Source organism: Arachis hypogaea, chromosome 18, assembly GCF_003086295.3.
Source record: "Arachis hypogaea cultivar Tifrunner chromosome 18, arahy.Tifrunner.gnm2.J5K5, whole genome shotgun sequence".
NCBI classification, from domain to species: domain Eukaryota; kingdom Viridiplantae; phylum Streptophyta; class Magnoliopsida; order Fabales; family Fabaceae; genus Arachis; species Arachis hypogaea.
In genome coordinates this window covers 6426614-6498702 of record NC_092053.1, presented here as the reverse complement: position 1 = coordinate 6498702, position 72089 = coordinate 6426614, and the positions used below count along the sequence as shown (strand labels likewise).

The 72089-nt window shown below is 33.7% G+C and overlaps 5 protein-coding genes, 1 long non-coding RNA gene and 1 pseudogene across 22 annotated transcripts; 1 reads left to right on the top strand and 6 right to left on the bottom strand.

Annotated features, from left to right (window-relative positions):
* Nucleotides 1-15232: 15232 nt before the first annotated feature.
* Nucleotides 15233-28237, bottom strand: LOC112773260 (uncharacterized). 17 transcript variants are annotated; one of them, XM_025818332.3, is made up of 19 exons: nucleotides 27879-28237; nucleotides 27239-27292; nucleotides 26403-26639; nucleotides 19320-19467; nucleotides 19180-19230; nucleotides 18921-19096; nucleotides 18531-18602; nucleotides 18329-18440; nucleotides 17835-17919; nucleotides 17683-17734; nucleotides 17546-17607; nucleotides 17352-17467; nucleotides 17153-17268; nucleotides 16917-16985; nucleotides 16714-16771; nucleotides 16411-16484; nucleotides 16005-16092; nucleotides 15798-15877; nucleotides 15233-15636 (listed from the first exon to the last, which is right to left on the bottom strand). In XM_025818332.3, the coding sequence occupies exons 3-19, from the start codon at nucleotides 26418-26420 to the stop codon at nucleotides 15574-15576; spliced, it is 1440 nt and encodes a 479-aa protein (XP_025674117.1). In that variant the 5' UTR covers nucleotides 26421-26639; nucleotides 27239-27292; nucleotides 27879-28237; the 3' UTR covers nucleotides 15233-15573. The 17 variants fall into 17 exon arrangements, with proteins under 17 accessions (XP_025674117.1, XP_025674121.1, XP_072082376.1 ...); XM_025818336.3 differs by having other exon boundaries at nucleotides 16044-16092; XM_072226275.1 differs by having other exon boundaries at nucleotides 26403-26669; nucleotides 27879-28224.
* Nucleotides 28238-36110: 7873 nt separating this feature from the next.
* LOC140181605 (uncharacterized) lies at nucleotides 36111-37128 on the top strand. Its single transcript, XR_011876575.1, has 2 exons — nucleotides 36111-36642; nucleotides 36938-37128. It is a non-coding gene; the product is annotated as an uncharacterized lncRNA (long non-coding RNA).
* Nucleotides 37129-38573: 1445 nt separating this feature from the next.
* Nucleotides 38574-41843, bottom strand: LOC112772271 (lysophospholipid acyltransferase 1-like; annotated as a pseudogene).
* Nucleotides 41844-46196: 4353 nt separating this feature from the next.
* LOC112771783 (chaperone protein dnaJ 8, chloroplastic-like) lies at nucleotides 46197-46840 on the bottom strand. Its single transcript, XM_025816600.2, has 2 exons — nucleotides 46759-46840; nucleotides 46197-46534 (listed from the first exon to the last, which is right to left on the bottom strand). The coding sequence occupies exons 1-2, from the start codon at nucleotides 46834-46836 to the stop codon at nucleotides 46340-46342; spliced, it is 273 nt and encodes a 90-aa protein (XP_025672385.1). The 5' UTR covers nucleotides 46837-46840; the 3' UTR covers nucleotides 46197-46339.
* Nucleotides 46841-56093: 9253 nt separating this feature from the next.
* On the bottom strand, nucleotides 56094-56932 carry LOC112769472 (putative germin-like protein 9-2). The gene has a single exon (XM_025813986.2). It carries the CDS (start codon nucleotides 56930-56932, stop codon nucleotides 56300-56302), a length of 633 nt encoding a protein of 210 aa, XP_025669771.1. The 3' UTR covers nucleotides 56094-56299.
* A 1712-nt stretch (nucleotides 56933-58644) lies between these two features.
* LOC112769471 (germin-like protein 9-3) lies at nucleotides 58645-59558 on the bottom strand. Its single transcript, XM_025813985.2, has one exon. It carries the CDS (start codon nucleotides 59319-59321, stop codon nucleotides 58686-58688), a length of 636 nt encoding a protein of 211 aa, XP_025669770.1. The 5' UTR covers nucleotides 59322-59558; the 3' UTR covers nucleotides 58645-58685.
* Nucleotides 59559-61668: 2110 nt separating this feature from the next.
* On the bottom strand, nucleotides 61669-62471 carry LOC112773013 (germin-like protein 9-3). The gene has a single exon (XM_025818052.2). It carries the CDS (start codon nucleotides 62452-62454, stop codon nucleotides 61834-61836), a length of 621 nt encoding a protein of 206 aa, XP_025673837.1. The 5' UTR covers nucleotides 62455-62471; the 3' UTR covers nucleotides 61669-61833.
* Between the last annotated feature and the right edge of the window lie 9618 nt (nucleotides 62472-72089).

Below are 72089 nucleotides of genomic sequence, written 5' to 3'. Positions count from 1 at the left end.
GCAATAAGCAAGCCAAAGTTAGTCGTAGTAGCACTGAGGCAGAGTATAGGAGCATGGCAGCATCTCAGTCAGAATTAGTGTCGATACAGTATCTTCTAAAGGAGCTTCGAATTCCACAATCCATAGCACCTACTATTTACTGTGATAATCAAAGTGCTTGCTCATTAGCTGCGAACCCGGTCCTTCATACTAGGTGCAAACACATGGAAATTGACCTTCACTGCCTAAGAGATATGGTAAATCAAAAACAACTTTATGTCCTCCATATACCTTCTATAGATCAGATTGGGGATATTTTCACCAAACCTCTCTCATCATCTCTATTTCACAAATTTCGAGACAAACTTAGAGTGGTTCTTCAACCCACTACTAAGTTTGAGGGGGGCTGTGAATGAATATAAGAGATTAATTAGTTTATAGTGGTACTTCACTATATATATATATATATTGTATTACTTTATTATTGAGTACATTTGTAGTACAATTTTCAATGAATGACTTTCAGTTTTATTCTTTCACTTTCACTTCCACGTTTCACCCTTTCACTACTTTCACCTTCCACGTTTCAAAGTCTCCTTCTTCTTCAATTCTACTTCCTGCATCAATGTATGAGAACACACTCATGCGTTCAATTTCTTACTCTACCTCAATTGCTATTAATTAAATTAGTTAGTAAGAAAAGTTAATCCGGAAAAATAGATAACTCTGAAACCTTAACTATCTTCTCCATATATTATTCCCATCTTAATTACTTGCCTTTCTTCAATATTTTTGATATTGTTTAATGTCTTTTATATTGCATCTCAACACCAATTTTTGTTTGTCTAACTAAGCCTATCAAACACTATTGTTGCTTAATCCATCAATCCTCGTGGGATCGACCCTTACTCACGTAAGGTATTACTTGGTACGACCCGGTGCACTTGCCAGTAAGTTTGTGGGTTGTAAAATACCGCATCAAGTTTTTGGCGCCGTTGCCGGGGATTGATAGTGATTAACAACTATTCGTTGTTTGATTGCTTAGATTAGATAATTTTTTTTATTAATTTTTATATTGCATTTTTTTTACTTACTTTTTTCTTTTTTTTTTCGTTTACATTATTTTTTCTTTTTCGTTTACCCCCTCCCCTGTTTTCTTTTTATTTCCTTTTTGCTTTCGATTTTTTTATTTATTTTTTATTTTTTTTTCTTTTCCTTCTTTCGTCCGTTTTTAATTTTTCATTTTAATTTTATTTTTTCTTTTATTTTCATTTTGGTTTCCTTTCATTATTTTTTTTATATTAGTTTGTTTTATTTTTGTCTCTAAAAAAAATTTTAAATAAATAAAAAGTAGCACTAATATTTTTCTTTAATTTTTGAAATTAAATTTGGTGTCCTCTATTTATTTTTATTTTTATTTTTCTGTTTATTTTTATTTTTTTTCATTTTATTTTTTTTTCGAATTTTTTATTTATTTAGTATTTTTATTTTATTATTTTACACAGGTTACCTCACAGGGACTTCTCTGCACTCTGACGTAGGGAGTCCCATTTTTTCTTGTTTTCTGCTTGTGTATGCGCAGGAATAGAGACAAAGAACATCTCTTAGACTTTGATCCTGAACCTGAAAGAACTTTCAGGCGGCATTTACAACAAGCAAGACTTTGCAAGACTGCAGAATCCACTATGACAAATAATAACGCTAATGCCAATGTGGTAAATCCGAATGGGGATGATCAACAGAGGAGAGTGCTTGGCTCTTATTCTACTCCTACTGCAGATCTTTATGGAAAGAGCATTGTGGTGCCTCCTATAACTGCAAACAACTTTGAGTTGAAGCCACAATTGGTCACCCTGGTGCAACAAAATTGCCAGTATCATGGTCTTCCTCACGAAGACCCGAATCAATTTATATCTGATTTTCTACAGATATGTGATACTGTAAAGACAAATGGAGTGAACCCAGAGGTGTACAAACTCATGCTTTTCAGGCAGAAGGAGGGTGAAACTCTTTATGAAGCTTGGGAAAGATACAAGCTACTGACTAGGCAATGCCCTCCAGACATGTTCTCCAAGTGGACCCAACTGGATATCTTTTATGAAGGCTTAGGAGAGATGTCAAAGATGAGTCTAGACACTTCTGCAGGTGGTTCATTGCACAAGAAGAAGACACCAGAGGAGACTATTGAGTTGATTGAATTGGTTGCAAGCAATCAATATTTATATTCATCTAACAGGAATTCTGTGAACTCTGAGACCGCTCAAAAGAGAGGCGTGCTGGAAGTAGAAGCTGTTAATGCTCTTCTTGCTCAGAACAAGCTCATGTCTCAGCAGATAAATCTACTTACTCAACAGATGGGTGGCATGCAAGTCTCAGCTATCAACACTTAAAATCCACCCCAAGAGACCTCCTATGACATGACAGGTAACTCTATGCAAAATGATAATTATGATTATGCTCAACCTTCTTATGAACAGGTGAATTACATGGGGAGTGGTCCTAGGAATCCCAACAATGATCCATATTCTAAGACATACAACCCGGGATGGAGAAATTACCCAAACTTTGGGTGGAGGGACCAACCTCAGAGACCTCAGAACTTCAACAATAGTTCTCAGGGCGGTTTTCAGCAGAACAATGATTTGGAAGCAATATCGACAGGTTTTAGACAGGAAACCAAAGCATCCATCAAGAACTTAGAGATTCAAATGGGTCAATTAGCCACAAAGGTTAATGAGATTGATCAGAGGACCACTAATAGCCTTCCTGGTAACACAATTCCAAATCCAAGAGAGGAATACAAGGCTATCACTGTAATAAGTGAACAAGTGGCAAGTACGGAAGCACAAGTTATACAGGAAACCAAAGCCTCTATTAGAAACTTAGAGGTGCTAGTGGGCCAACTGAGCAAGCAAATACTTGAGAGGTCTGCAAGTACATTTCAAGAGGATACAGTGGTGAACCCAGGAGAAGATTGCAAGGCTATTCAATTGAGAAGTGGTAAAGTAGCTGGCTCTGAGACCAAGGCCAATGAAGAGCTCGTTGAAAAAGAAGCTCCAGAGAAGAAGAAGGAAGAAGTAGAACACGCCCCTCCAAAGCGTGCGGACAACCCATTCCCAGACTCTCTTGACACTTATCCTACTTTGCCAAAGGCTCCTGAGTACAAGCCTAAAATGCCATATCCTCAGAGACTTCAAAAGAAGACCAAGGACAAACAGTTTTCAAAGTTCTTGGAAGTCTTCAGAAAGCTAGAAATAAATATTCCTTTTGCTGAGGTTTTGGAGCAAATGCCTATCTATGTCAAGTTCATGAAGGAGCTGTTGTCAAAGAAAAAGCGTTTAAAGGGAGATGAGACAGTAGTCCTGATTAAGGAATGTAGTGCTGTCATTCAGAATAACTTGCCAAGGAAGATGCCAGATCCAGGGAGCTTTCAAATTCCATGCACCATTGGGAGCACAACCTTTGAGAAAGCCCTATGTGATCTAGGGACAAGCATAAATCTAATGCCCTTATCTGTGATGAAGAAGCTACAAATCCAAGAGGCACAACCCACAAAGATAGCATTACAGATGGCAGACAAATCTATGAAGCCTGCATATGGATTAGTGGAAAACATCTTGGTTAAAGTGGGTAAGTTCTTCCTCCCAGCAGACTTTGTGATTCTTGACACAGGGGAGGAAGAGAATGCCTCTATAATTCTAGGAAGACCATTTCTAGCCACTGGAAGAGCTCTGATTGATGTAGAAGTGAGTGAATTAGTGCTTAGAGTGCATAATGTGCAACTGGTCTTTCATGTCTTCAAAGATGTACATTCAACAGGTGAAGAAGAGAGGTGCATGCAGGCTGAGCTTATTAATCCAAACCTTCAAGAACCCCCTGATGATGCACAGCAGAATTTGCAACTCAAACCTCCTGTGGTGACAACCGATAAAATTCCGCCTGACATCAAACCTAAGTTTGGTGTTGGAACTGCATCATCCACTAAGGAGGAGGTCCCCAAAAAGAAAAAAATACCCAGAGGATGGAGAAACAAAAAGATCCCCACTGAAGGTTTCTCCCTAGGAATGAAGGTGGTGTTGACCAGCAATCCAGCATGGGTTTATACAGTAATCAGAATCCTCTCTCTGAAGCATATTGAGCTACGTTATGGAGACACAGGAAAGAAGTTCAAAGTAAGGGGTGAAGAGCTGAGCCCCTATGATCCTCCTCCTTAGAGGAGCTGACCGTCAAGCTAGTGACGATAAAGAAGCGCTTGTCGGGAGGCAACCCGATAATTTCGTATCCTTAGCTATTTTTCGTAGTAGTAGTTTTCTTAGTTATTTTGTTTCTATTGAGTTCTTACTAATTCTCTAATCATGCAGCTATGTTCTTCCAGGAACCGACCACCTCAAGCTAAAAAAAAAAAAAAAAAAAGAAAGAAAGAGAATGCTACGCGACGCGTCCGTGTCGCAAGGGGAGGAGAGAAAAATAAAAACGAACAGAGAGTCACGCTGGAGCGTGGCTGGAGGCGTGCCAATGGCACAATTCGTCCCACGCGACCGCGTGACCCACGCGGCCGCGTGCCCTGATTTTCGACGTAAAACGGGTGCACAGCTGAAAGTTGTGCTAGAGTGGTGCTTGACTGGCGCTGGACGCGCAATTCCCTTTACGCGACCGCATGCCCCACGCGGCCGCGTCGTACCCCATTAACTGCCCACTCGCACGATCGCATGCCCCATGCGATCGCGTCATCCCAATTTTGGCAATCATATCAATTTGAACAGAGAGTTGTGCTGGCGCGAGGCTGCACTCGTGCCAGAAGCACAAACTGGGTCACGCGACCGCGTGACCGACGCGATCGCGTCAATCAGTATAAGAGCAATGCGAGCGACCGCGTGCCCCACGCGGCCGCGTCGCTTGCGCCGCCCAGTTTTCTCTCTCTCCCAATCCTAATTCTCTTTTATTCCCTTATCCTTTTATTTTTTCTTTCATTTAAATATTTGTCTCTTCTATTTTCAGTTCTTCTTTGCTTGAGGACAAGCAAACCTTTAAGTTTGGTGTTGACGCTACGCCTATAGGTTTTCTAGTACAAAAGGGAGGCGAATCATCTTCACGGAGGAACACAACCTGAAGAATAAAACGACCGCTAGGATAATTAAGGTGGTTGAGTTCCTTTCATTTTTATTCCTTCCCTCTTTTCTATATTATGTTCCGGTTTCCTGTTATTTTTCTTTGTTTGTTGCATGATCCTTTATTAGTTAGAATCCTAGGACTAGTTTAGTTTTCATTTAATTGCTTTAATGCTGAAAAGATGTTTCACTAAACTTGAATCTAAAAATAAAAGAAAAAGAAGTGATGTATTGCATGAGAAATTGAGTTAATTTTAAAAATAGTCTGAATTACTTAAATGTGGTGGTATTTTCTGTGATTTTGAATGCATGCATGAACAGTGCATAGTTTTTGATAGTGAAGTTTATGAATGTTAAAATTGTTGGCTCTTGAAAGAATGATGAAAAAGAAAAATGTTATTGATAATTTGAAAAATCATAAAATTGATTCTCGAAGCAAGAAAAAGCAGTGAAAACACAAGGCTTGCGAAAAAAAAATTATAAAAAAAAAAATAGCAAGCAGAAAAAGCCAATAACCCTTTAAACTAAAAGGCAAAGGGTAAAAAGGATCCAAGGCTTTGAGCATTAATGGATATGAGGGCTCTAAGGAATAAAATCCTGGCCTAAGCGGCTAAATCAAGCTGTCCCTAACCATGTGCTTGTGGCGTGAAGGTGTCAAGTGAAAAGCTTGAGACTGAACGGTTAAAGTCGTGATCCAAAGCAAAAAGAGTGTACTTAAGAACTCTAGGCACCTCTAACTGGGGACTCTAGCAAAGCTGAGTCACAATCTGAAAAGGTTCACCCAGCTATGTGTCTGTGGCATTTATGTATCCGGTGGTAATATTAGAAAACAAAATGCTTAGGGTCACAGCCAAGACTCATAAAATAGCTGTGTTCAAGAATCAATATACTGAACTAGGAGAATCAATAACACTATCTGAATTCTGAGTTCCTATGGATGCCAATCATTCTGAACTTCAAAGGATAAAGTGAGATGCCAAAACTGTTCAGGATTGCAGTTGTAAACCCCACTATAAGAAGAGACATGAGCTTAATCGAACTCTCATTCTCATGCAAATTCACATCCTAAGCTTATATTAGTTTTAGTTGCTTGAGGACAAGCAACAGTTTAAGTTTGGTGTTGTGATGCGTGAGCATCTTATCTATCTTTTCCTAGTGAATTTGCATCTAATTGTTGAATTTAATTAAGAATTAATTATATTTTAGCCACTATGGATGCTATTTTGAGTTTTGTACAATACTGTTTATTTTAGGTAGCATTTGGCGGAATTTGATGGAGTTTCTGCAGAGAAAGAGAAGAAGCCAAGGAGATGACCAGCGAATACCGACGCGGATGCATGGCTCACGCGACTGCGCGAAATGGAGGAAATCACAATGACGCGTTCGCGTGCCTGACGCGAACGCGTGGACTGGAATCTGCACAAATGACGCGAACGCGTGGACGACGCGGACGCGTCACATGCGCCACGTGCAGAAAATATAGAAAAACGCTGGGGGCGATTTCTGGGCCGTTTTAACCCAGTTCTTAGCCCAGAAATCACATATTAGAAGCGGCAGAATGGACAAATCAAGTGGTTCCCACCCATCAGTAGAAGACTTGTTAATTAATTCGAATTTAAATTCAAATCTTAAATTAGGAAAAGATATTATTTTAAGTTTAATTTTAAATATTAGATTTTAAATTTATTAGGATTAGTTATAAAAAGAGATCTGATGCCATCAGATAGGAACTCGGTACATTTTTACCTGAATCCTTATTTTCTCTTTTCCATGAGCAACTAAACCTCCACTGTTAAGGTTAGGAGCTCTGTCTATTTCTATGGATTAATTTTATTGCTTTTACTATTTTAATTTATGTGTGGATTTATAATTTAAGAATTGTTTTCGCTCTTTATTTTATGAATTTGGGTGGAACGGAAGTATGACCCTCTTTCTATTTGAGTTCTTGTAAAACTTGGAAAAGCTCTTTACCTGAACAACAGCTTGAAAACTATTTCTCCTAAATTTTAATTATCTGAATTTAATAGGATACGTGACATATAATCCTTTTACCTCTTGGATAATTAGAGTTTTTGTGGCATATAAACTAGAAATTGATTATCACCCTCTAATTGGAATTAATTGACCAAGGAATTGACAGTTAATGAATTTTAGGGGAGACTAGGAAGGTCTAAGGAATTAGGGTCTAGTCACATACAGTTTGCCATAAATTAAATCCTGCATAATTAAATTAGTTAGTAAGAAAAGTTAATCCGGAAAAATAGATAACTCTGAAACCTTAACTATCTTCTCCATATATTATTCCCATCTTAATTACTTGCCTTTCTTCAATATTTTTGATATTGTTTAATGTCTTTTATATTGCATCTCAACACCAATTTTTGTTTGTCTAACTAAGCCTATCAAACACTATTGTTGCTTAATCCATCAATCCTCGTGGGATCGACCCTTACTCACGTAAGGTATTACTTGGTACGACCCGGTGCACTTGCCGGTAAGTTTGTGGGTTGTAAAATACCGCATCAATAGAGAAACAAGAATTGATGTTGGGTTTTTACTTGGGTGTATATAGAAGGGGCTAGCAGGATTTTGAGAGGGGTTCAAATCATTATCATCCATTGTGGGTGTGATAGAGGAAGGAGAAGGAGAAGAAGAAGGTGTTCTATTTGGATTTGCGATCTTTACCATGAATGGATATAGCAGAGCTCATCATATCTACAATCATATCTAGCAAATTTTTTTAATTTGTGAAATATTCTAATAGAATGCTAACAAAATGAATATCAGCTGGCTCACACATTCTAGAAGAATAAAAGAAAGCAGAAATAAATATGTGATATAATGAAAAATGTAGAGTTGTTGATCATTCTATTTGGGCTTGTTTGTATGTGGAGTACTCTTGGGAGTAGGGGTGACAAACGGGCCTAAACCTGCTAGGTCGGGCTGAAAAATTGAGGCTGCCACTTATCGAAATTCCACCTAACCCGCACTGCTGAAACCGTGGGCTTTGGTGGGGCGGGACGGGCTTCCCCGCCAGGCTCAGGGTTTTTTTTTTTTTAAGATGTTCTAATTTAGTGCTTTGGATTATATTTTACATTTGATTGATTATGTTCTAAACTTGTAGATGTTTAATTATATGTTTTGGACAATATTTATTTTACTTTGGACAATGTTAGTTTTATTATTTTGTTTCAAAAAACTTGGTTTATGATTATGTTTATTATATATTTATAATTATAAAGACTTTAATATTTATGAATTTAGAAATTATAATTTTTTTTATATCTTTAGAAATTATAAATTTATTAAAATAGTTATAAAATTATATATATTATTTAATACTTAATAGTAAAAAAAAAAGGAGATTTGACAGGTTTGGCCCGTCAGCCTGCTGTTAGGCAGGACGGGGTGAGGTTTCAATTCCGCCTCATTAGGCGCGCGCACGCGGCGCGGGGGGGGGGGGGGGGGGGTCGGGCCAGCCCGCCAAAGGGCAAGTTTTTGACGGGGCAGGGCTAGGGCTGGCAATGGATAGGGTTTGGACTCTACCATAACCCTACCCGCGGGTTGAAAACTTTCTTAAAACTCTACCCTATCCTACCCACGGGTTGAGAATCTCCCAACCCTAACCATACCCGCATCCTAAAGTTCTAAACCCTACCCTACCCGCAGAAAAATAAAAAAAAAATTAAGCAAATATAAAATTCAACCATTCCAAATTTTATACATATTAATAAAATAGAAAATAAAAAACTAAGTTCAAATTAAAATTAAAAACAATAAAATCTTAAAGAAATCTAACATAAAATTATAAATAATATGATCATCAACTAGTTTAGTGGTTATTTCAAGTTTTTATAAGAGAAAGATTGTGAGTTCAACACTCACTTTCTTCACTACATACATAACTTATATATATATATATATATATATATATATATATATATATATATATATATATATATATATATATATATATATATATATTAGGGGTGCGGGTAGGGTAGGGTATACCCTAAACCCGTACCCTACTCTACCCGCAGACAAATTCATACTCTATCCTACCCTACCCGCAGCGGGTAGGGTAGACAACCCTACCCGAACGGGTTGGTTCGGGTTGGATACCCGCAGATAGGGTATATATTGCTAGCCTTAGGCGGGGCGGGGCAGGCTACCTCCGCTTGCCACCCCTACTTGGGAGTATTCTTGGACCGAATGGTCTAAAAATATGTATTCTTGAAATGAGTTTAGAAATAATATATATTATTATTTATTAAAATAAAAAATTTTAAATACTTTTAATATTTTATATTTTAATATCAATAAAATATCAAAATATCATTATAATTTATTTAAAAAATACATTATATATATATCGTATCCACGTGTCTTATAAAATTTTGAAATTTGTGTATCCGCATATCTTATGTCGTGTCGTGTCTCGTATTCGTGTTAGTATCCGTATATCGTAACTTATAAAGATACATACTCTATAGAAGTTGCCTATACTCTATATATATATTACATTGTATTATAGAACCTACTAAGTGGCCTAAATACTTTATATATCCCCTCCTTCAATTCAGTTAATCCCTAAAAGTTAAAACTTCAACCGAACTCTCCTGAATTCGTCATTTCATTTATACATTATCATGTATCATTTGATATGTTATTAGTGCACAAGCTAATAAGTAACACACAAGTTCATTATTGTCAGAGTATGCTGTGACTATAGATAGATGGTGCTGTCTATGGTGGCTACTCCAGTGTGGTGGTTATAATGGCTAGTGTGTGACTTTTATGAGAGTTTGACATCTGGAGAAGTATTATTTTATTGACCGTATTTATGATCCTATTAAACTGAAGTAAATCTATTAATTGAACTGGGTAAACGTGCTTTTTTTTTTATAATTAATGTGTTGATTTTCGTCAATTTTTAGTTATTATTTTTATATGAAAAAGTCTAATATTTTATTAATAATTAATTTTAATATTTATTATCTAAAATTTAAAATAATTTATCGTGTATATTTTTATATTTAATTAAGTGTTAAATTTATTGTATAAATAAAAATAATTAATTTTTATACTTATTATTTAAAAATAATATTTTTTCTATGTATATAAAAATATAATTAGATATTAGTATAAAAAAATTATATTGATAGTTATAAAATTAACTTAAAATTAATTTTTTTTAAACAATTGAATCTTGATTCAAATTTTTAATTATAACATCAGTATTTTTCGTAATAAATATTTGAAATAAGAGAAATAAAAATATAAATTAAAAAAATAAGCGATAAAATTTAAAACTAAATAAAAACCTAAAAAATATGTATATAATAATAATATTTTTTATTTAAATTATATTATTTTGTTAATTTTATTTTCTATAGAACAGAAAAGTAGAACAAATTGAGAATGAGAGAAAATAGAGAGAAAGATAAAAATGAAGAATAAGAGCGAGAGTTTGTTAATTTTAGAAGAAAAATTTTTATTTTAATTATAATAAAAATATCGGATGACATATTTTGTTATTAATATAAAATATAAATTATATATAGAGTGAAAATGGTAGGGAGAAATAGAAAAATAGAGAGAGATAGATGAGAAAATTTAGGAAGGAGGTTTATTAATTTTGAAGGAAAATATTTTCTCTCAATTTTAGTAAGAGGGTATCATGTGACACATTTGGTTATTAAATTAGATAGTAATATATGAGATAGTAACATATGATACATAATATAAGTATATTTCAATTTTAATTTTAATATTTTAATTTTAATTTTAATGCAATTAAAAAATGTCATATTGCATATTTTGATTGTCAAATTCATAATTAGTCATTGATAATAATATAGATAGAGTAGTTGAAGGAATGAGAGAGATAAAAAAAGGAAGAAAAAGGAAGGAAAAATTCTTTAATTTTGGAGAGAAAATTTGATTTTAATTGCAATGAGAAAATAATATATGACACATTTTAGTTATAAAATTAGTAGAGAAAAAAATTCTTTAATTTTAAAAGAAAAAATTTAATTTTAATTATAATATTTTAGTTGTAAAATTAATAAAAAAGATGTGAAAATTTTTTAATTTAAAAAAATAATTTAATTTTAATTATAATTAAAAACAATATATAATACATTTTGATTGTAAAATTAGTAAGATATAATAAATTTTCAAACGGCCATAGGTTAATATATCGAGATTACCACAATATCATGCTTAACTATTTTTATATCTCATTTAATCACTCTAATAAATAATGTCACATATCAACTCTCAATTGAAGAGTCAACATATAACCACCAATACTCACCTTAAATGGAGCCACCAGAGACGTGGCCTAGATAGAATATTCAAGGGAATTAAGTAAATTGAAGGAGTAGCTTTTTAATTAACTAGCTAAACAAGCTACATAGAATTACAGCATTTTCTTTTTAGACTTTTGGTTTGTGAGTTATTACGTGGAAAAAAAAAAAAAAAAAAAACGTATAGGACAAGCAAGCTTTAAATTGGTTTGTTCGGTTAACTTTCATGGCAAAAGATTCAATAGTCCATAACATTTAAATTATTAAATAATTTTAATAATAAAATATATTTTTTAAATTTTTTAATAATTATCAAATCGTTCTTATTTAATTTTAATTATAAATTAATTCTTTATATATTATTTAATTATAAAATTTATCTTTTATTTTATAAATTATTATTCATTTATCATATTTATTAACAATTAGAAACAAAATAACAATAAAATAGATCTTTTATTAATTGTGATCTCCATAAATATTTTGGCAATATCAATTAGTGTTTTATCCCTTGATCCGTAAAAGCTAGAAAAATCGTATTTGTTGGTAATTCAATCGATTGGAAGTATAATACAATCTATTAAATTTTGCACGACAATAGTTTTTTTAAAATTCAATCCCTTGGAAGTGTAATACAATCAATTGAGTTTCGCACGACAATATGTGTTTTCTCAAAATTCAATCGATTGGAAGTCTTTTTTTGACAACATGATCAAAATTTTTAGAGCCTCTCCTAGTCTTAGCAATATGGGAGGAGTAGGAACAAAAGAGGTTGGGCAGGTTGCATATAGATTTCTGAATGTGCTTCCGAACGGTGGATTTACCAACTGGTTATTTTGGATTGATGGGGATCAGCATGTGAGGGTAATGTTCAACGTACATGCACGGCTGATCCCACAACATGTGATGGAGTTGTATGCTGCGATCCGTAACGTAGTTGTTAGTGGTGGGCTGTCTCTTTCGACTCCTGAAGTTGTGCCGCTCAAGGCGGTACCGATCCACTATGCCCAGCCTTATGGTAGTGCCGACGAGGACAACAGTAAGGGCGATTCAACCTATGTTGCCGGGTCCAGGTCATCAAGCGATATAGCGTCCGAAGATGAGTTTGTACCAGAGACTCCCAGCGATGGTGTTGGTAGGTTTCTGCTGTCTCCCTCTTTGGCCATTCCTCGACTATCAGATGGTCCTAGCCATTATCAGACGTTGAACTTGGATGCAATGCAGGCGGACAATCTTTTGAACCCTGGAAACGGGGAGGATTACAACACGGACGGTGGGGTGGAATTCCAAGTTGGGCATCGGTTCAGGAACCGAGAAGCAGTTCTAATGGCGGTGAAGAACTATAGTATTCGACGGAATGCGAGGTACAGAGTTCTGGAGTCAGATAGGCTTAAATATCATTGTTGATGCAAGCAATTTACCAATGGTTGTCCATGGAGTCTTCGTGTGGCATTACGACAGAACTTGAATTACTCGTATATTTTACGTTATATTTTGGATGCATTAGACTCTATACGTTAGTTTTTTTTTGTTATGCATGATGTTGACATCCGAGCGAAATTTGCAGGGAGGTACGTCGGTTCGGTGGATCACATACCTGTCTGGCACCTACCATGTCTCGGGGCATGCTCAGCTGAATAGTGGTTTGATTTGCAAGGTCATGTTACTTATGATAAAGACTGACCTATCGGTGTCTATCCTAGTGTTGCAAAGTGTTGTCCATCAGAGTTACCATTTCAAGCCCTCGTATCGAAAGGTGTGGATGGCAAAGCAGAAAGCAATTGCCAAGATCTATAGCAACTGGGAAGAGTCGTATAACAGGATTCCTGCGCTCTTACAAGCTTTGCAAGAGTGTCTCCCAGGTACGATTCACGAATGCATTGCTTGCCTCATTACTAACAATAAAAAAATGTTAAACTACCAACCTCAAAGTCCAATGCTCCAGCTACGTGCTAAATATTATTCAATCTATTGATGTCTCCTTCGCGAAAATATTATCGGGGGGTCATATGTTGTCAAGGAACTCGATTTCCCACGTCCAAAAGCTCACAAAACTGGAAAAAAATTGTTATAATCCACGTTCTTCCCGGATGCTGTGACTTATATACACAATCGCGCATATCTCGAATGCACCGACCCTGACGGGCGGAAATTTGCTGATTAAAAATTTATAGTGAAAATAGCGTTGCAAGTACAGTTGTATCTGAGATATATGACCCGTAAAAACTCTATCACAAAATAGGGTCTGTGCATCTAAGATGTGGTCATTTTCAATAAAGACCCTCTATTCGAAATGTGACTGAGAATGTATTTTTGTAATTACTTCAACATTTATTTATTTTCGTAAATACTATATTTAATTTAAAAGAAAAACAACCATTTGTACCCATGAACTTTACGAATGCTGACAAAAGTACCCATTAAAGAAGGAAACTAATGTTGTATCCATCAAAGATGGATTCCGTACGACAAAAGTATCCAAATCCTAAATTTATATTGACTTTTTAATAAAATTACAGAATTACCCCTCACCATTATCTTCAACGCCTCCTCTCTTCTTTCTCAAACCTCAAACACTTTCATTGCCTAAAAACCCTAATCTCAATACCTAAAAATCCAAAATTACTATTTTTCTAACCCTAATCTCAATACCCCTTTCAGCAAATTTCAACCCTCTCTTTATTCTTTTCATCAATTTTACCACCTCCTTCACCAATACCATCATCACCGCCACCGTCACCAACCGTCAGCCTCATCTTCCTCCTTCTCCACTGTCACAGCCATAAACAACAACTTCACTCTAACATTTAATTTTACTTCTCATCATCACTTTTTCAATCTCAAATCCTATCAACACTCTATTACCGCCATTACCATCACCACCCTTTCTCCATCACTTTCAATACAATGTCAGAAGGAGAAGCACCTTTGGATGCTAAAAATTGAAACTTTGGCAAGATTGCTTTGGTGGGGTCGCATGTGAGTAACACAGGAATCTTGCACATGATGGTGGTGATTTGGGAGAATGAGAAAGTTCAACTTCGTTAATTATATAATAAATTTGTAATGTGTACTGTTGTAAATATAGTACCTTTTTCCATGGAGTCCATGAGCTTGAAGTGGACCTAGGAGGAGTTGAATCGCACCACAAGACCTTGCGCACTGGATCTCAGTTCAGTCTCACTTCCGGAGCTTCTCCATCTAGCGTTGCGTGGGAACGGATGGATTGCCTGGTTGCCTTGTTGTTGTCTTTGTCATTGTCAGCGTGAAAAAATGGCGACAGTAGTGGTTAATAGAGTAGTAGAGAATAGAAGGTGGTTAAAGTAATGGCAATGGAGGTGTTTTGAGATTTGGAAAAGAAGAGAGGAGGGGTTGAAGATAAAGGATGAAGGTAATTTTAAAATTTTATTAAAAAATCAACATAAATTCATAATTTGGGTACTTTTATTGTACGGAATCCATCTTTGATGGATACAACGTTAGTTTCGTTAGTTTCCTTTTTTAATGGGTACTTTTGTCGGCGTTCGTAAAGTTCATGGATACAAATGGTTGTTTTTCCTAATTTAAATAAAAAAATCCCAATTTTTAATATCTAAAATTTTTATAAATTTTTTTAGCAGCTATTTTCTGTTGCAATTAGTGTGGTCTTTAATCCAACACTTCCCACATATAAATTAGGTTAAATGTCTATACAAAAATAATAATCCATATGGCATATGGCGCATTCTTCCAAAATCCTACATCATAAATCATTCATTCGAGTTTAAGATGATAGTAAAGCATGTCTAGGACCCATTTACAGGTCATATACTATGGTGAAAAAGAAACTAGTAGTTCATGTAAGCATCTGTGTTATAAGTTATAACTTGTAAATGGAACTAGTATCTCATGCACGCATCTATGTTATAACTTGTAATTGAGTTATGCATTACATTACATAGACCTGAAACCCAGAATCTCCCTTCCCTTTCATACGTCCTTATGATGAAGCATCCAAATACAATCCCATACTAACTCCTATCCGATGAAGCCTAAAATAATAATATCGAAATTCAACGACTATACATAATTTATCAATGCTTGTGTTATAGCTTACATGTTCTCAAGAATGACTTGACCCCCATTTAAATTCAAATGGGCTTCCAAAAGGAACATGGCCAATCATGGAAGTGAGACTACCAACTAAGGAGATTCTTCGACTGCTGTAGTTTCGCATTATAGGAGCTTTCCATTTCCTCCTGAATATTATTTCACAGTTAGCAATGCACAAGAAACAAAATGCAACTTGCGTTTCCTCTCTCATTTTTGCAGACATTCCAAAAGCATTTTAAAACGTGCCACATTGTTGTCAAGCTAGAAATAGGTAATACTTAATAGAGAATGAAGAACTGATTCAAACCTTGCAAATTTTCAGTAATGGCTGAAGGAAGGATGACCTAAAGAGCTTGATGGCATTTGCAAGTGAAGTTTTATTCCATTCTGCCATAAGTCAAGGTGACGAAAGCCATTAGTTGGGAAAATCTTGATTCTTGAACAAGATGTAAAAATAGAACAATAATTATATGCATGGAAAACTAATTATTGCCATGACATGCAAAAATTCTACCAGAAAGAAACCTAAGTATTGTCAGAGTATCAAACAAACCTCCTTCAACATCAGACCTCAAGCCCTCCCTATTCAGCTCTTCCAAAAGCTGCAATTTTAAAATTTTCACAAATATTAAACATACATCATCCAAATGGAGTAATCAGTAATGTGAATAAGTTCAAGCATTTTTTTCAGTTCAACCACTTCCACATGGTAAATTGCATTAGTAAAGGGTGGGACCAGAAGAGACAACATTAAAGTGCAGCAATTCCCAAGTATTCAACTATTTATAGAATACTCCTCATATTTCAAGTTTGGCAAATAGTTGGCAAAATAAATCCAACCCTCCTTTCCAGAAGGATGAAGATAACCATTATAGTGTGCATATTTTAGTTAAGTAAGAAGATAGTCATTGTAGTTGTACCTGGATAAGGGTTGGCACCGTCGTGGGATCAAATTCTTCACAATTATTTGGGTTGATGGGGACACAAACACGGCCTACAAGGAAGAAATAGCCATGGCATGTTATAAGCCCTAACTAACTAACACACTTATCCCTATTTTCATAGGGACGATGCACTATCTAACCCGAAACAAAGGAGGATAAATTTTCTCTTTTAATATTCTTATAGCAATTACAAATTAAAAACAAAAATATGACTTAAGAGTCAATAGACACTTAAATCAACAACTTGCTATCAAGAAAAAGTTGATATGGAAAACATACCTGTTTTTGGGTGCACACAGAAGGGTGCTTTGAGCAAATGGTTCATATGTTTAGAAACCTAAAATATAAATACGTCCAGCCAAATAAGTAAAGAAAATTGTGTTATGAGGACTGAGGAATAAATATGAATGCATAAGTTCGAAGCCAATATGAAAACCATCAACAAGAATACATGGGGAAAGAATGCCAAATATTAGACGAACCTCCATATCAAGCCTAGGATATGTATAGGTGAACACAATCTCTTCAACACACCTACGCACCCCTTGTGCCTATGGAAACGCAAAGGAAAACAACAACAACAATAAAAATATCAGTATCTAGTTTGTACAATGAAGCATCTAATTACTCAAGAAAGTCATAGCTGCACATATTTGATGCCATTAACCAATTGCTCCCAAAAAAACAGCATGCCTCAATACAAATGAGACTTCCATACCTTATGTTTTTGCAGCAACTGTTTAAGCTGCTCCCATCGAACAATATTAATGTCTTCTTTTGCACTAGAAGACCGCCTACTTTCTTGCCACTTTCCTCGAAGTTCAGAAGCAATAGCTGCAAATACAATTTACTCATTATATGCCAGATGATAGCAGGAAATCCACAAGCATCATCATACAGTGATAGGAGAAAAATACATTGATCAGGAATCATCTCTAGGATCTTTTCATATCTCTCCTCGCTAGAAAGTAAATTTTGACTTGTAAGCAGTTTTGTCTCAAAATATTCCTTGAGAACTTCAGTATATGATCTCCTACAGATATGAAATGTTATTCAGGACATTGAATTATGGATTTAGCTAGGAAGGTCAGTTATTCACTATCGAACTTACGCCAGAAAGGGATGCAGAACTTGACCCATCAAGGAAACCTTCTTATAGTTATTTTCATTTCCCTGGAAAGAATATAAATCAAAGATATACTTAATACATGACTCGTAAACTAGATTATTAGTACAAAACTATCATACCTTGTAGACACGAAAATAGTCCGCAACTGCTGCTCTCTGCTCATTAGACAACCTGTAAGTGTAATGGTAACATTTGAAAATATGTTTATGGCCCTTAGTAGCCAAACCAAACCAAAAACAAGTTTTAACTATATAGTGTCTCATGGCCTCACCGTCTTGCCTTTCTATCACAGACCCAACAATGTACACCACGCCGACCACTATATACCCAGAGAATATGTCTAAACCCAAAGTCATCTGAAAGAATAAATCAACACAATAATTAAGCTTGAGTGCATCAGAAGACATTACTTCCAAATAACTATCTGACAGTAGGGGTGCACATCGGCCAGGCCAGGCCGAGTTTAGTTAGACCTGGAACCGGCCCTAATATAGCACTGGGTAAAAAAAAGCAAACCCAACAAAATATGCCTCGGGTCTGGGCCGGGTTTCAGGTCGAGCTGGGTCTTGAACACCCCTATCTGACAGCACAAAGAATGGTGCATAGACAATAGAGGGATATACAATAGTAGTATACACAAGTAAATGTTAGTAAAGGCCAAAGAGACAACTTTAGTCTCGCACTTTCATTTCAAACAATGTATAAATCACAAATTCTACGCTAGCTTTCAGTCTTTCACAGTATGTATAAAATGCACAAAATTACCTCTTAAGGAAGTATCTATTACTTTGACAGCTACAGTCATTAATGGCCAGCAATTGAGACAAACATCAGCACCTGAGCAGCAGTATCTAACATCATCATAATCTGACATATCCTACACATGATAATTAACCAACAAATGTTAAGAATCCCACAAAGAAGTAGAAAAACTCACAAGTACATTTTAATTTGAAGAGCTTCTTACTATATCAAAAATCAGCTCCCTCTCAACCGGAGTGAGAACATTATCTCCAGCATAAGCATTCCTATGTGCAGGCTGTAATACATTTAAAATAGACATCAGAATTCTTCCAAAAGTATCCTACATTACAGATTTTAGGTGGGGTATTTATGAGTTGGTGTGCTATATTTATTACTCCCCTATATGTTGCTTATTTCTCTGGTCACAACACCCAACAATTCACACAATCAGTAATATCATCTTTCTCTCTTTTGTCTAGTTAGTAGTTACTCTATTATTTCCACTGAATAACCATGAATCTTAACACAGACTATTTAGTGAATTCAAAAATATATGCATCAATATCCTTCAGGATTAAGAGAGAATTAAAAGAAACAAGCTTTCATATCTTACGTTGAGGTTGTAGATGGGTCCAATATCTATCTTTAACGGGCACTTGTCTTTGATGGAGTTTTCAAGTTCGGTGGCACTATTGAAGGTATTGTAGCGCACAAATATATCGTTATCTAGGGTGTACGAGAATTCCCTTCGTCCCAAGTAAGATGAATCACAAGCAGGATGCTTCCCATCTACAAATACAAAAACAAAAATATAAAAAAGATTAAAAGAAAAGATTATGACAGTAGACTGGTAGAATGGAATTTAAGCTTACCGTTGCCGTATGACATCCATCTATATAAATCAGCATGAGGAAACAGCTTACCTGAGGTCCAAAATATCAATGAATAAGCATAATTATATAATTATTATGAAATTTTAGGAATAATGAAATAGGAAGAGAAATTAAGTTACTGTAATATATTTTCAGATAACTGGGGTTGAACTCATTAGGAAGGGCCGCGATTTGGCCTTGCTGAGGCAGTTTTGGTTCATCAATGAGCATGTCATCGCTTTCTTTATAAGCTCCTTGGCGAGTCATTTTGCGACGGTTGTTGGGGATCTGAAATTGAAGTGTGGAGATGTATAAGACTAATCGAAAACAGCTTAGAGAGACAGCGGAAATAGCAGATTGGAGCAGATGGCAGGAACCAGGGGTATTTGTGATGCGAATTGGCTCGGTTTTGATAGGAAAAACCATCTGATCCTATCGTACCGAATTTAATTGGATTGGTTTGGTTCGGATTTTTTGGTTTTTAAAACTAGTTTAAAATCCTAACATGTCCAAATCATATTTGATGTACTAAAAACCTGTTTTTATGCTATTTTCAGCCAATAAAATGAAAAAAAAAATACCAATATATGAGAAGTAACAACGTTAAATTTCATAAACTGCAATCATACAACACAATAACTAACAAAATTCAAAGTTCAACAAATAAAAACATAGTTCTTGATTTAAACTCAAGTTCAGCAATGACAAAGCAAAAACAAAGGTTTTCATAGTTTCCATTTGAATTTTCCAACCACATTTTAATTATTCCATTCATTCACTTGAAGGTCTTGAAGTTACAACCAAGGTTGCGAGAACCGGACCAGTCATTGAACCGGTTAAGTAACTGGTTCAATGGTTCAATGGTTCAACCGGAATTGAACCGTGGTTGAACCGGTTTAATTAAATATATAATAAAATTTATTAAAAAATTAACTCTCCCATATGTAAATTTCTGTTAGTCAATCAAGCATTCTCCAAGACATCCAAAACATGTATCCAACCTAAGAATCACAAGCATAATTCAACCAAATCATATGAAGCCATATAGTAAATTCAATACAGAGTTGTGGCAATGTTTTTATTTTGAATCAATAACAGCAAAACAACAATTCACCAAAACAAATACAACAGATTGAATTTAAAAACCAATCTCAGCCGAATTAATAAATTAAACAATTGAATTTATAACTCAATCTCAGCAGAATTAATTCAATTTGAACGGACTGAATTCAAATAAAAATTCAAAACATTAATATCTCAAAATTCAGCAGAATAATCAATATACATCATATGCATGATCAGAATAAATTTCAAATTTCAGAGGGATAGAGTCAGGGAGATAGAAACAGGGAGAGTTAGAGACTGAGACTTGAGACCTGAGAGGCTTGAAGGCTTGAAGCAGAGAAGAAGAGACTTGAGACCTGAGACCTGAGACCTGAGAGGGTTGAAGCAGAGACTAGAGACTTGAGACACGACGAAAGGTAGTCGCTTTGACTGCGAGACTCCACGCGAAGAGAAACAACGACAGTGAGACACAGTTTGGAGCATAGAAGCAGAAACGACGCCAGCGAGGAGGGGAGAAGCAGAAATGACGAGGGGAGAAGCGGCGACAACCCAGGGCGAGGAGCAAAGAAGCGGCGACGACCCACGGCAAGAGCAGCAAAGTGGCGACGACCCACGGCGACAGAGAGAGCTCGGACAGAGAGAGCGACAGAGAGAGAAGGGAGAGAAGGGTCCGGTGATGGGTTTGAGCTTAGAAGTGGGATGGTGGGTGGTGGCTGTTCTTCGAATTCGAAGAGAAGAGAGGATTGGGTGGGATTAGGGTTTTCTGCTGGTGTGAGAGAGAGACAGAGAAAGGGGTGGGGTGGGGTGCTATCACTTATCAGCAAGGTTCAGAAAACCGGACCGGTCATCGAACCGCTCTAGTTATTGATTCACTAGTTCATTGGTTCAACCGGTTCAACCGTGGTTCAACCGGAAAAACCGTTTTATAATAAACACCTGATTCTATAAAAATTCAATGAATAAAGCAACTGGTTCTAAACACTCTTCTACTGCATTTTTTTACTTCAAAAGAGGATCATAAACAACTAGTTCTATGAATAAACAAACTACAATGATATGCAATGCCAAAAATAGGCCAATGATAAAATAATAAAGGGTTTCTCTCTTCAATTCTATGTTCAAGCTTGTAGCATACCAGAATCAACAGAATAATACCATTAAAATAGTCTTCCTTCTTAATTCTTATATACCTCAAAGAATTTCCTACAAAATGAAAATTGAACACAACACACAGCTTTAAAACAAAAACAAAACAACACTCAGAAATCAATCACCTCTTCTAAACACAGCCTTAAAACAAAACAGAACAACATTCAGAGTATGAGCATTAATCACAAAAAATTGATTTCTGAAACAACAAAAACAGCAGAACAACATTCAGAGTTTGAGCATTGATCACAAAATATTGATTTATGAAACAAAACAAAAACAGAAGAACAACATTCAGTGTTTGAGCATTGATAACAAAAAATTGATTTCTGAAACAAAACAAACACTGCAAAACCAACAGAACAGCATTTAGAGTTTGAGCATTGATCACAAAAAATTAATTTCTGAAACAAAGCAAACAATCAACAAAACAATGAAAACAGAAATTTTTTTCCTTCAGAAGAAGAAAACAATGAAAACATGAAGCATATAATAAATCAATGATCACCAATATCCAGCAAGAATCTCAAAGATAACAATAAATACACAACAACAATTTAGCAAATAAACAAGAACAAGACCTAAATAGAAAATCCAACAAATTAAATCACAGAAACCTAACAATTTAGCAAATTAAAACAACAGCAGCCCAACAATTTAGCAAATTATCAACTTAACAAGTTCAAGAACAGAAAATCACAACAAAAATAAATAAATAAAAATAACAGAAGAACAACAGAACAACAACACCAGAACAATTAGCAAATTAACAAGTTCACACTAACAGTTAAAATTTACCAGAAGAACACTAATGCAAGTGGAATCATCATGCTAATATGTTTTCTACAAAGGTGCTATTTGTGCAGCTAAAATTTCCTAATTACTAAGATCCAATTATTCTAATTTCACGTGCAATCAACTTACTAAGTTTCTAAAAGCTAGAAATGATAAAACCAACCGGAAATATGGTTAAAGCATTTCATCAAACATGTTGAGTGCGGTAAACTTGAAACGAAATAAGAGAATTCAAAGCTTAGTATCAATGTGATAGAGAAGAGAACATAACTATTGTATACTTTAATTCAGTCTATGAAAAAAATCCAAACCACTGCCAAATCAAATAGTTACTTATTGTAATAGAAATAAGAAGTTGCAGAGTTTGAAGCAGATTATTGGTGTTGTGTGAGTGTATTGTCTGGTGGTGGGTTTAGGGAACTCACGGCGGCAACAAAAGAGAGCAGTTCGACGGCTAGGTGGAGCGCGCGGGTTGGTTGCAGAGTTTGAAGCAGGGCAACGTGACTTCCAGACGAACGCGAACCCGAACGGTGAACGGCGAGTGAACGCGAACGGTGAACGGCGAGTGAACGCGAACGGTGAACGCCGAGCAAACTTGAACGACGAAGAACGCGAACGAAGACGACGGACGCCGAGCTCGAGGAAGCAGCTGCGATCGGTGACAGCGAACGGGGGTTGAAGACTTGGAGCACGAGGGAAGCTAGATAGACGGACGGACGGACGGACGGCGGCAGTATGCCACTCCTTGAGGCGGCGTTGGTGTAGGCTTACAGTGCTAGGGTTTTTTGGCTGAGTTTATGTCAATGAAAGAAAGGGAGGGAGAAAGGGAGAAAGAAACGGAGCAGAACCAAGAGAAAGTAAGCAAATAAAAAACGACGCCGTTTCTTTTAAACAGATCGTTCCCTGTCCGGTTCAACCGGCTGGAAACCGACTGGTTCGACGGTTCTCCTCCGATTTTTAGAGAAACGGTTTTAGGGGGCAAATCGGACCGTGATTGCTGCCGATTCACAGTTAGACTCAAAGGTTTGAAAAACCGGACCGATCATCAAACCGTTCTAATTATTGGTTCATTGGTTCACTGGTCTAACCAGTGATTCAACCAGAAAAACCGTTTTAAAATAAAATAATAAATAAATTATAAATAAACATCCTAAAATATAATTATAGTATAATATAAATATTAAAATAATTTTCAAATTTAAAAAACTACATTAAATGCCATCAATCAAATTCATATAATCTTATTAATATACAAACTCAAGTTAAATAGTATAAAAAAATATCAAATATTAAATGTCAACATATAATCTAAATTTAACTTTTGGTTTAACTTGTGTAGTCGAATAATTTGGCTGGGGATTTAAATTATCGGGTAGTCCTTTTAGTTATAAAATACATAAGAAAAAAAAAAGGCACCATGATAATAAAAATTAAAGATTCTTTGAACATTGAAAACCAAGCATTATATCAAAAGTTACAAACAATTCGGAATGATTCCTGGAAAGCAACAGATGCTACCAAATAATACTGCCTGTATTCCTGTAATAATTGGTACAGATGGATCAAATAAATAAACAAGACAACATTACACTAAAATTAAGTAATTGCCAGTACCACTTTACTTTGGTGTTCAATTGTTCAAATGGAAGCAGGTCAATTTGTACATGATACAAGGAACTAAATTACATTGGTCAGCAAGGTCTAGAACATATAACATCATCTATGCACACAGAACCAACATGGCAACATAAGTAGGGTGAAGGAAAAATTCAGTTATGAGGGAGTGGAGATAAATGTGAGAAAAGCAGAGAGAATGCATAAAAAATCATGGAGAAAGAGTCTGAGGTTTGGGCAAGGAGGAATAATACCCTCTATGTTCTATGATATCTCTATTTCTCTGCTATTTCTATACCTAATACCATTGAGATCACAAGAATTTCCTCTGATACTTCAGCAAATCAATTACAGATTCTGTAATCAATATCTTAATTCCTACTATTATTACTACTACTACTACTTAAGTCCTTTCTTGTTGAGATGCATAACTGGACGGACTTGTTAACAATTTGCAACTACAAAACCAGTAAAACCAGCAACTACAAAACAAAGCCATTAGCAAATTTGAACAAAAAAATTAGGAGCCATCAGCAACTAGTAAACCAGAGTAACAAACTAACAGAGCCATCAGTAAACTAACAGAGCAATCGAGCCATTGAGCAATTAGAAAACAGTCACACTAAAACCGAGTAACAAATTAACAAGTAAAAACAGCCACAAGCCCACAACACAACACAACACAATGAACATAAACAGAAATTGAACAGTTCACAGATGAAGTTCCAGAAATTGAACAGTTCACAGAGCAAGTTCATATAAATTGAACAGTTCACAGATGAAGTTCCAGAAAATTAAACAGAAATCTAAGTTCAGCTCACAGAGGAAGTTGAGCTGCAAAATAGAAGACCAGCCAGCTTAATTTTCAGATTTTTTATTTCTTATGCTCAGCAGCAAACAAAAATTGAGCCGAGGACCAAACACAAATTGACCAACAAATAGAAATTGTGCAACAAACAGGAATTGAGCTGCAAAATAGAAGACCAGCCACATCCAGTTAATTTTCAGATTATTAATTTTTTATGCTAACCAACAAACAGAAATTGAGCAGAGGAACGAAGAAGGAAGAAGATGAGCACTGAGCAGAGGAAGTTCACAGAGCAAGTTCACAGAAATTGAACAGTTCACAGATGAAGTTCACAGAAAATTAAACAGAAATCTAAGTTCAGTTCACAGAGGAAGTTCACAGAGTATCAATTTCATGCATGTTTCTACCGGGGTCGATGGAAGAACATGAGCAGAGGCGAAGGACAAAGAAGATGAGCAGAGGACGAGTCACTCACCTGGGGTCGATGGAGGGCTACCGGTGTTGACTGTTGAGGACCGTGCGATGAGAGGGCTACTGCGCGCTGGTGTTGAGAAGATGAAGACGATGGAGATGGAGGGCTACTGGGCAGGAACCACGCGACGATGGAGATTGGAGGGTTACTGGGGCTGAGGATGGCGACACCAGGGGACGAAGGATGGCGACAGGGGGGCTATGGTTCAGGGCGGCTAGGGTTCTCCATTGGAGATGATTCAGATGAATCATGAATGAAGGGGGCGGGGGGGGGGTGGGGGTGGGGTGTTCCGCCAGCGGGTCGGGTCGGGTTCATTTTTTTTAAAAAAAATCATAAAACGACGTCGTTTAGTGTAACTGGCCGGTCAACGATTCAGTCCAACCGGCCGGTTTTTGGCCGGTTCGCTGGTTCTTGAGCGGTTCTTCTTTGCACGATTTTCAGATGAGGACCGGATCGTTTGTAGCATCGGTTCGCGGTTAAACCGGTCAAACCGGCCGGTCCGGTCCGATTTTCACAACTTTGGTTAGACTAATCGAACAGGCCGGTCTGATACGGTTTTCAGATCAGCTTCAATTTTTCTTTTCTTTTTTTCCCTCAGTGTCAAAACGACGCCGTTTGGTGGATTTTGAAAAAACCGGTCCTTACAAAAACCCAACTGGTTCAGTCGGTTCAACAGTTAACTATCGATTTGACCGATTTTTCACCGTTTTTTTTCAGGACAATTTTGGAGATGGACCGGACCAGCTAGATGATCGGTTTCCAATTAATCCGGTTGAACCGACCGGTCCAGTCCGGTTTTCAGAACATTGCGAGGCATCGAGAATAAAACTAGTTTTCCCGTCTAAAGAGGGGTTGTTCCAGCCGGGGATGCTTAATTGTTTTGAAAAAGGGGATAAACGACGTCGTTTAATGCCAAAACTCCAAACTCTAATTTTACTCCTCACTCGTCCCTCTCACACTCAACATCCCTCTTAGCCTCTAAAACAAGGTTCTGAAAACCGAACCGGTCATCGAACCGCTCTAACTACTGGTTCACTGGTTTATAGGTTCAACCGGTTCAACCGTGGTTCAACCGAAAAAACCGTTTTATAAAAAATAATAATTAAAATATAAATAAACACACAAAAATATAATTATAGACTAATAATCTTTGAAATATTATCTAAATTAAAATTATTTCAATCAACCACAATATTATAATCTCATCCAAATACAAACACAAAAGTCAAATAACAAAAAAAATAAATAATCAATCACAAACCATTCAATTATTCACCATATTCATATTACATGTCAATTTGCTGCATAGAGAATACTAACATTTTGAGTGTTGTTCATTCAGCAATAGAGAGTATGTAAAGGTAGGATTGGGTGAATTAGAGAGATGGTGTATTGAGGCCACTCATGAGGTGAGCACCAATCAACCATTTGAGATCATTCCTTCTATTCCATATTTATATCATAACCTGAATCTATCATGTCATGCACAGTATGTTGGCTCAGCCTGGGAGGAACTGAAACATATTGAGCAAGTTGTAGGATTCAGCCTGGGAGGAACTGAAACACATTGAGCAAGTTGTAGGATTCCTAGTAAAAGTCAGTTTTACAGAATCTTAAATTCATATTCAAACAATCAAACAAAAAGAAAGTCAATATTGCTCATCTTCCATTCAATTCTTAATCTCAAGTATTGCATCAGAAACCCAAAAAAACATTTAATGAAGTAACAAAGGAGCTCTGCCCAGTGAGTGTCCTCTTTTCAATTTATAGCTACCTGTAGATTGATATACCTCAATTCCATTCTCTTTCTAATAACAAGAACAATTAATTCAGATCAACATCATGAACAATTTATATACTTAACAATTTATAAAATTAACAAATTATCAAAAGGTCAAGAACAACATAACAACTTAACAATCTAAAATTTAAAAGTTAAGAACAGCACTAAAACATTAATTTATCAAATTAACAAGTTAATAAGATCAATTAGAATTGAAAATCAAAATAACAAGAACAACTAAAGCTTTAAAATACAGCAAACCAACAAGAAAACAAAAACTTGAACAACATACTAATCATTAAAAACAACAATTAAATAAAATAATAACTGAATAATTAATACAAGAAAGAACAAGTAAAGGAAAATAAATTACCTTAGGCTGGAGCATGTTCTGAAATTCGAACAGAACAGGGAGAGGGAGCTGGAGCTTTGAAATGCAACGGAAATGGTTGACCAGAAACAGAATGGTGGTACATGACAGCAACCAGCAACCAGCAATTACAAAACAACAATTACACTAAGATTGGTACATTATGAAACAGAGCCAGTAACCAGAGCAATTACAAAAAATCACAAAATATTAAAATGAAATTTTGAACAAAATTTTCATAAATTAAAAGGAAGAAGAACCAAGTATCCAGAAATTAAACAGAACCAGTAACCAGAGCAAAATTAAAAAGAAGAGCCAGTAACCAGAGCCACTAACATTCCAAGCAAACATGAGAAGAGGGAAATTCCAGGGAATAATCTGACCAGCAACACCGATCGGTTCATACAATGTTTGCACATGATATTGCCCATCAGCAATGTTTTCAATGTTTGCAATGTTTCCAATATCAATATTACAGGCTTAGCAACCCATTAATCTCATAGATAATTTGCATAGTGATACACAATAAAAAAAAAAATTAATAGTAGCAAGGTTGAAATCAAGAACATCAGAAACAAATCACAGATTAACTGATTAACCAACAAACTAAAACCACAATTACAGTTACAAAAATAAAAAATACCTTCGAGGAAAGGGCCGCGCGATGGAACAGAGCAGACGCCGCTGAAGGGACAGGAGCGCGGTGGAACAGAGCTGGCGCGGCGGGACAGTGGCTGCGCGATGGAGGCTTCGACGATCGAACGGTGGCTGCGCGATGGAGGGAAGGAAGTTTGCAATGTTTGCTGCACGAAGGAAGGGAAGTGAGGGAGCAAGCGGTGGCTGTTCAAAGTTGGAAGTTGCGACGGCGACGGTAGCAGGCGGTGGTTGGACGGAAGTGAGGGAGTGAGGGAAGAGCAGGAGTTCGATGAGAGAAGCTCTGGACAGTGGCTAAGTGTGAGAGAGGCAAAGAACGCGTTTTGGTAAGAGACGAAGTTAGGGTTCAGGGCTCCACCACACAAAAACGACAGCGTTTCAGCAAAATTCAAAAAACCGGCCGGGTCACGGTTCGGTTCGACCGACCGGTTCCTGGCCGGTTCAACGGTTCAACGACGATTTTTAAAATCTGCGGTTTTAGTATCTGACCGATTCATTTTTTGTGTCGGTTCACGGTTCAACCGGTTCGACCGGCCGGTTCGAACCGGTTTTCAGAACCTTGCTCTAAAACACTCTCGTCTTCACTCGCACCACCCACAAGCCAATACCCACGCGAAGCAGCCAGCAACTCGGCTCAATCATTCCGTCGCCGGGTCTCGTCGTGGTTCGTGTGTCGCCACCTTCTTGGCCTCGTTATTGCCGGCTTAGTCAAGCAGAAGCAGAAGCAGCCAGCAACTTGCCCCTGGTTCAGACGTCATCGTCTTCTTACTTCTTGGCCTCGCCGTCGCTGCCTTCTCGCCGGTCTCGTAGCCGAGTCGCCGTGGTTAGTCGCCTTTCCCTATTCCCTCTTTTTCAATTTTCCCTTGTCCCTGTCAACTCTAGTTCACAGCTTCTTGCCTTCTTCTTTAACTAATTAATTAATTTGCCATTTTGCTGTAATTTCTACATTATTATCAAATTGTAGAAATTTCCAGAAAAAATAGAACAATACTTAAATTACAAAAAAAATAGAAAAGAATGTACACATAACATAACCAACATCACACAACAAATAAGCACAATATTAATCAATAAAAAAGGCAAGCAGCTTGAGAGAGACACATTGATCAAAATTCTATAGTTTAGCTAAATGGTGTATATATTGTCCATAAAGAATTCATTGTCAACCCTAGTCCATTGAATAAAAAAAATTATCTAAAAAAAAAAAGAAATAACAGCCAAAGAGATATCAACACTTAACTACTTGGTAGAAGCTAACACAATTAAAGCTAATGCTTGATCATCCCAAACAAAAGAAAAACAACTAATCAATCTTTTGATAAAATAATAATTACACCATCAATAGTACCATTCAACATACGCTAATGTTGAAGTAAAATAGAACAATTGAATTGAAACTCTAAAAGAGGAAGAATCACACAACCATTTATTAAAAATCCATGAAAAAAAAGTTAAGTTCCTTCTCCTTTCACTGAGGAAAACAAGTAAACAGTTTGTGTGCATATTCTATATCTGCGCCAAAATACACAAGATAATAGTTAATGCTATATCTAAAATTCACAAACACATTAATAACAATCAAGTATCAATTCTAAACATAATTAATAATGCAAAAATAAATAATAAACTAGTCACTATTACAAAATACTTTCTCAACTTAAATAAACAAGAGAGTAAAAGATAACACAATCTAAAAATCAAGTCTAATGGGTGATCACAAAGTTGGTGTCTGTTTCTTCATGAGATAACACAATCCATAAACCAAGTCTAAACATAATTAATAATGCAAAAATAAATAATAAACTAGTCACTATTACAAAATACTTTCTCAACTTAAATAAACAAGAGAGTAAAAGATAACACAATCTAAAAACCAAGTCTAATGGGTGATCACAAAGTTGGTGTCTGTTTCTTCATGAGATAACACAATCCATAAACCAAGTCCAACTTAAAAACTAATATTTTTCTCCATAGTTGTACGCTCCTAGAATACCCAAGCATGGGTAGAGAAAAAATAAAGAGCATCAAAACAAAGTCTTACCAAAGACATCAGGAAACAAATCTCAAAGTCACTACATAAAACAAACTCACTAACTCACTGGATTTCCAACAAAGCAATGCTTATTTCAAAATTATCAAATTTCAAGTCATACAAGAACTAGAGGTATCCTCATTTACCTCTCCTGGTTTAAATTCCAAATTCTATATTTTCACAGAAATTCAAGTGTTGAACTCCAAGAGGCATGTTGCCTAACTTTCTTCTACAAGACTAACTAATATATTTTCACAGAAATTTTTGACATACAAACTAACTAAGACGACAATGATTATTTATTTCATTCTACAGGACTCCATCTGTTTTTCTAATTATGATATTAACAGACTAACAGTACTGTATAATTTTATTAGAAACATGATTTAAATTCAGTGACGATTTACAGCAAAATGGCAAATTAATTAATTAGTTAAAGAAGAAGGCAAGAAGCTATGAACTAGGGTTGACAGGGACAAGGGGAAATTGAAAAAGAGGGAACAAGGAAAGGCAACTAACGACGGCGACTCGGCTACGAGACCGGCGAAAAGGCAGCGACGGCGAGGCCAAGAAGCAAGAAGACGATGACGTCTGAACCAGGGGCGAGTTGCTGGCTGCTTCTACTTCTGCTTGACTGAGCCGGTGATAACGAGGCCAAGAAGGTGGCGACACACGAACCATGACAAGACCCGGCGACGGAATGACTGAGCCGAGTTGCTGGCTGCTTCGTGTGAGTATTGGCCTGTGGGTGGTGCGAGTGAAGACGAGAGTGTTTCAGAGACTGAGAGAGATGTTGGGTGTGAGAGGGACGAGTGAGGAGTAAAATTAGGGTTTTGAGTTTTGGCATTAAACGACGTCGTTTATCCCCTTTTTTAAAACAAGGGTAAAGTATATTTTTTGTCCCTAAAGTTTATTAAAAGTTTCAAAAATACCCTTAAGTTTTAATTTGTTTCAATTTTATCCTTAATGTTTTCGATTTTCATCAATTTTATCCTTATCTTCAAATTTTTTGGTCAAACTATGGTCAACATTATTTTTTTCCAATAACACCCTCCAAACCCTCTTCTCTTTCATCATTATCCCCAAACTCACTCAGGAATAGCCCCATCCCTCACTTCCTCTCCGACGGTCTCCTCCGTCGTGTAGTCTACCTCCAGAACAACTCCCTCCCTCTCTAGCCACCTTTCTACGCCGCTCCTCAACCTCACCAACCTCTAGGGACTCAACCTCGCCAACCTCCAGCTACTCAACCTCGCTCACAACCTCCTCTCCAGCGACATTTTCTGGCGACATTTCAATGAACTTCTCCAAATCTCAACACCATCTCATCAACTTGTCCTATAGTGACTTTTTCAGTGGGATTTCGATCACCATCGGAGCTCTAAAGAAGCTCGAACATCTCTGACTTGACTCCAACAACTTCCATGGGACCTTACCTTCAACACTTAGAAACTGAAAGATACAAAACCCCCATGAGAAGAGAAGGTTGTTGATTTCCAATATGATTCCAACAAAGATCGATAAAGATAAAATCTTTTTGTTGAAATCTTTGAGAGCATATTTGAAGATATAGTACCCACAAAGAGGAGAAAATAATTGAGAATCAGAAAGGACATGTACCTCTTGTTTGTTATGGAGTTTTGATCTGTTGTTGCATGGAGCTGTTGTTGTGTTTTGTTGTTGTTGATGTTGCTGTTGCCCATTTTTTATTTTGCTTCTTCTTCTTCTTCTTAAATGTTGATGGATTTGATTTCAAGTGCTTCATTATTCTTGTTGGTTGGAGCCATGGTTAGGGATCGGTGGTGGAATGATGGGTCTTGTAATGGAGTCTTCTTCATGGAAGAGAGAAGGAGGATTTGATATACATCACTTGCGGTGGCCGGAATTGAGGCGCAAATGGCGACGGAAGTGTTGGGTAGCTGTTGTTCTTGATGATGATGAAAGATAATAAGGTTTGGGGGGTGTTATTGGAAAAAAATATTGTTGACCATAGTTTGACCAAAAAATTTGAAGATAAGGATAAAATTGATGCAAATCGAAAACATTAAGGATAAAATTGAAACCAATTAAAACTTAGGGGTATTTTTAAAACTTTTAATAAACTCCAAGGACAAAAAATATATTTTACCCTTAAAACAATTAAGCATCCCCGGCTGGAACAACCCCTCTTTAGGCGGGAAAACTAGTTTTGTTCTCGATGCCTCGCACATGAATTTAAATTATAATTTTAAATAAATATTATTTAGTATGAATATAAATTAATTTATTTTAAAATAATTGATAATATATTTTTTTATATGTAAATAATAATATTTGATTTGTAATTTATTAATAATTAATTTATTAAATTTTTTTGTAAAATGAATAGTATGTGAAAATAGTAATTTTTTTATTAGTTACAAAATTATTTATATTTTTTATTATGTAATTAATTTAGTTAATAATTTTTATTATTGTTCTTTTATAAAAAAATATCAGTTTATTATTGGTATTATTATGTTTATTATCCTAGATAATAACTTAAGTTATTTATTTCGTATGCAAAAATAATATTAAGAAAAATGCTAGAAGATCATTAGAATTTATTATTTTGTGTCATCATTTTTAGCCATCAACATAATTCTTTTAATTTAGTAATCTAATAATATATTTTATCCCACACTTAGGTTACACTTTTAAATATTGATGTCCAATTGATGGTTAAAAATAATAAATTCTAATGGCCCTCTAGTATTTCTCTAATATAAATAACATCTTATTTCTTAAATTTCTTAATATACCCATACAAAAAGAAAAAAATTATGGAATAGATCATATGTTATAAAAATTAGATAATTTGTACATAAATTAACTATATGATTATTACAAAATACTAAAAAATTATTTATCATGCATAATAGTCCTATATATATATATAATTTCATGTATGTATTAATATGATCTATTTTAATTATGTGAATGTAACTTATTATTATTTTTTATTACATTAATAAATAATAATTAAACCTAAAAAACAAGAAAGAGATAATTACAAAAGTTTTCTAATTTGAATTAAAAAAAATTTTCGTAACTGTATCCAACTTTTATATATACTAAATAATTATAATATTGAATAATATTGTATTTATTTAATCATATTTACTTTAAGATTCGTACTTCGAAGAACTCAAAGTACTAATATCTTATATTTTTACTTTCTTATATTTAGACTATCATAAACATTAATTTTTTCGATGACAATTCATTAAAAACAATGAACATATAAACATAATTAAGCCATCCTAAAAATATGTAACAATTTTTATTGTATATATATGTATATTAAAATAAAAAATAATTATTCATAAATAAATAAAAATTACTATCAAAAGTTGAATATGCAAATAAAAATAATAAATTATAACCTTTAAAAACTATTTCTAAAATTTTACACAAATAGTAAAGTCATATATTTATATGGTGATGTCACTAACCACTAATATGAATTATACAACACAAGTAAATGCAAGAAAGTAGAAATAAAATCTTTAAACTCAATCAATATAAAAATTAGAATGAGAGTCTTGATTTTTTCCTTTCAAATGTTGTATTAAATAGAGGACAGAATGAAATCATATTTTTCATGATTACAAAGGTGCATGTTACCGACGACGGCCGTTATGACAGCGTGTCACGTGGTCGAGTTACCAACAACCTAACGTCAGCAATTAGGATATTTTGTCGTTACAATTAAAATTTTAACGATATTTTTCGGACATTAATTTTATCAACGACTATATCATAGATAATTGTTGGTAAAGTTTCGCACCACTTTAACGCCAATTAGTGCTCATTATTAACGTCTTGGTCATCAATAAATTATCTAATTTATTTTATATAATTAATTTTTTAATTTATTTTAAAAAAAATTTAGTATAACGTTAATGGTCGTTCGAAAATTTGTCAGTTGAAAATTTTTAATTTTGATGCTTGATCCTAGTCATCGATAATGACGTTTAATGAAATTAAACACACTAAACAATGTAAATAATAAATGGTAAAGTATAACCTGAAAAGGAATCACTTAAATCCAAGGAAAACATGTGATGAAATATAATAAATTTATACTAACGGTTTAATAGACACTACTGCAATTGTTCAGTCGTTTTCTATTGAGTTTAAAAAATTATTTTTATATTTTTATTTTTAAAAATTATAAATCTAATATCAATAATTAAAAAATAAATTATGAAAAAATAAAATGTCTTAAGTTATTTAATATGTAAATGTATAAAATAAATAAATTTAAATTTAAATTAAAAAAAGTAAGATTAAAAAAGAATTACATTGTGTAATAAAATTAAGATAAAAATTTTACTATAAAAAAAACGCTGAGTATCGTCGGATTTATCGTCATCCTTGGATTTATGGTACAAACATTGCCGAAAACTGCTTACTGTCGGATTTATTTTGTCCGACACTAATTATCTACGAATTTTTCATGGGTTTTTTCAATGGATTTGGCGAGATTATGTTAATGGTTACCGTCAGATTTATCCAGAGTAATGTTAATTTTATAAACCCTAAATTTTTTTGGCACAATTAAGCCATAATTAGGAGACTATTGTTAACAAAATTGTTAGCAGAAATTTAACATCGCCAGAAATTAAGAAATTATTTTTATTAAAAAATAAATGCTCTGAATGAAATAAAATGTCACAAATGTATAATACAATGAAGTAGGAGCTGTTGTCGCCAGTTTCCCCGAAGGGGCGCCTCTCTTGTGATCGTGAAGACGGCTCGGTTCGTCGTGGAGGGGATTTTGTTCGCTCCCGGGAGGAAGCTACCGAGGCTTCCCTTCTCCGCTCGGCCCCGTGGCCTGGTTCTGTGGAACCCAATATGACGTCCATTTGGGCGAGTCCCCACAAACGGCGCCAATGTACGGTAGGTCGGGTACCGGACGGTTTGGGTTAGTATTCCGATTGATGAGAGGGGGCTCTCGCCTGGTTCTAGGTTACTGGGTTGGAGTAGACGACGTCCCGAGCACTTCGTGACACTCCGACGCTCTAGTCAGTCAAGTGTGTAGGCGAAAGACGTGAGAATGGTATGTGACGTACTTTGGGGGGAGGGGTAGGACCCTCCCTACATATACCGTGTTAGAAGTGGGTCCCACAAAGACAAAACCCACCTTCCTCGAAACTTCCTTATACAGCTGTAGTAGAGAGCTGTCCAAGACGCGTGTCCGGGTCGGTATTTAGACGTCTCGCACCCGACCGTTCGGGTCGGGTGGTTCGTGGGTCGGGTCGGCCCATATTCTATTTGGGCCAGGCCGTAACAAATTCTATCACTAATGTAATTATGCAGAATCATATTCATTCTATACGAATTCAATTCATCTTCACATCTTTGTTTACATATGCATCTTACTCATTCTCTCATACTCACTTTAAAAGTTCAAGTTAGTTGTTGTATTCCATCATTGAGCATCGTGATTCTTGGATACACGACATCCACCTCTCAGCTGATACTTCACTAACAACAAAGTATATAAATAAATCCAAAAATACTATTCGTACACTAAAATCAGCTATTAAAATCAGCTATCAATGTATTTATGTATAAATACATATGTAGCTTTAATTTATTTCAATGTGTATTATTCCAACATGTATTTTATATTAGTAATTGACTTTGATAACTAATTTTAGTATACACGTAACATAGTGGAAATAAATTATTAGAAATAGTACTGGTTACTATACTTATTTGGTTTTAGATTTATTAGTTACTTAACTAATTGTTTTTATATAATTTAACTCAAGCCTAATTCGGTACATTCTGTTCTTTAAAAAGACTATTTTTATTTTATTTGGTTTTTTACACACACACACACATATATATATATATATATATAATTAAATGAAGTGTTCAAGACTCACCATCTTAATCATTGCATCTTTATTATCATGGTTCTAAAAACCGAATTGGACCGGTCGATTCAACCGGATTAACTGAAAACCGGTCACCTAATCGATCTGGATAAAGCCAGAAACTATTTGACAAAAAATCGGTAAAAAACCGATCGAACCGGCAGTTAACCGATAAACCGGTAGAATCGTCCAGTTTTTACCGGGTTTTTGGTTAGAATACTCCATCAAAACGACGCTGTTTTATACTTTATTTAAAAAAAAAAAAAAAAAAAACCTAAATGGCTACCCGTCCCCCAAAGCCCCCGAAGACCCCCAACCCACTCCCACTCTCACCCCTCTCGGCGTCTCCTCTCTCAACAGTCAAATTGAAGAAAGCTTGAGATTGAAAGAAGAGGAAGAACCCTAGCCACCCACAGTCACCCAGCCCGTAGCCACCGCAGTCCCCAGAGCCCCGCATCGTTTGTCATCGCTGAACCCTTCTCTCCCTTCTCTCTCGCGCGCTCTTTTGTCTCTCTGTCGCTGCTTCGCTGCTCCTCGCCGTGACTTGCAGCTAGCCACTTTACCAGTTGAGTTTACCCTAAATCCCTAATCTCCCTAATCTTCCAAAATCTTCGAAGAACACTCCACTGCCACTGCTACTCCCAACCATAAGCTCGAGGCTGGAGCTTCTGCATATGACGGATAACCGACGCCGTGAAGAACACTCCCACTCCCATTGTCACTCACCGTCGCGGGTTTTGGGTATCTGGCTTCTGGGTTTCTGGGTTTAGGTCGTGCTGTTTTCTGGCGGCTTCTGGTAGTTCTTCTCTTCAGTTAAGTTCTGGGTTTCTGACTTCTGTTCGCTGTTTTCATTTTTTGTTATGGGCTTCTGTTCTTCTGTTTTTTAATTTTTTAATTTTGTTTTTAATATGATTAATCAAATGTTGAATAAATTTGTTATATGTTGAATTTGAGAATAAATTTGATGTATGTTGAATTTGAAAATTATGCTCTGCTCTGTTCTTCAATTTTTTTTATCTTTTTAATTTTTTTATCTTTTCAATTTTTTTTATCTTTTGGTGGTACTTATTAATTTTGTTGATTGTTGATTTAATTGTTTAATTGCAGGGATTATGATTTCTTGAGTTTGTTTTTTGAACTTTTGATGCCTAGTGTAATTCGAAATTTTTTGTTTTGAACTTTTTGATGCATGTACTGTTGGCTTCTTGATGTGATTAGAAATTTTCTGTAAATCTGTTCAACAATCAATATTTAATTATTGGTTGTATTTAATTTGTGTAAATTTGTGTTTGTAAATTACTAAATTGTAGTTGTTACTAACTAGAAATTTTTATTTTTGAAGATTGTTAAGAGTAGTTAGTTGGATGGCTACTAATTGGTACTCTTCTAACTGCTGGATAATAATTTCAATACCCGATGACATCAGGTTCTTCTCATAATTCAAAGTAAGGTTCTTCTCATAATTCAAAGTAAGAGTACCAAAAGAGTACTAATTAGAAGCCATCCAACTAACTACTCTTAACAAAGATAGAACAACTAGATAGTGATCAAGTATTACATATATTAATTAATTTTTAATAATTTTATTTAATATTTAATTAAACCGGTTAAACTTCGGTTAAACTCCGATCGGACCATTAAATCAGTGAATCAATTGTCTTACCGGTTCATTAACCGGTCCAATTCTCGCAACCTTGTTTATTATACATGATGTCGGTTGGATATAATCACGTATATTTTTATCCTAGAATGATAAATAAGTTATTTAAGTTTTTTATGTATTTAATGCATTGAAAATTCATAAAAACAATTATATTTTAATAACTTTTAGTAAAAATCTTTTATAATATTTTTAAAATATATTCTTAGGACACATTAAAAAATTTATAAGTTAATAGTGATTTTTATATTTATTTATAACTAATTTAAGTTTCAATCTCTTTACACTTTTTGTGTAATTTTATTTTTTTACGTGATTTACAACATTAAATACTATAAACTAATTTTTTTAATTTTTAACATGTCAAATATTATTTTAATTAATAACGTCACATAATTTTTAACGGATTAAATTTGTCATATAAACTCTAAAGTCTAAACTCTTCTATCAAGTAACTCACTGTTTTCTATTAGAAACATAATCCGTTGATGTTTGATGGTTTTTGTCAAATTAAACTTAATTAATTTTTTATTTTTAGAGATTCTTTTGTCTTTGGTATCTTTCAGCGTTGTTTTTGTTCGCCTCAGTGGTGTACTCAATTTAAAAATTAACGGAATAGAAATTAAGTGTATAATTATGATTGTTTAATGAACAACAATGAGAATAGGTGTACTCTTTTTACTTGTGTAATGATGCATTGCATTTTACATTAAATACAATTTTCAAGTGAGGTTTACATATGCATATAGATGTAGACATAATTATGGTATGTTACAATGGATCGGAGTTCCTCGCACTACAAAAAGTTATACGAGAGTTCAAGTTTTTATCTGCAGCTGAGATTTGAAAAATAGAACACCTTGAAGTAATTCTAACTTCTAAGGAGTCAGGAGTTAACAAAGCATAGAGATTATAGAAATTCAAGATGTTTGAATCATTATTTTCTTCAATAACAGCTTTTAAAAATACAATTAAATACCAAATTGTGAAGAATAAAAAGCAGATGTTACAAAACATTGAATGCCAACCAGGGTAGGAACCCATGGAAGATTGAAATGCATTCTCTCAGACTCTCACACTATTCTAATCCCATATCAAAAACTTCATGAAGATTGAATTGCAATGTCTACCCCATTGCTCTTTTTGAGCTTTGGATCTTGCAGGCTTCCTGGGTTTGATTACTTTACCAAGAAGAATCATTAAAATGGGAAGAATAGTTCCAATATAATACACACGTCCGAATGCGGCAAGAGTTTCGTGCAGGTTTAGCACCTATTCAAAATTCAGAGAAACAATTGAACACTATTAAAACACCAAATTTGAATGAGTTAAAACTGTGAAGTATAAGCGACTAAACTGAAGGGTTGGAGAGGGAGGGAGAAACTAACCAAGAAACCAACGCTAGAGTAATTTATAACGACAAGTGTATAAGCAAAATTCAAAAACACGAATGCGTTTGCCATTGATGGGGCCGTCACTTGCTGCCATCTGTAAATGGCTGTTTCAAAAGAAACACAGCATGACATGTTAAAAAACAAGAGAAAAGCATACTAGCTTATTCTAATGTATTACCTCTTGAACCAGCAATCATTAACGCCGACTGAACAAAGAAGATGATGTATCCAGGGTACACCCCCTGCAATAATAAAGCCAGAATGTTATAAAGCGCAGATTCAACAATACAACTTACCAGCACAATAAAGCAGTTCTGTCAAGAAATTAAAAAAATTCCTTCAAATTTTAAGGGTAACACTTTTTTGTAATACAAGGACTTAACTTGCAATGCAAGTAACTGGGGAAAAAAAATCAATCAAGATGCAGTGTAAGTTTTACTCACATGCCAAATAACACTGATGGTCTGTGTAGCAAGTAACTAAAAGAATCCGGGTTTCTTACCACTCTGAACAAGCCGCTCATAAACATCTAGTGCGAAACACAAACGATAGCATAATAAGATTTTCACAATTTCAGATTCTGAATCTAGCTTGACTTACAGGCTAAGAGAAGAAAAAAAAATTAATGATGTTCAGAATTTGCAAGTTGTAACTATGCGATCTAAGACTAAGACCTACCTAAATCAAGTTTCATGCCAAACTTTTGAAAGATTGGCTTTGTTCTACTTGAAGAAAAAGAATGCAAAACTCAATAATAAGAAACTCACAACGACGAAGCCATGTGCTGACTTGAATATTCCACACAGTTGGAATTACAACAGAACTCTTTGCAAACTCAACACCTAAAATATTCACATTCTTCGCTGGATCCCATCTTGGCTTTGGTGGAGACGAATTCGCCCAACCACTGAAACCAAGACCAGAGATGATAATAGAAGCTTCTGAAACCGACCAAATAAAATAATACTTCCAACGTGCCGTGAAGCCGGACATATATTGGTAACCAAACTTTTTCCAGAATGCCCATTCTTGGTATATAGGCTCTGTAAACCTGGACATATATTGGTAACCAAACTTTTTCCAGAATGCCCATTCTTGGTATATAGGCTCTGTAAACCTGGACAGAGGAAAATAAGGGACTAGGTACAAATACAAGGCCATGCAGAAACCAGCTTGGATAAGGGCCCGAATGGTTGCTCCATATGGTGATGGTGATGGCCTTTTCGCTTCTTTGTTCCAAATCTGCACAATAATGGAAAAAAGATTAGGACTAAAATCATCACTATTTGTTACTAATTTCTATTACTAGTAATCAAGGCCATCGGTTTTGTTTCTTGTACTATTCTTCCTTCCACTACTATCCTCATAAGTAATTTGTTTAATTAACTCTATAGAGTTCAAATTCAAATTTTAACTTAAGAAAGTTAACTAATTTCCACAATTTCATTTCTTTTCCCCAAGTTTAGGTAGTTAATTGATACTTATGTATATGTAAGTGTAAATAATTTAAAGATAATGTCCTAAACTGTAACTAAATTTGTTAGTTCTGGTTAATCAATAACTTGAATTCAAACATAATTACCCCCTTTCCTTCAGTCCAATCAAGATTGTCCTTCATTTCAAAGACAGCACCAGCAAAGTGACTCCTACAGCAGAGGCAGTAACCAATGTACTCAACCAGAGAAGGTAACTTCGTCAACCTGTATTTCTGTTGGGCTTCGCGTAAACCTTCTTCCTCTTTCAACAATCCATCATTGTAATTAAACTAACAAGAGATGATCTTCAGGGTCAACACCATTAAGGCCCCTACTTAGTAGTAACACACAATAGTCAATAAACTAATCAACCAACCAACATAAATACCATAACCATATGTATATATAGGTAAGCAAAACAACGGAGTTACCACCTTCAATATCAGAAACATGGTACACCTGCAAAGCTACCATATAGTACATCAGCTACTGTATTGGTCATTGTTGAGAACTAATTGGTAGTTGTTACTTAAGTAGTATAATATAAATTAATCCTAAGAAAATTTATTTTATTTAATTAAACTATTTGATTTCCTTGTAAATGAAACAAGCAAATAAGTTTGCAGTAAGCATTATAAAAAAAATAGAAAGTTGGTTATGATTACTCAAATGCAAGGCAAATACAAGAAAAAAATGTTAATCATCTAACATTTTTCTATTTGTAATAATGTAGTCTATCATACTTTACTGGATATATTTGTAAAATATTTTTACTGTACAAACAAATTAAATACATTCAGTTATACATGGCCTTCAATCACAGTAAGAAAATCGTAAACTAACAAAATTAAAAAAAGAAAAGAAAAGAAGAGATGAACGATGAACGAGTCCTCACCAGTGTCATCGATGCCACCATCCTTCCATACATCTCCACTCATGTAATACACATGGCTACACAAACAAACAAACAAACAAACAAACAGTCAAATCTTTTTTTTTCCTTTTTGCCTCTCACTTTAAAAGCCAAAAATTGGAATGAAATGCATGAACGCAACCTTTGTCGTACACTCCTTCTGTTCTGAAATATATGTCACGTGGAAATTTTGGTACGTTAATAACTATGGAAGTGCGTATAATAATAGAATGGATGCAGAAACATTTTTGGATACATAGGTAGCGTACCAGCCAATGAGATAACCGAATCCGAGGAAGAAGGTGAGGATGCCACATCGGGGGCGAAGGAGGAGCATGGAGGAGTAACCAATCATGATCAGGACCAAGAAGTGCATGTTGGAAGACAAACCGAAGGAAATGTAAGAGAGAGAGACGCCGATGCCGGCGGAGTATAGATGCTTAGGGAGGCGGCCGGGGACGATGCGCCACAGGAAGCTGAGAGGAACGGTGGCCGCGAAGCAGAGGAGAAAACGGAGCACGGGGACTGTGACACCGATGGAAGCGGCCATGGGTTCAAGCTCCACCTCCATGGCCATGGCTTCTGATCTCTAGCAATAATTACAATAGGTTGGGTTGGGTTGGTGATGTGCAATGAAATGAGAAGATGATGACGATAACGATAATGAAGAAGGAGGAGGTCGACCTTAGATTTTGAAACACGATTTTTGAATGTGTGGGTTGGTTCTGTGAAAGAGTTTTGCTAACAAGTAGTGAATACATGTGGGAAGTGTTTTATGGAAAAAAAATTAATCTTTTACTCTTATGAAAGTTTAATTTTGGGTGTTTGCTTTGCTACCATTACTATTAATTTATGGAGAACACTTTAATAAAGACATTAAAAATGTCTTTTTTTAAAAACGTTTACACATGTCATGTTATTATTGAATATTCTTATTAAAATCAGTTAATAATTTATTTTTTATTATAAACTAGAACAAAATCGGTTTATTATAGCAACAATAATAAACCCAATTGTCTGCATTATAATTATTAGACCTGATTTAATCTGATCGAATTATATCATCTAAATTGAATATCTTTAAATTTTTTAATAAAAAGACAATTATATCCCTGACTTTTTATTTTTCGAATATTTAAATCCCTAAAAATTTAAAAATACAATTAAATCTCTAAAAAATTTGAATTTATTGTTATTGTTATAAAAAAATCAGTTTTATTCTAATTTGTTAAAAAATTCAAAAATAACCGATTCATTAATACGTCCAATAATAATGCGACACATAAATATCTTTACAAAAAGACATTTTACGCATCTTTATGGGAGCATCCCCTTTAATTTATACGTCCAGAAATTTTATAAGAGGGGCAAATTAAATATAAAATAAATTAAAATATAACATAATAAAAAATCAACAAAATATAAATTATAGTATATAGGTCAAAATTAATAATTATATTATACAAGAATTAACATTCAACTATACATACTTTAAGATTTTGGTATTTTTAAATTTGGTCTGTGATATTTTATATAACTAAAATTATCAATTTATCATCTGAAAGTAAATTTTGAAACATTCTCTTTTTTAACCTATACAATCATGTAATATGTTAAAAATTCGTCTTTCATCTTGTTTTAAAATATTATTTTAATAATTTTTATTGTTTAAAAAATTTATTCAATTATTCCTGTTGTCATAGAAAAAGTCAAAATAATTTTTTTTATAATTATTACTTTTTACATTAATCCAAACTTATATTTTTCAATAACTTTTTAATTATTTATATATTTATACACTTTTATTATTTTTTTATAATACACAATATAATTTATACATATTAAGTTACTAACTTGTAAATTTTTTTTAGTATGTAACATATAAAAATATATTTAATCTATAATATATATATATATATTAATTATATAATAATAATAAATTAATAGTGCTAACTTTTAAAAAAAAAAAAAATTGGGGGACCATGGCCACCTTAGGCCCCCTTGATCCGTCACTGCGTTTCGGTACATGATATAAAAAGTGAATAAATAAAAATGTCATGTAGATTATATTTATCCATATTAGCATTTATTTCTTGTTTATTTTTTAAAAATATTATATTACAATATATAAAAAAATATCTTCATTAATAGTTATAAAAAGATAAATATATCCTTTTAATTATTTTTGTTAAATGGCTAAATAATCCTTTTATTATCCTTTATTGATATTGATTATTGATAAAAATCTTTGAAAATGAGTGATTGATTGGAAAGTGGTATAATTAAGTGTTGAATGATTAGGATATGGTGAATGAGTATTAAGCCTGAGCAGTAATGGTTTAAGATGGTTTGAAATCTGAATTTAAAAGAGGAATTGGTAGAAATGCATAATTATGAAATTTTGGTAAAAATCAATTCTTAACTAATTTTGATGGGCCATAACTTGGTCTTTAGATCTTTAAATTTTGTGAAACTTATCTTAAATGAAAATTAGATTTGTTTAGTTTATGACGTTCGAAGAACAGACGGAAAATTATTTTTAACAAAAAAGTTATGCACGTTTGAAGTTTATGGTTAAAAAATAAATTCTGCAGAAGTTGCAGAAAATTGAGGTCCTGCATACGCACGACCCATGCGTACGCATGAGGGGTGTTACAGAATTGAAAGAGTTTCGTGTGCATACCATGCGTACGCACAAAAGCCAAGTTATACGTAGCATGACCCATGTGTACACATAACTTGCATTACAGAATTGAATATTTTTCGTGCGCGTTCTACGCGTACGCGCAAAAGGGGAACTTGTGCGTACGCACGACTGTCATGTTTCTTAAGAAAATGATATTTTAGCTGTTTTTGCCTATCCAGTTCACTTTTTCACCTTTTTAACTCCTGTTTAAGGTTCGCTAACTAGTATTTAGGCTTGCAAATGAGTTTGAGCACAATTAAGGGATGGAATTGATAAGTTTGAATAAGATTGTGGGTTGGAATGTCAAGGATACTGATAAGATTGGTGGTGGTCTGATCATATTTGTGCTAGCAAAGGCCAGGGTTATTCCTGCTTGCATACTTGTGCTGGCAAGGGCCCGGGTTATTCTCGCTTGCGTACTACACTGATGATTACTCTTGGCAAGGACGTGGCAAGAAGGACGGTGGTGAATCCCGCTTGCGCATTGAGCTGAATTATACCAAAACAAGTATGGTGATTAATCCTACTTATTTTGTGGTTCTCTGTAGTTGTAAAGGTGGGGGGACATGTATCCTGGATAGCGCTACCTCCAGCAAGAGGTGTAAGGGCACTACCCTCTTAGACCGGCTTTTGATAAAGTCGAGATTATTATATTCCTCACAGAGATGCACGACAGAGAGACAATATCCGGGTTAGCTACTGGATGTGTCGGGTTCTGACACTTTAACCGACATGTGAGATTATTATATCTAACCTAATTTGATTTGAAAATAAAATAAAATAATAAATTATAAACCTAATTGATTTTGTTTGTAAATAAAATTAACTAAAACAAAATAAAATTCAACAAATTAAAAGCCAAATCCAACTAAAGATGTATCCTTTAAGTGAAGTTGATCCGCGTTACTGGCATTAAATGCCAGATTCGGCGTTTAGCGCCCCAGATGGCAGTAACTTCCATTTCAATTCTGTCTTTCTGGCACTAAACACTGGGTTTAGCATTTAGCGCCCCTGGTGGCAGTGAGTTCCTCTTCGTATATAATTTTCTGGCGCTAAACGTTAGGCTTGGCGTTTAGCGTCCCACAAGACATAGGCTTGGCACGAATCTCGAGGCACATGGCGCTAAACGCCCAGGTTCGCGTTTAGTGCCAGCTTGGCAGAATGGTTGCACATGTCCCAAAACCCTTGGGCGCTAAACGCCAGATACGGCGTTTAGCGCTAGCTTAGCAGCTTCTAAATTCTTCTCTTTTCTTGTAAACGAATTCTGCTAAACCGATTTAAACTTCATCTGAAATAATCAAAACAATAGAACGACTCAAAATAGTACCTAAACAGGTTTCAAACACTTGAATCTCAATAAAACTCACTAATTTCATATCTAAAATAACAAAAAAATAAGAAAAAGATGCTCACCCATCATCCCCTGCTTAGGCCAAGAAGCTTTCAATTCGAAACAAAACATATGCATCATTTTAATAATTAAAATAGAAAATTAATGAAAACTAAGAATCAACTAAAAATCAAAGGAAACAATGGTTGGGTTACTTCCCAACAAGTGCTCTTTTAATGTTGATGGTAATCAGTGGCTAAGAAAAAGGGGGTTGAATCTTAGCTCATTTTTGCTGTGTGTAACTTTCTGCCTTTTAAACTAGCTTTAGGAGATATTTTTGCTTTTTATCTCATAACAAGTTAAGATATGTATCATTTTGTGGCCTTGGAAAGCATTCTATCATTCTTTGTTCTTGATATTCCCAGTCACAATCAAGATAGTAACATGAATCATTTTGTGGTGATGAAAAATATCTCATGCAATTTGATAGACCAAAGAGTGATGTAAATTCCATTCTTTCTTCAAAATGCTCTGTATCAAACACAATCACCAAGATTAAAAAAATTAGAATCCTCCTTTGTCACAATTGAGGGAACTCCTTAGCGAGGAAATATAGAAAGCACCTACGACAAGCTATCCAATGAGGAGAAAAATATATGACGTCTGCTTCTTGTTTGCTCTACAAATGAATGAGGAACATCATAATATTATGAGTCCTTTATAGGTTAATTTTTTATTATTTTTTGATGTTTTTGAATTTATTTACAAAAAGATAATAATATAGATCACACACAGTATGATCAAACTGCAATTGGGTGTTGAAGCTTTTTAAGATTTTATTCTTTTTCAAGTTTGATTGGTTTTGTTAACATAGGCTTAAATTATGCAGAGGTCAAGACTACCTTTAACCTACTTGAGCTCTACACTCTCTATCTACACAAACCGCAACCACTTTTGAAGGCGGAAGAAGGGCCTTAGCATTTAACTAAATACATAATTGAAATTAAACTTTCAAAAAAAAAAAAAAAGAGAGAGAAATTACAAAGCAATTTCAAATGTAAGGATTAATGTGAGATGAATAATCACGAATTCCTGCTCCTTCCCATCCCATCCACTCTTCCCACAGGTCCCAATCTGGATCATTCATTCCCCTCATTGCTTCGTCGATGCCTGCATCATCATCGCATGCTTCGTACATTTCCATTTCCATTTCATTGGATTCTCCTCTCAAATTGGACATTACAACCTGCATTCCACATAAGTCACATGGAAACCCCAATTAGATCCGAAATTCTGCTACAACCTATGTGGCCCACGAAAGTTATGGCAATTAGCAATTCCAATCTCAGCATTTTTATTCAAATCAATCATACCAAAGAGGTCATATTTTGACTTAGCATCACCGTCATAAGCATTATCAATATTAAATTCATGCATTACAAAAGCAATAAGCTCAGCAAGAAAACTCACATCATAAGCCTGGTTGATTTGGTGAAACTGCACCCCGCATTTGCTCCCTCTGCATACATCTGGATGGTACTGAAACATAACAAAAGACCAAATATATTAATTAATTAAGAATTATCAAATGTTTCAATCGATTGTGTTACATTTATAATTGTCAAAATCGAACCTATAATTGAACTGGTCAGGTTACTGATTCATTAGTTTAATCGATGAGTTACTGGTTGAACCGATCGTAGTAAATAAAAAATATAAAATAGTTAAAAATCTAAAATTAAAATTTAAAATAAATATATCTTCACTAATATCGGGTTATATTAAATAAGTATATAAAATTCTAGTATTTTTCTATAATAAAATTTTTTTAGTTTTATTTTTATATTAAAGTAAATGTTTTTTTATTTTAATAATTAACTAATTAATTTATATTTATTATATTGTTATATACTATATGTATTTATTGAGAAATAATATTAACAAATATCATATAATCATAAAAAATAATTATATTTTAATTAATAAAAATATTTGATATTTTTTATTTATACATATTTAATTACATCTATATTAATAATTATGAATAATAAAAAATATAATTAATTTAAATATAAGTGAGTATAAAATTAATATAATGTCTAAAAAAATTATTGTACGTTTTTACTTTTTACTATATAATTAATAATTAGCATTTGAAATAATAAGGAACAATATAATTTAGTGGTAAGGAGAGCATGTAGGCATAAAGAAGACCCAGATTCAAATCACAACTTCATCAATTTTAGAATTTTCTCTCGAACGGTTGTACCGGTTTTTATCGGTTTTATCGGTTTTGACCGATTCTTATCCTTAAGTGGTTCGAAGATTGGACCGGACTGGTTGAAAGTTTAATTCGCTAATTTTTCAGTTGAGCCGGCCGGTTCGGTCCGGTTCTATGGTTACACTTCCAATCGATTGAATTTTGAAAAAACACATATTGTCATATAACGGATCAAAGGATAAAAAACTCATTGATTCGCATTGTCAAAATATTTTTGGAGGTCACAATTAATGGAATATATATTTTGTTGTTATTTTTATTTCTAAGTGTTAATAAACATGATAGATGAATAATAAAATAATAATTTATAAAATAGAGGATAGATTTTATAATTAAATAATATATATAAAGGATTAATTTGTAATTAAAATTAAATAAGGACTATTTAATAATTATTAAAAAACTTAAAAAATATATTTTATTACTAAGACCATTTAATAGTCCAAAAGTTATGGGATCGTCGAATTCTTTACTAACCTTCATAACTAGTTTTTTGGGTTAGTTTATTAGTTAGTCACTTGATAAATAATTTTGGTTGCTTGTTATGTGGCATTATCACATTAGAACCTTTTTTCAATGTTCATTTGGGCACAAATTACCAAAAAAAAATAAAATAAAATCTTGTCCCACTAGATGGGGTCAGAGAGACAGTTTATATGTAGATCTCGTTTGACCACCTCATAAATGGTTTTTCTAGGTCTTCTTCTGTCTTTCACCCCTTGTCTATCTTCCATTTTATCCACCCTCCTGACTAGGTGCTCTGTCGGTCTTCTTCTCACATGTCTAAACCACCTGAGACGCGATTCTACCATCTTTTCTATAATAGGTCTACTCCAACTCTCTCTCTCTTATATCTGCATTCCTTATTCTATCCAATCGCGTATGACCACTCATCCATCTCAACATCTTCATCTCTGCCACACTTAACTTATGTTCGTGCTCTCCTTTGGCCGCCCAACACTCTGTACTATAAAGCATAGCCGGTCTGATAGCAGTGCGATAGAATTTATCTTTAAGTTTTAAATGCACTTTTTTGTCACATGTAAAACCAGACACACTCTATTATTTTGACCAACCCGCTTAGATCCTATAATTTACATCTTATTCAATCTCTCCATTATCCTGTATGATGCACCCAAGATACTTAAAACTTTTAACTTTTCGTAGGATGTTTTCTCCAATCTTCAGCTTTACATTAGGGTTTTTCCTTTGCCAGCCGAACTTACATTCCATATATTCCGTATTTCTATGGCTTATGCACAGGCTATACACTTCTAGAGCTTTTCTCTATAAATCTAACTTCTTATTTAGGTCTTCTCTTGACTCTTCCATAAGGACGATATCATCGGCAAAAAGCATGCACCATATCACAGACTCTTGGATATGTTCTGTGAGTACTTCCAAGACTAATATAAAAAGGTATAAACTTAAGGATGATCCCTGGTGTAATCTTATACTAATAGGAAATTTCTCCATCACACCACCTTGAGTCTTCACACTAGTTGTAACTCCATCATACATGTCTTCAATTGCACAAATATATGCAATCTTTACTCTCTTCCTTTCAAAACCTTCCATAAGACCTCCCTTGGCACCCTATCATACGCTTTTTTCTAAATCAATAAACACCATACGTAGATCCCTTTTATTACTACGATACCTCTCCATCATTCTTCTTAATAGGTATATAGCTTCAATAGTAGATCTGTCTAGCATAAAATCAAATTATTTCTCTGTTACTTGTGTCTCTTACTCAGCATCCATTCTATCACCATTTTCCAAACTTCATGGTATGGTTCATGAGCTTGATCCTTCTATAGTTTTCGAAATTTTGTATATTTTCCTTATTCTTGTAGATAGGTACAAATGTGCTCTTTTTCCACTCATCTGACATTTTCTTTGACCTTAAAATCTCATTAAAAAACTTGATTGACCAACTGATGCCTTTCTCTCCAAGGCCCTTCCAAACTTCGATTGAAATATTATCGGGTCTTACTGCCCTGCCATTTTTCATCTGCTTTATAGCCTTTTTTTTTACTTCGAAGTCTCGAATCCTTGGATAGTAGTCGAAGTTTTGATCTTCTTTCCTCATGCATAACCGACCAAGACTCGAAAGAGTCTTCTGTCCTTCATTAAATAATTCGTAGAAGTAGGTCTTCCACCTTTCATTGATCTTCTCATCTTGAGCCAAAACCTCTCCATCTTTATCCTTTATGCAGTTAACCTAATCCAAGTATCTTGTTCTTCTTTCACGGCTTTTTGCAATTCTATATATACATTTTTCTCCTTTTTTCGTGCCTAAAGACTGGTAGAGACCATCATATGCTCTTATTCTTGCTTCGCTTACAACCACTTTTGTCTCCTTCTTAGCCGCCTTATATTTTTTCTAATTAACTGCATTGTGGCACAAAAATCACTCTTTAAAGCACTTTCTTTTAGCCTTTATCTTTTTTTGTACACTCGTATTCCACCACCAGGACTTCTTGTCTCTTAGTCCTATCCCTCTAGATTCACCAAAACTTTTTTTGCTGTTCTTCTAATAACTTCTGCCATCTCCCTTTACATCTCCTTCGTGCTTTCATTCCCTTTCCACTTTGCCTATTCTCCTACCCCTCTTAGGAAGCTTCTTTGTTCCTCACCTTTTATTCGCCACCACCCCATCATTGGGTTTTTTGTATGATGTATTTTCTTCAACTTTTGCTGAACACAAAAATCCATGACGAGCATCCTATGTTGTGTTGTTAAACTCTCTCCAAGAATAATTTTACAATTAATGCAAAATTTTCGGTCGACTCTCCTCAACAAGAAGAAGTCCATTTGAGAGCTTGTCATGCCACTTCTATAGGTTATAAGATGTCCGTCTCTCTTTTTAAAACATATATTTGCGATGAGAAGGTCAAAGGTTGAGGAAAAGTCTTAAATAATTTTACCCTCAATATTGACTATCCCGAAACCATGGATTCCGTGAATACTTCCATTTCTAGTCACTTCTCTTCCAACATGGCCATTTAAATCTCCTCCTAAGAAAATCTTATTTTCCGAAGGTATGTCTTGGACTAAACTCTCTAGATCCTCCCAAAACCTTATCTTGTGTTGCTCGTCCAAACCACTTGCGCTGCATAGGTGCTAATCACATGAAAAGTATCTCTTTCCACCATAAGTTTGATAGAGATGATTCGATCACCCACCCTCTTGACATCCACTACGTCCTTCTTCCACTGCTTATCCACGAAAATACCTACCCCATTCCTATTATTCACCTTTCCTGTATACCAAAATTTGAATCCGAAGGTATCCAACTGCTAGCCTTCGCGCCGACCCATTTTGTTTTTTTGTAGGCACATGATGTTAATTTTTCTCCTTCTCATGGTATCTACCACCTCCATGAATTTTTCCGTTAGGACATATCCCAAATCTCAACATTCTGTCGCTCTGACCTTTACCTTTACCTTTTTCTTTTTAAACTAGCTTATTTACCCTCGTCCGTTCACGAAAACGCGGGAATCCGTGCTCATTTAACACTACACCTGGGCACTGATACAACAGCTCTTGCTCATTTGACACTGTACGCGAGCCATACAGCGCGTTGCTTCCAGGCAACAACCTAGCTTTAGTGCAATAACATCTTTAATCCATGTCATAAAAATTTGACTAATAAGTTTTTATGTTGATCGTCAAAAGTCTGACAACCCTCCTCCTTTATTCGGGTTTGGAACTAATTATGTAGTGTAGATGTAGCATAATCAGAGTTTCATTTGGGCACAAATTAATTTGTTAAAATAGATTTATCTTGTAATTTTTTTTAGCATATTTGAGGAAAAAGATTAATAATCAAAGTAAAATCACCATTTTTATTGTTTGAAAAGTTGCAATTTTCATTTAACACATTCTTTTTATAATTCCAAAAAAGAAAAAAAAGTCTTTAGAGCGCAATAATTTTTCATTTACACATCTCAACATAATTTTCTTTACTTCTTAAAATAAATAATATTGGAAAAAACTATAATCTTGTTTAAGGAAACTCATGCAACGAATTCAAACACATGTTGAGTTTTTCCATTCAATAAATAAATGTCACATGTCGTAACACGTTTATACATTTTTGTAGAGTTAATACTTAAAGTGGTTCATGAACTTATATTGGCAATCGAGTCTTAAAGTCATCCCTAACCTTATATTGGTCCCAATGTTATCTCTGAATTTAACAAAAATGACTCACAGTCGTCCTTTAAACATTTTTCGAAAAATATTCTTTAACGGCATGATGACGGGCGGAGAGATGTCACGGTGGATAAGTAACAACTATATGACGTGACTGTTATCGTTATTTAACTCAATTTAGTCCCTAAAGTGGTTTATAACCCTAATGCCCAATTTGAGTTCTAATTTGAGTTCCAGATAGTTGTGTTCCACCATTAGAAGTCACCTTCTTTCTTCTTCTCTGCTCTCCGTCTTCTTCTCCACCGCATCTCCTCCAACCAAAGCAGCATAATCAAATAGGATGAACTCAAATGACATCCATGCAAATCCAATTTAGCCTCTGATGAATCACACAAGAATCCAGTAATTCCTTACCTATCATAGGCTCCCCTCCTTCCCATCTAACATTGAACTTCTCAATCGACAGTGGCAACTCATTTAGTTGCGCCATCATTCTCGTGATTTTCGGGCAAGAGTTTGATACAGAATTGTAGGTTCTGATTGAGAATGAGATGCTTGAGCTTCTCGTCTTCTTAAGCCAGAAAATCATTTTCATGTGCTCACCATGAGTGCCAAAAATTGAAAGAACCATATTGGCGCAAACAGTATCAACACTATAAGAAAAAATAATATTTGTAACAAAAAAATTTCTTACAAAAAATTGAAATTTTGTAACAAACTTTTCTGATATTTTGTAACAAACTTTTCTGATACAAAAAACCAGAAGTCGATACAAAAGTGGTAACAAATTTTGATCTTCAAAATATTTTTGGTGACAATCTATTTTTTTCTATCATAAAATTTTATTACAAAATGTAAATTGATTTTGTAACATTTTTTTTCTTTAGTTACAAAAGTAAAATAATTATTTTGTAACAATTTTTTTAATACAAATTGCATGCATAATTTACTAAATTATTTTTTTAATTAACTAATATTTAACTATTTTACTAAGCAAGTCTACATTTATATAATATGTAAACATACATAATTCAAACATGCCTCATTTAGCTAAAATTGTTTTAAAACAAAATAACATTAGTGAGTACATTGAACCAAAAGTTAAAAGTTTTAACATAGATTAGTGTCTCTATGAATCAAAATATTCTTGAGCCCTCAAAGTAGCATGTGGTCATCATTTCAACACTCCTGTAAATAAGAAAAACCAAAACAAAAAGTTAGGTGCATAGTCAAAAGTTCCTTAAGTTCAAAAAGTTTCTAAATTTTCAAAACAAACAAGTTTGTATGCACTTCTCAACAATTCAAAATGCCAAAACAAGTGATACACATGTATGTGTAGAGCACATAATCAAGTAAATATCAATCACAAGTAAGTGACATAAATTAAAACAATTTGGTGTTGACTAAGTTAGAAACATAAAGAAACATGTAAGCCAAAGAAAATTCAAACATCAAATTCCAATGAAGCATAAAAGTCACAAGGTTGAGACAAGACTTAAAAAATTCATGCCCTATGTGACTTAAGGTAAGTTAGGCATGAATAAAATAAATCAAATTAGGCACATAGGTAAAAAGAAATCTTCAACCTTGTGAGAGCATGCAAAAGAGGCTCTTCTTTTAAAAGAATTTCGAGTTCGTGGTCAATTTAAAAATTCACTTGAACTATTCAATGCATAGGAGTAATTTAGTATGAAAAAAAAATGGCAAAGAATGTTAAAGAAGCGAAGGACCTAAACCGAAGAGACAGCAAAGACACCTCCATCAGTGACTCCATAGACAGCGCGGAGCTCAGTGGTGGTCACGGCAGCTTCCGGCGAGCCCAGCAACGACAGTAGCAGCAGTGGTGGCCTCCGTCATTCTTCTTCGCGTGTCTCTCTGTCTCGTTCTACTTCTCGACAGCGACAATGCGGGGCAGCGGCGAAGGCGCAAAGAACACCCCTCCTCCTCTTCTTTGCGGCTGGGACGAGGTCTCCGGTGGCAGCGGCGGCATTGGAGGCTTCAGTGGCAAACGAAATGGCCTTCTCCTCCTCTCTTCGTCGCGTCTCCTTCCTCTGTCTCTCTTTCTCTCGTGCACTGTTGCCTTCTCTATGGTGGAACTCAACAAAGACGGCGGCGACCTCAACCACGGCGGCTTGGCCGCGACGAAGGCGGCCCCCTTCCTCCCTCGTTTTCCTCGCGCTCTTTGCCCTCTCTTCCTTCCTCTTCTCCGTTCTTCTTATTTCTCCCTTCTCCCTCTTTGTCTTTGAGTGTGCGTGTATTAATGGATTTAGGACACAAATTAGGGATTTTGTGTATTAGGGTTAGAATTAGAAATTTTCATAATAATTTTATAAAATATTTAAAATAAAATAATAATTTAAAATTTAAATATGATATTGTAAAGATTATTTTTAAAAAGTATAAAATTTTATTTATCAATAAATCAATGTACTCAAATAATTATTTTTAATTTAAATTATAAAATAAACATACTAATCACATTTTACAAAATACAATTTAAATTAAAAAATATCTTAAATTAAATTATACATTGCTTTTATTACTGGATTTTAATTTCAAATTATATGAAATAACTAATAATAAGATCTTTAATAATAATTATATAAAAATATTATTTAATTATAAATTCTCAAATTATTTTTAAATAAACACTAATTAAGATAAAATTGGAGATAATTAAATTAATTTTTTTATTCATAAAAATTAAAGTATGTAATTAAAAAATTTCTAAAAAATTATTTTGAATAAATATAATAAATTATAAATGACTTATTATTTAATTTTTGAAATAATTTTAAACTCAAATATCGTTCATTTGACTTTAATATTTTTAGTAAAATAAATTTTTGAATATAAAATCTTAAATAAATATAATAAATTATAAATTATTCATTATGTTAATTTTTAAAAATTTGAATTCTTATATTTAATATGTTGAAATAAAATTTTTTATTAGTTACAAAAAATCTTTGAATTTTGTGACAAATTAAATTTTTGTTACAAAATATTTAGAGTTTTTGAAACAAATATATATTTTGTTACAAAATATTTTGAATTTTTGTAACAATATAATCTTTTGTTACAAAATAATATTTTGCAACAAAACAACAATTCGATACAAAAGCCAACATAACTTGTAACAAAAAAATCACGTCGTTACAAAATATTGAAATGTTTTGTAACAAATTTTTTTGTTGTTACAAAATATTCTTATTTTGTAACAATAACTAAATATTGTTACAAAAATACATAATTTGTAACAATTTTAAATTTGATACAAATTTTTTGTTACAAATGCTCTATTTTCTTGTAGTGCAATCTCAAAGCCACCTCTCTTCATTTGATTCACAACTCTCTGCAAATCATGGAACAACTCCAACCTCTCATAATCATACATAATGGACTTCAACTCAAAAGCTGAAGGGTCAATCTCTCCACCATTGCCTCTCAAATTCTCGGCTTCACGAGGCCTATCCATTGCACACAAATCACTAACCATATATCAAAAATCCTGCATTTTATGTAAACAGAGGGAGAACTACGAAGAAGCTAGTTCAGGTAACAGTAAGCAATATCAAAATGGCAAAACCTTTCTGTGAGCCTCACTTGGAGTGTGACTCAAGTAACTTACAGTAGAAAAGAGCAAGCTCTCTATTTCAAGATTGGAGCTTGGAAGTGGCCTCAAAGACCAGAACTTCAGCTTCCTCAGAACAACCCAATTGATCAAGAAGCGCTATAAGGTCAGAAACAATGGCAAGGTTCCAAGTGAACTAGAGAGCTTAGGCGATACATGAATAAAGCTGTAAAATTTAGGGAAATTAAAAGATGGGAAAAGAAGAAAAGGGTTTAGGATTTACGGCACTACAGGGAGAGCGAGAGAAGAGAGGTGAGAAAAGGAGGAGGAAGGAGATAGAAAAAGAGAGAGAGAGTGGATGGAGCAACCGATTTGGGAGAAACATTAACAAATCGGCGTTTCTATGCTATTTGGGCAACAAATAAAAAACAACATCGTTTTGGAAGTCCGGTGTGGCTTCCGTCAATCCAAGTCATCTTTCCGTTACCGAAAAATGCTTCAGGGACTATCGTGAGTCACTTTTGTTAAATTCAGGGACAATATTGGGGCCAATATAAGTTTAGGGACAACCTTGAGGTTCGATTACAAGTTTAGGGACCACTTTAAATATTAACTCTTTTTGTTTTAATTTTTTTTTTTCATTGGATTGAAACTTAAAAGCTAAAAGATGATATTACATAATATATATGTTTTTTAATCTACCTAATGCCAAAAGATGATATCACATAACATGTTTTTTATCTATCTACCTACCTTTCAAATCATATATAATGAATATGAATTAAAATATATGAATTCTTGCATTTTATTTCAGCAGGTCATTCCAAATAGGTTGATCAAACAATCTTTCAACCCTTTTAAAGAACAACACTCTTCTTATTGAACTATAACACAAGGAGAATCAAAGAAAAGAAAAAAAAAAACATTAGAAGTGAAAGGTAACTTGAAGCACAAGTAACAAGAGGCAGAGGAGGCTACAAAATTCCATCCATCATTTAGTTGTAAGGGGTTGATAGAGCTTTCTCCAATAAATGGATGGTGGAAACATTAGTCTTAAAGGACAAAGCCATAACTCTGTCATCAATGGTAGCAGAGGTGTTAAATAAGTTATTGGGAACTAATATAAGGCCAGGACTAGCACTACCCAAAGAAGAAATAGAGAAAGCAGGGTTTTCGGTATCTTCATTTAGTTGAAAGTGGATAAGTCCTTTTGGGAACACAAACATGTCCCCAGTTTGAAGTCTACTAGTGTAAAGTTTGTTATTTGTGTCTACAAATCCAACTAGAAGATTCCCTTGAACAACAAGGAGCAGCTCCGACGCGCGAGGGTGCACGTGCGGGGGGCTAACGTCCCCCGGACGGAATCCAAGGAGAATGGTGGACACACTCAGCCCATCCAAGGCTGGGAATTCATCCTTGCTTGCCCTCAAATACTGAAAATATGAGGGCGAACCGGTTTGTCCAACCCATTCGCGCATGCCGGTGAAGGTGAAGAAGCTCCCGTTAATAGGGACACCGGCCGGGGCTATGAAGTCACCAAGGATATCTGGATCACCACATATTGATGTTTGCACCATGGCAAATACACAAACCATCAATGAAACAATTTTGAAGCTAGTGAACAACATTGTTATATATAATATAACTGGATGATGAAGTGCATGGTGTGATCAACACTTATTTATAGTGGTTTTGTAATTTTGTTTGCATCCATAGGTTTTCTGTATGATAACAACTATGAAGATTACGAAGTAAAATTCCTTTCACAATAATGCGGCTGTTTTTGTTGTGGCATGTGTAGGATGGTTGTTTTTTTATTATAAAAAAAGTCTGTTACATTGTTGAATTTGGATTATGCATGCAAAGTTTAACTCAAAAATCGATACAATTAGGAAATGTTTTACAAAACTTAATGCTTGTTCTTACATGTAATTTTAGAATGTTAACAAGAATCGGTCTGCAGGACCTTACCACTATAAGAGGGAAAATCATTTGCTCTGTTCTTTGTTGTTCTCACTGTATTATTCCAAACTTTAACTAAAATTATTTTTATGAAATGATTGAAATATAATTAATGGACAAAAAACTATTTTTAAATCTTATATTTTTGAAAAATCTTTTAAAAAAATATTACTCAAAAAATTTTTTTTTTTTACAATCTCATCTAAACAGCGTGTAAGTGCTAAAAATAAATGTCCTAAACACATTTGAGTAATTACATTTAGATTTTACCATATCTACTGTAATTCCATTTTCATGTCAGAATAAAAAAAAAGAAGAGAAATGATGTTTGTATTATTTTTTGTATATATATTTTTTATATTTTTATGTGGTATAAAAGATAAATTTGTTATCAATCAATGTTAATAACAAAAGTAAAAAATGCGAAAAAAAAAAAAGTATACGAGAAAGATATGTATTAAAAGGAAATGAGAAAGTGGGTATACTTATTAGGTTACGTAGTCATAGCATGCAATCCTCGTCACGAAACTAATTAATGCTTGTTTTCATCATTATTTCTATCTTCTTTTATATTTCTCTATTTTATTATTTTTTTTAGTCGATTGTTAGTTAGAAAAAAGAGTGTGTTAATTTTCTAATAAAATAAAACTGTTGTGAATAGACAGTGAAATGAGATTGTAAATTGATTATTTACTAAAAAAAACATATTATAAAGAATTTAAACCTAATTCAATTCCAGTATAAAATTTAAAATTAATGCTCACCATGAAAGACAAGATATTTTTTGTGAGATAATATTTAATTTGGTCCTTGAACTTACACGCGAGTCTCAATTTAGTCCTTGAAGTTTCAATTGTCTCTATTTAGTCCCCGAAATTTATAAACGTGCCTCATATTAGTCCCTGAGACCATTTTTAGTATAAAAACGTTAATAGAGCGCTGTTGTAGACTATCACATGTCACGTTAAAACTTGTAAAATGATGCAGTTTTGGTTTTGACATTTAAATAGCTCAAAAACGACATTGTATTACTTATTTTGTTAGGTAAAATTTTAATAAACACCATTTAGGATGTTGTTTTTAGGTTATTTGAGTGCCAAAACCAAAACGACATCATTTTACAAAGTTTAGTGTGGCATCCGGCTGTCACGACAGTGTTCCGTTAACGTTTGTACGTTAAAAATTGTTTCAAGGACTAACATGAGTTATGTTCACAAAGTTTGGGGACTAAATAGAGGCGTGTAAGTTCAGGGACCAAATTGAGTATTATCTCATTTTTTTATTACTATATAATTCGAATATCCAAAGTACAATAAACCATAACATTAGGAGAAAGAAAAGGAAAAATAATAGGAGATAACTTGAAGCACACGTAACACAAAAGCATAAGAGATTATAAAGGATGTCATAAAGTTTCTCTCAATTGTATGGCGTTGACAAAGCTTTCTTCAAGAGTTGAATAGTGGAAACGTTTGTCTTAAAGGACAAAGCCAAAACTCTGTCATCAATGGCAGCTGAGGTGTTAAACAAGTTGTTAGGAACTAATATAAGGCCAGGACTGGCACTACCCAATGAAGATACAGAAATAGCATGGTTCTTAGGATCTTCATTGAGTTGGAAGTGGATAAGTCCTTTTGGGAATACAAACATATCCCCTGTTTGAAGCTTCTGAGTGAAGAGCTTATTGTTTGTGTCCACAAATCCAACTACAAGGCTTCCCTCAACAACGAAGAGTAGCTCCGACGCACGAGGGTGGATGTGCGGTGGACTAACGTCTCCCGGACGGAATCCAAGGATAATAGTTGCCACACTCAGTCCATCAAGAGCCGCAAATTCTTCCTTGCTCGCCCTCAGATACGTGAAATATGAGGGCGGAGCAGATTGTTGCACAAATGCGCGCATACCAGTGTAGGTGAAATATTTCCCATCAATAGGGAATCCGTCTGGAGCTATGAAATCACTCGGGATATCTGGATCACCTGCCATTGTAGTTTGTACAATGACAGATGCAGATATCACGAGTGAGAGAATTTTAACAATAGTAGAAGAAGACATTGTTATATGATTATAGCTTCAATAATGAAACTTAATTGTTGCTAGAGGCTAATTAAGAAGAGGTGATTGCATGAAGTGTGGTTTTATGTGTGATAACAACTAGGGAGATTACAAAGTAAAATTGTATTGATTATGCGGCTGTTTTTGTTGTGACTGCTTCATCAAAACTGAATGGTTGATTGAACAGCTCATAAGTGGAATAGGATATTCAAAATCGATAGAATTTGTGAATGTTTTATATAACTTACTGCTTGTTTTTACATGTCCTTTTAGATGCCATCAAGCATTGGTCTGCTGGGAAAATAGTCTGATCTGTTCTGTTTTGTTATTGTCTTCCGAAATTTGATTAAATTAGATTGATTTCAGTTATGAAATGGATAAGAGACTCTAAATTTTATGATAAAAAATTGAACATGAAGGATAGAACATTATTCTTGTAACATTACAGCTATTATATTCGAAAATATTATACATCTTGGGACAGAAGTAAATACCCAAATCAATTCTTAAAGAATGTTTTATTGAACACTTTAATGGGGACCTCATTTGGGATATGATGTTAGTGAGGATATCTGGATCACCAGCCATTGTTGTTTGCACAATAGCAAATGCAATTATCATCAATAATGAGAGAACTTTAGAGTTAGTTGAATCAGACATTGTTATAATTATAATCAAGATGATGATATGAAATGATTGGTGTTAGGGACACATTTATCTGTGTAATTGCAGGCCATTTGTATGATAACAACTATGAAAGTGCTTTTCAATTTTATGATCCTCTTAATTTCTCAGGAAAAGTAAAGTACTTAATATTATTATATTCAAGCTTCATAGTATTTTGGGCTGTTTTTGCAACTTCTGCTTGTCATGATATGTCCTTTTGGCAATACAGGATCCTAAGCCCATGTGGGAAAAGAATTTGCACTGTTTTTCTTTTGTTACTGTATTTCAAGATTTAATAAAAAGATACTCTATTATTCACCGAAAAAAAAAAAAAGATACTCTATTGTACATATTAAAGTTGTACAGAGAGTATAAATTTTTTTTATAGTTATTTTTTATTATTGTTCAAAATGTGGATTCTAGTTTTCTCAATTTCTCTTTCATCCCATAAAAAAATATCAATAAAATTACATTTTTACCATATAATTCACTTTTAATAAATTGAAAAGCTTTTAAGTACACCAGTATACTAATATTTCAATAAATTTTAACTGTTGATCTTAATTATATATATTTTTTATAATTAAGATCAACGGTTAAAAATCTCTGAAATATCATTATACTGATTTAGTTAAAAGTTTTTCTAATAAATTTATTTGTTATGAAGTTCATTGGATGAAGCATGAAATATCTCTTGAGCTGCTAATATTTTTGGAACAGCTGTACCTTACTAATGCTCTCAACGGACATTTTTAGAAATACTATGCTTCATGATTCTGTGATTTTCTGAAAAGTCATTAGCTTAGTACTGCTGTGTATAATTGCTTTTATAGAATGAAACTTAGTCCACAGAAATTATTTTCACAATAAATTTCAATTCAAGATTAATTATGTGTTGTTCACACTTGAGAGATTTCATCCACTCAAATGCATCATTACACTTCCCCAAGTAGCATAGTGCTATATATAGATGGTTGAAGTAGACATGCATGGATATGATGATGACAAAAATAGAAAGTAATTAATGTCTGGTGGAGTATGGAGATCTAATATTGATTGAAACACCACATGACTAAAATATATTAAAATTAACAAGTAAATAGCGTGGGTCTAATAATGCTCTTTAAGCCTGCTTCAACTTATGAAAATTATAAACATTTTTTTCCGTTAAACCAAAAGATATATTCTATCATTAAATAATGTATTTGGACAATCTCTTTATTTAGATGCATTATGTTTTCAATAAATTTAAGAAGTAAAAAAAGATATTTATTTTTAAGAAAAAATGAGTATTATTTCTACTCTTAACTTTTGAAACTTAATATATATACTCAAATAGGGTTGCAATAAAAAAAACTGTAAATATAAACATTTTTAAGAGTTTAATTACATACAATAAAGACAAGAATAAAGACTTTTTAATTAACCTGAATGTTAGGAACACAAAATTGATTTGATATTTATAAAAAGAAATAATATAAAAAACATTGTAACATTAGAATTAGATGAATTCTATGGTATTTTTTTTTGTGGTGTTTAAATTGTCTAACTTACTTTTATAAATAAAAAATAAAATGTATAAAGTAAAAGAATTATTTATTTGTCTTTTTTTAATAAGTTAGACACAATATCATAGGCACCATAGTATTCACCTTAAACTTAGAATTATTGACAGTAGCAAAAGTTTATACTTTAATTATTACAATTAGGTGGATCAAACATTTCAGATCCTACTTATTAATGAACCACAACATGAGGGAAAGAAGAAAAAAACAATAACTTAGAGAACAAGTAACCAAGAAAGCACACAAGTAACAGATAAAATTGTATCCATGATCATCAAGATTTAGGGGGAAAATGCTTTCTTCAAAGTTTGAATGGTGGCAACATCAGTCTTGAATGACAAAGCCAAGACATTGTCATCAATGGTGGTATTAAACAGTGTGTTAGGGAGTGACACAAGGCCAGCACTTGCACTACCAAAGGCAGATATAGCAAAAGCATAGTTCTTTGAATCAGAATTGAATTGAAAGTGCACAAGTCCCTTTGGGAATATGAACAAGTCTCCAGTTTGGAGACTCTGAGTGAAAAGCTTGTTGTTTGTGTCCACGAATCCCACCTGAAGGGATCCCTGGACAACGAAGAGGAGCTCGGAGGCGCGAGGGTGGACGTGAGGAGGGTTCACACTTCCTGTTGGGAATTCAAGGACAGCATATGACACACTCTGTCCATCTAAAGCTGGAAACTCTGCCCTGCTTGCCTTCAATACATGGAAGGTTGGGGGAGGAGTTTCTTGTGTAATAAGGACTCTCATGCCTGTGAAGGTGAAGAAGCTTCCATTAATATTGGTCCCTTCTGGGACTATGAAGTCAGTGAGAATATCTGGATCACCACCCATTGTTGTTTGCATAATTGCAAACCCATATATCATCAATGAGAGGATTTTAAAGGTACTGGAAGGATACATTGTTATAATAATTAGTATCAATTAGTGTTGATTAGATGATGAAATGCTTGGTGTTAAGGACACATATTTATAGTAGGTCATTTTTTTGTATGATAACAAGTATATATGGAGATTACAATGTAAGTTTTTGTTGTTAAGGTACCAAGAATGCAAAAAGATTAAACTCCTTATCCGACACATATGTATGGTCAAATGAGTAACGTTGGTATATGCCTTTAATACCTTCATTTTGTGATCTTTTTTATTGGTCAGGAAAAGTAAATTCTTGAAAAATTGTATACAAAGTACTTCGTCTTTTGGGATGATTTTGCAGGTTACTGCTTGCTTTGACATGTTATGTGTGTCCTTTTTCCTATGACTTTGTGGGAAAAGAATTTTGCCATAATGATGTGGGGTCGGGAAAAAATTTGCACGGCAATTTTTAGTAATAATTTTCTTTTATATTTCATTGACTTATAATCCTAGGCATTTTTTATTTTTTTCTGTATGGCATATGACTCTCCATCGGATGATGTCTCCACTTTTCTCTTGATGATAATATTTGTGAATATTACATTGTGTCGCTTGAGTTTTAGTTTTTTTAATTTTAACAGGAAGTATCCGTTAAATTTGTATTGACATCTTAGTTTAGAAAGTAAATATAATTTCTCTAGAAAAGTTTAACTCTATGGCTTATTAACTGCATTGTAAGTTTAGTTTGTGTTTGAGAATTGGATAAGATATAAGATATAAGATATTAAAAATAAGACATAAATTATATAAATACAAAATTTTGTATTCTTGTATTCGATTTAGTAATAAATTAAAATAAATTATAAAAATAAAATTTATTCTCATTTTTTTTATTAAAAAAATCAAAAAAATATATAATAATAAAAAATATAATTATAAAAATTTAATAAAAATAATAAAAAAATAAAAAATAAATTGTGACCCTTATTAGTATTTTTTTGTCATTTCTGTCAGAATGAACATAAAATACACTAATTCAGTATTTTTAGACACAATGTCTATGTTCATATTTTATGTCAAACATGATTTTGTGTCTCAGTATCCCTGTCTCAGTGTCCAATCCCTATAAACAAATGCAGTTTAACTGTTGAAAAAAATTTTGCTAGTAAAAAAATATAAACTTTATATTATTAATTGAATAAAATCGTACAAATAAGTTTCTCCAAAAGATAAACATAAAATTAGAATAAAAATAAATTTAAAAAAAAAATTAAAACTAAAAATGGAAGAATTTCTTAAATGTTAAAAAATAAAAGAACAAATGAAGAACAATGACTAAAGAATTGAAAGACAAACTAAAATTAAAATAAACAATAAAAAAAATGACTCACAATATTCGCATACACTTGCTTTGTAGTCTCATTATGATTAAAAATTTTGCAAAATTTTAGTATGATTTTATGTTTTGGAATGGAAGTCCCATCAATTCTTCTCTTCTTCTATTTATAGATAAAATTTAAGGCTCTTCTTGATGGTTATGCAAGTTACCCACGTTCTTATTCTTTATCCAAAATTTTACACCCCCTTTCTGTTTCAACTTGAGAGTTAAGTAATTTACTCCACATTCATGACGGTTATCAGATTACATATTTAAACACGTTTAATTATGATCCTGTGTTCCTTCCCCGTATTTCTCAAGAATTCTGATTCTTCCATCATTACACTCACACGCCGTCGCTCTGCTGCTGCCGTACCACCATCGCTCCATGACACAGTATGCGCCGTTATTGTTGTTGCCCTAATTGAAAGACTCAATAAAAATCAGTTACTCTCTCTCTTTCTCTCTTTGCAATTTCATTCTTCATTAATGATGTTCATTTCTTAGTTGATTTGTTATAATTGTATCAGCATTGTTATGATTTGTTGTGTGTGTTCGTTGTGACCTTGTTTAAATGTTTATATTTGCCGGTGTTACAAATATAAGTGTTAGGAAATTTGCTGTGACCTTTTTCAATTGATTCATCTTCAGAGTGAAATAGTTGGGAATGCTTCTAAGGTAATTCAAAATTATTTTCTGCTGTTTTTTGTTTATTGATTGATTTTGTTAGAATATAATTAGGATCAATTAGGATCAATCAAAATTATTTAGTATATTAGAATATAATTAAGATAATAATTCTAATCGATCCTAATTATATTCTAACAGATTTGACTCTTAATATAAAAAAAAATAAAAGTAATTCTGGGTTTGTGTATTCTTGTTACTGTTATTAATTTATTTCGTATATCTAATTTAATTTATTTATTTTAAGTTCATAAATCTGGATGTGTTTATGATTTTGCATAATAGCCTTTGCTTCTAACCTCATTCAAACCAAATCTCGTGAAGCAAGTATCTCCAAGAACAAAAAGATTTAATTCAGTGGTGGAAGGAGTGAAATAGGTATTATTGTGGATAAGTAATAGAAGAAGGACATAGTAGATGTTAAAAGAGTAGGTGATCAAATTCTTTCTATTAAATTTGTGGTGAAGGAGATACTTTTCATGTGATTAGTGTATATGCACCGCAAGTGAGTTTGCACGAGCAACACAGAATAAGATTTTGGGAGGATCTAGAGAGTTCGGTCAAAGACATATCTTGATTGGGTATGGAAGTATTCACAGATATCATGATTTCGGGGTGGTCAATATCGAGAGTAAAACTATTTTGGACTTTTCTTCAACCTTTGACCTTTTCATCGCAAATACATGTTCAAATACATGTTTTAAAATAAGAGACGAATATCTTATAACCTATAGGAGGAGTGACATAATAAGCTCTCAAATCGACTTCGTCTTGTTGAGGAAAGTCGATCATAAATTTTGCATTAATTGTAAAATTATTCCGAAAGACAATTTAACAACACAACATAAAATGCCCATCATAGATTTTTGCGTTGAGCAAAAGTTGAGGAAAACACATTATACAAAGAACCCAAGGACGAGGTGGTGACGGATAAAATGTGAGGAATAAAGAAGCTTCCTAAGACGGGTAGAAAAAAAGGTAAAGTAGAAAGGAAATGGAAGTGTGGAGGAGATATGGAGGGAGATGACAGAAGTTATTAGAAGAATAGCAAACACTACAAGAAAAAGGCGTATTTATAACAAAAAAAATTGTTACAAAACGTCGAAATTTTGAAACAAAAGTTTTTTATAACAAAAAAAGAGGCCGTTGCAGTAAGTCTCGTTACAAAAAGTTTTTGTAACGAAAAATGGAACTGTTACAATTCAATATGATGTTTTGTAACAATTTTTTCTGATACAAAAAACCAGAAGCCGTTACAAAAGTGGTAACAAATTTTGATCTTCAAGGTATTTTTCATGACAATCTATTTTTTTCTATCAAAAAATTTTGTTACAAAATATAACTTGATTTTGTAACTTTTTTTTCTTTAGTTACAAAAGTAAAATAATTATTTTGTAATATTTTTTTAATTAACTAATATATTAACTATTTTATTAAGCAAATCTACATTTATATAATATGTAAAAACATACATAATTCAAACATGCCTCATTTAGCTAAAATTATTTTAAAACAAAATAACATTAGTGAGTACATTGATTAGTTCTACAAGTTATATGTCTTGCACAAATTCAACCAAAAGTTAAAAGTTCTAACATAGATTAGTGTCTCTATGAATCAAAATATTCTTGAGCCCTCAAAGTAGCATGTGGTCACCATTTCAGCACTCCTATAAATAAGAAAATCCGAAACAAAAAGTTAGGTGCATAGTGAAAAGAAATATGTTGAGGCAATCAGAAATCATGTAGCAAACAAAGGTCTATTTTGATACAGAAATTCGTCAAATAGAACTTGTTTGCTCAAACAATACATTGCAGTTTAATTGAGCAACCAAATAGGACAACAACCAAATAGTGAATAACAAAACCCAAGCTTCCAGCTTCCAACAACCAAAACAGTGAAGCACTTAACCGGATAATCAATCAATTGAGCTTAGCAACAGTTGAAAACCAAAAGCAATTAAATACCAACTCAATCAATTAATAGAATCAAAGATGAATATTGAAAACAGCTTAAGATAAATTTCGGCAGCATTTCAGCAGTAAATTTGCCTATTTCACAATTTCAATCAATCAATTCAAATTCCATATGAATTCTTTGAGAGTTAAAAACACAAAAAATCATAATGAATTCATAGGAAGGAAGTAAATAAGCCAATTCCAACAAGAAAACATGAGGAAACAATTAAAACCAATCCAACCACCAAGAAGTAGAGCAGCACTCAGTAGAACAGTAATCAATGGCCCATCATACAGCATCCAAAATAGTAAAATGAACAAAGGTAATGGATTCAGGCAGCATTCTATTCATTGAAGTCAATAACCATTACACTTGTAAGTAGCAGGGGCACAACAGTTTATCCATTAATTCAATAGAAAATCAATCAAGTCAAACTAAACGATTTCAGCAACAAATTTATCAATAAAACTAATCTCAGTTCAGCAACCATCATCTACTCCAACACAAACAACAATAACTCAGCAGCATTTTCTTTCTCATTGAATTTAACAATCATTCAACAAGCAAGCAATGAGGGAGAAAAATCAGCAGCAACCAACAGCAAGTATAGAGCAGCAATAATAACTTAATGTGAGAAATTATTCAACAACAAATGCACACACAAATACAAGGATTACTTAAATGACTCATCATGCTTATCCACATAAGTCTGCAGTGAAACCACTTACCGTTTCACTTAAGAGGCTTGTAACAACAGCTTTTTTATCAACTTCTTTCTCATTCTCTCTTTCAGGCTCACTGTCAGTACTGGTAGGAGGTGGAAGTGCTGAAGCACCAAACATGGCTTCGTCATGAGTAGCTTGGATTTGTTCCTCCCTTCTTGCCTTGATAAGAAAATGGATTCGATCTATGTTTAGTCTTCCATACATAGATGATGCATGTATGTTAACAAGGAACAAAACTGACTATTCATGAATATAAGAAGAGGAATATACCTCTATTTTAGAATACGAAAACTCTGGCCAATTTGCTTGACCAAGAAAGCATCATGTTCAGCCACTGCAGATAGGTGGACAAATACAATTAGTTCAATTAAGTTTCAGGCTTCAAGCCAAACCCCAAACCATTACTCATTATCATTTATAAGAAAAAATATCATTGGCATTCAATAATTAAAAGAATCACCATGACTAAGCAATGAACAATTAAAATCAGTAAGTATTGGTGGTATTAACAAGCACACAACAACAGTACTCAACATTGGGTCAATTAAAAATGAAGTTTACATTATTAGGATTCAGGTTCATATCACTTCATTTGATTAATTAATTATCAATTGGAAGTGGAGCCCTGTTTTCATAAACCAGTTCAGAGTTTTCAGCAAACATTCGACCTTCCAAGTGACTTATCTAAGTCTACAAAATAGATATGAACATGAAACTTATACTCACTTAAAATAGACTGATAGATCTTTAAAATCCTTTTGAAATCAACTCAAAATTCCATTTAAATTAAAAGTTATAGCATTTGGAAGTTGGTGCTGCAGAACCAGAAAACCAGAAAAATCTGCAGCAACCACTAAACTTTCAAAAATCATATCTTCCAAACCACTTGGCCAAATTTCCTGAAATTTTTATGGAATATTCAAGACACACTAAAGTTTTACAGAAAAATAGTTTCATCTAAAAATTAGGTCTGGACTACTCCCAAAAAGTCATTCGTTCTGCTGCCAATTATGTAGTTTTCTGCAGAAATTCTGCACAAAGTATTTCCAACAACCTCACATACCAATTCCTATATTCAAGCCTAGGATTCATCTAAAACCATATTTCTAACTTTCTTTTGACTAACCAAAGTTGCCCAAAAACTCTTAATTCAATATATCACAATTTCATATCATAGGTGCAACGTAACCATATTATGACAGCATCCATTCTTCAGCATCTCATCTATAACAACATATCTCAAGTTCTGATTCATAAAATCAATTTCCAGCAGCCATAGCAACATTCCATACACAAAATCAACATCAACAAGTACTAGCAGCAAGTATAACTTCAAAATACACAACATCATCAATAATTATTACATTAAATCATTAAACCAATCACCAATTACAGCTATGATTCAACTCAATACTAACAATTATTCACACAAAGCAATCATAAACCATTTACAGTTACTCATTTAATTTTATTGGCATTCATAACTTAAAACATTTATTTTTAAAACAAATTTCCTACCTCAGTTAGTCGAAAACCACAAAATTAAGCATGACTTCAACTTCGTTCTAACCCGCAGCAGCAGCAATAGCCTTAAATCGGATCAGCAACGGCAATGCTAGTGAACAATTTGCAGTGGTATTGACATAACCCTAACATATTAACATCTCAGCATTCTCAATCAACCATGAAAACAGAACGGTAACAATAAGGGTTTTGGAACAAGGACAACTTACTAAAACTTGAAAGGAACAAACGACAGGGAGCAGCAGCAGTAATAGCTTTGTTTAAGCACAAGCAATCCCACGACCACCCATCACGGCAGCAGCGACTTCGGCACACAAGGAGGACCAAAAACAGAGACAAGACTGAGTAACTAACGAAGACAGTGGCTTCAGCAACAGCAGCAGCGACGACTCTCGCCAGTGATGGCGAGGAGCTCTCGTAACGTTGACGATGACTGGGTGCGGCGGCGGTGACAGGATCGACTTCCCCTCGCTCTCATCTTCGCGCACTGTCTTTCTCTCTTCGAAGTTCGACGGCGGCTGGTCATCGGCGGAGCACAATGGCTCCTCTTTTCCCTGGCGGCGTCTCTGGCTCGCGACGTGCTCTCTCTCCCTCGACGGTGGCAGCAGCGACGACGTCTCCCTTTCTTTTCCCCCTTTTCTCTTCTTCACTCCCTCTGTTTCTTTCTTTCTTTCTTTCTTTTCGTTTGTTTTCAAAAACAGCTGAGTATTGGGTTTTTGGGAAGGGATGGCGGTAGTGAATGGCAATAAGACTGTGGGGTAAAAGGGTTAGGGTTTGTGTATAGAATTAGAAATTTTGGATTTAATTTGAGTAAAATATTTTTAATAAAATTAGAGTATAAAGTATTAATATTTGAAAAACTAACTTAATCTCTAAACTTTAAAATATTATTTGTGATATAAAAATACTTATTGATTCTTAATAAATTACTCTAATTGAAAATACATGGTAATACAATTAACTTTCTTTATCTTAAAAAAAATTTATTTAATCATAAATTTACAAATTAATTTTAATAAAATATTTTAATTAAAGTATTAGAGATAATATAATTAATTTTCTTTGTTTATAAAAATTAAAGTATTAAATTCTAAAATCTAAAATATTTAAACCAAATCATATAAAGTTCTTATTATTTTACATTCGCTAAATTTTATAATTTAAATATAAAAAATAATTTAATAATTATAAAATCAGATAAAATTTTAAATTATTTTAAACTCAATTAATCAGAATTTGTTTAATTATCTTTAATAGAATAATTTCAGAGATTAAAATACTTAATGATAAATAAATCTAAATTAGCTCTTAATAAGATCTTCTAAAACTTTTACGTCTTATACACTATATAAAAAAATTTAATTTTTGAAATAAAATAAAATTATTTTAAAAAATGTATATACACAATTTTTTTTACTCTTAAAGTGTTTAACACTTTGAAAAAAATTGTTATAAAATATACTTATATTTTAGGACAAATAATTAACTTGTTACAAACAATATTGAATTTTGTGACAAATTATTTTTTTGTTACAAAATAACTGGAGTTTTTGAAACAGAAAGTTATTTTGTTACAAAATAATTGGAGTTTTTGAAACAAAAAAATATTTTGTTACAAAATATTTTGAATTTTTGCAACTTATTTTTTTTTGTTACAAAATATTGCAATATTTTGTAACAAAACACCATCTCGTTACAAGAACTAACATAATTTGTAACAAAATAAAACAGATTGTTACAAAATATTATCATGTTTTGTAACAACTTGTAATGTTGTTACAAAACATTATCCTTTTATAATAATCACTAATTATTATTACAAAATACTATTTTTTTGTAACAATTTTAAATTTGATACAAATTTTTTGTTACAAATATTTCATTTTCTTGTAGTGAAAAGAAAGTTTTGATGAATTTAAAAGGATAGGACCAAGAGACAAAGAGTCCTGGTGGTGGAATGCGAATGTATAAAAAAAAATAAAAGCAAAAAATAAGTGTTTTAAAGAGTGGTATTTATACTGTAATGTAGATAATTGAAAAAAATATAAAGCGGCTAAGAAAGAGACAAAAGTTGCTGCAAGTGAAGAAAGAACAAAAGCATATGAGGGGTTTCTACCAGTCTTTAGGCACGAAGGAAGGAGAAAAGAGTATATATAGAATCGCAAAGAGTCGTGAAAGAAGAACGAAAGACTTGGATCAAGTTAAATGTATAAAGGATAAAGACGGAGAGATTTTGCCTCAAGATAAGAAGATCAATGAAAGGTGAAAGAGCTACTTCTACAAGTTATTTAATGAATGACAGAAGACTCTTCCGAACTTAGGTCGGTTATGCACGATGGAAGAAAATCAAAACTTCGGCTTCTATTGAAATATATTAGAGATTTCGAGGTAAAAGAGGCTCTAAAGTAGATAAAAAATGGTAGGACAGTAAGATTCGATAATATTAAAGTTTTGAAGGGTCTTAAAGAGAAAGGCATCAGTTGGTTAACCACACTTTTTAATGAGATTTTATGGTCAAAGAAGATGTCAGATAAATGGAGAAAGAGTACCTTGGTACCTATCTATAAGAATAAAAGGGATATACAGAGCTATGAAAACTATAGAGAGATTAAGCTCATGAGCCATATCATGAAGTTATGAGAAAGGGTGATAAAACGGAGGTTGAGACAAGAGACATAAGTAACAGAAAACCAATTTGGTTTTATGCTAGGCAGATCCACCACTAAAGCTACATACTTGTTAAAAAGGATGATGGAGAGATATCATAATAATAAAATGGATCTACCTATAGTGTTTATTGATGTGGAAAAAGTGTATAATATGGTGCCAAGGGAGGTCTGATGGAAGGTTTTGAAAAGAAAAAGAGTAAAGATCGCATATATTCGTGCAATTAAAGATATGTATGATGGGGCTAGTGTGAAAACTCAAGGTGGTGTAGCAGATAAATTTTCTATTGGTATAGGATTATATTAGGGATCATCCTTAAGTCCAAAGTACTCACAGAGCAAATCCAAGAGCTTGTATCATAGTGCATGCTTTTTGGCAAGGATATCGTCCTTATGGGAGAGTCAAAGGAAGACCTAAATAAGAAATTGGATTTATGGAGAGAACCTCTAAAAGTATATTGTCTGCGCATAAGTCGTAATAAGATGGAATATATGGAATGTAAGTTCGGCCGCCAAATGAAAAACCCTAATACAGAGATGAGATGAGGATTAGAAAAAACACCCTACAAAAAGTTTTTAAATTTTATATATCTTGGGTGCATCATACATGATAATGGAGATATTAAACAAGATGTAAATCATAGGATCCAAGCAGGTTGGTCAAATGGCGGAGTGCGTCTAGTTTTATATGTGACAAAATAATATCTTTAAAATTTAAAGGTAAATTCTATCGTACTACTATCA

Coding starts and splice junctions, on each gene's coding strand:
- LOC112769471 (XM_025813985.2), bottom strand. CDS start 59,321: ATGTCTTCTTCTACTATTGTTAAAATTCTCTCACTCGTGATATCTGCA.
- LOC112771783 (XM_025816600.2), bottom strand. CDS start 46,836: ATGTTTCAGTACCATCCAGATGTATGCAGAGGGAGCAAATGCGGGGTG. Junction 46,535..46,758: donor AAATCAACCAGGCTTATGAT/GTGAGTTTTCTT, acceptor TGTGGAATGCAG/GTTGTAATGTCCAATTTGAG.
- LOC112769472 (XM_025813986.2), bottom strand. CDS start 56,932: ATGTTGTTCACTAGCTTCAAAATTGTTTCATTGATGGTTTGTGTATTT.
- LOC112773260 (XM_025818332.3), bottom strand. Junction 19,097..19,179: donor ATGGATGTCATACGGCAACG/GTAAGCTTAAAT, acceptor TTGTATTTGTAG/ATGGGAAGCATCCTGCTTGT. Junction 17,468..17,545: donor GTTCTGCATCCCTTTCTGGC/GTAAGTTCGATA, acceptor TCATATCTGTAG/GAGATCATATACTGAAGTTC.
- LOC112773013 (XM_025818052.2), bottom strand. CDS start 62,454: ATGTATCCTTCCAGTACCTTTAAAATCCTCTCATTGATGATATATGGG.